The sequence below is a fragment of the Procambarus clarkii genome, chromosome 29, assembly GCF_040958095.1.
Source record: "Procambarus clarkii isolate CNS0578487 chromosome 29, FALCON_Pclarkii_2.0, whole genome shotgun sequence".
Lineage (NCBI taxonomy): Eukaryota > Metazoa > Arthropoda > Malacostraca > Decapoda > Cambaridae > Procambarus > Procambarus clarkii.
The window spans coordinates 10,867,807-10,939,895 of record NC_091178.1 but is presented as its reverse complement, the minus strand read 5'-3'; the positions used below and the strand labels follow the sequence as shown (position 1 = coordinate 10,939,895).

The 72,089-nt window shown below is 36.2% G+C and overlaps 2 protein-coding genes across 10 annotated transcripts in view; one reads left to right on the top strand and one right to left on the bottom strand.

The window, feature by feature from the left end:
• Galphao (G protein alpha o subunit) overlaps positions 1-1,741 on the top strand; it is a 268,246-nt gene extending 266,505 nt beyond the window's left edge. The window contains exon 8 of the mRNA XM_045753452.2: positions 178-1,741. Coding sequence (XP_045609408.1) covers positions 178-365 — 188 coding nt within the window. The 3' untranslated portion in view covers positions 366-1,741. The remainder of the gene's footprint in view (positions 1-177) is intronic.
• A 26,956-nt stretch (positions 1,742-28,697) lies between these two features.
• Positions 28,698-68,693, bottom strand: Su(dx) (Suppressor of deltex). 9 transcript variants are annotated; one of them, XM_045753442.2, is made up of 20 exons: positions 68,556-68,691; positions 66,325-66,393; positions 59,600-59,673; positions 56,553-56,697; positions 55,727-55,908; positions 53,180-53,269; positions 50,332-50,946; positions 49,781-49,931; positions 49,421-49,612; positions 44,144-44,264; positions 41,730-41,821; positions 39,982-40,113; positions 38,137-38,226; positions 37,258-37,416; positions 36,273-36,432; positions 35,324-35,473; positions 34,299-34,423; positions 31,772-31,997; positions 31,258-31,354; positions 28,698-30,692 (listed from the first exon to the last, which is right to left on the bottom strand). In XM_045753442.2, exons 3-20 carry the CDS (start codon positions 59,646-59,648, stop codon positions 30,520-30,522), a joined length of 2,949 nt encoding a protein of 982 aa, XP_045609398.1. In that variant the 5' UTR covers positions 59,649-59,673; positions 66,325-66,393; positions 68,556-68,691; the 3' UTR covers positions 28,698-30,519. The 9 variants fall into 9 exon arrangements, with proteins under 9 accessions (XP_045609398.1, XP_045609405.1, XP_069189583.1 ...); XM_045753449.2 differs by having other exon boundaries at positions 49,781-49,928; XM_069333482.1 differs by lacking the exon at positions 68,556-68,691 and adding an exon at positions 68,207-68,443.
• Positions 68,694-72,089: the final 3,396 nt, after the last annotated feature.

Sequence of the window (72,089 nt, the reverse complement as noted above, 5' to 3'; positions counted from 1 at the left end):
TCCTTGACAATTGGAAATGCAATGAATGAAATGTAAATTAATAAGCTTATAAAGTCCTATTGTATTAATATACAATTTGTGTATGTTCATAGTCATAAGGAAAAAATGATTAGAGTTTACAAAAGTTTCAAAGTAAGGCCAATATTAAGTAATTTACTCATGAGATTTTTTTTTCAGGGTCTATGGAATACACTGAAGCATCAGCATACATCCAAGCCCAATTTGAAGCAAAAAACAAATCGACAAACAAAGAAATTTATTGCCACATGACATGTGCTACTGATACCACTAACATCCAGTTTGTGTTTGATGCAGTGACAGATGTAATAATTGCTAACAATCTCCGTGGTTGTGGTTTGTACTGATGTGTTCATTGTGAGAATCATCCAGGATCTCTGAATTTGTGGCTATTTGTTGATTGTATTGGCTTCATAACTCCAGTTTAGGGTATTGTTTGGGGGAATAATATTTTGTAATTATTTTGAGCAAGATCAATGTTACTCTAGCACAGGTCGTGGTGAGCTAAGCTGAGTATGTAGGATCCATGTTTTTAAGAAATTAGGTTATTGAGCAAAAAGATACAAGGTGGACAAGTTTTTGCACATTTCTAATATTTTGATAAGGCCTATGTTCTATGTTTTAAATAGGAAAATAGGCTCTATTGAAACGCTGCAATGATTACTTGTAAACAGATCTTGTGACAGCTTTTATGCTGATAAAAGTAACAAATAAATTCATCGAATTTAACATTTGTTGAACTTCGGGTACGTTCTTACCCATCACATTTCCCACTTTGAAATGCTGTAATTTTTAATTTAAATGTTTAACAAAACTGATAATGTCAGCAGAAATTTAAATATTAAACAAATATAAATTTACATATTGTATTAGACATTAGACATATTTTTTAAATGATTGTTCATGAGAACCATGATAACATGGAAATTCTTTTAGTGTAAAATATACGTATACAAAAATAGAGTACTATATAGGTCTCATAATTGGCATTTGTACTCTAGATTTATTACATATAATGTAGTCCAATTGGTTAAGAATTCCATTTACAGTACATTTCTTGACTTTCTCTGTATAAAGTAGCATATCAAGTACTGTACAGTACATTTTACGAAGACCTTATGGTGAGATATCAATTTTTTTGACGACTTTTATGATGCAATTTTTCTGTGTAATGACAAATACTAACTCGAGCTCAAAGGGAGAAGCTAAAGATTTGCTGTTAGTCTTATCTGGATCTTGCAATTATCTATTGTTTTATCTGGATGTAACAATTATCTATTGTCTTATCTGGATCTTGCAATTATCTATTGTCTTATCTGGATCTAACAATTATCTATTGTCCTACCTGGATCTTACAATTATATATTGTTATATATATGTTTGGCTTATAAAATCATGAGCCTTATAAGTATATAATAAGTTTTAGCAAGTGCTAGTCATTGTTTTTAAATATTGAGACATAGTGTGACTAAAGAGAAATATCAAATTAAAAAACATTTATTGCCCAGTTTTAACCATAATAGTTACTGTACAGAAAAATGTACAATGTTTCAGTTGATATAGGCACCACATAATTAAATATTTTATGTTTTTTAATCTTTTCTTGGAAGATATGATTATAGATAATTGTAATTTTCGGGACAGACATACAAAGTGTGATAACAAATATTCAATATAATATAAGTATATACAGTAATAACAAAAATAAAGAAGCAAATACTCATATGTATTTAGAGTCAAACGACACGTTCTCTGTGTGCTCTTTATTCCATTCTCTGAGGTTATGAGTCCCCACATTTGCACAAGAAGTGGTACCCATATATGTATATGAAAATAATAACCAACTATTTTGAAAACACAAGGAAACGTCGGCTGAATATTTCGGCCCCAAACTGGGACCACTCATCAGCCGAAGAGGATCCCAGTTGGGGACTAAAATATTCAGTCAACGTTTCATTGTGTTTTTAAAATGGTGGGTTATTATGTTCATTGATTAGTGTGCTATTGCACTTCATTCTCATGCGTGTGTGTGCATATTTTCTTTCTTTATTTATTTATTTATATTTCATTGAAAAGAACAACAATTTTAGATTTATGATTCTGGCACGAATCTTTTTGATATTCCTTATTTTTTCCTTCACTGAAGCAGGAAGATTAAAAATTAACTCTCCAAAGTTCATTTTTACTTATTATTTGGGTCTGACGCCTAGTGATACGTTTCGTAAGGTATCACCTCACATTCTCAGACAAATTCTTCTGTGTTAGCACCTGATTATATCCTCTTATGGTGAGGTGGTAAGTGACATGTATGAATGATATATATGGGGGTATTAATGGGGTCTTATATAATGGGTACTAAATTAAGAGTGTGACATGTTGGCAGTTTGTTATTCTGGTTGCTTCCGTTCCTGTGGCAGGATCATTCGGTCCAACTTCTGCATTGGCCCGGGGTCATGAAGTGAGTAGAGTGTAACTGTATATTAGCTGGTTATTGATTGCTGGTTTAGATTTCTTGATATGCAGTGCTTCACTGATATCTAATCTTCTATTGTCACTGTATCTATCAATTATATTGGTGTTGTTCGTCAAAACATCCCTGGTGATCGTCTCGTAGTGTGAGGCGATTATATGTTCCTTGATGGAGCCCTGTTAATATAATCGCCACACACACACTGAAACGATTACCAGGGATATTTTAACGAGCAACACCAAAATAATTTATAGATACAATGACAATAGAAGATTAGCCATCAGTGAAGTGCTGCATATCAATAAATTTAAACTAGCAATCAATAACCAGCTAATATACAGTTACACTCTGCCCACTTCAAGATCCCGGGCCAATGCAGAAGCTGGACCGAATGACCCTGCAACAGGAATGGAAGCAACCAGAATAACAAACTGCCAAGATGTCATGCTTTTAATTTACTACCCCATTAATACCCCATTATATAAGACCCCATTAATACACCATGTATGTCATTCATCCATGTCACCTACCACCTCACCATTAGAGGACATAATCAGGTGCTAACACAGAAGAATTTGTCTGAGAATGTGAGGTGAGACCTTATGAAACACATTACTAGGAAGGACCCAAATAATAAGTAAAAATGAACTTTGGAGAGTTAATTTTTAATCTTCCTGCTGCAGTGAAGAAAAACATAAGGAATATCGAAAAGACTCATACCAGAATCATAAATCTAAAACTTTGTTGTTTTCAACAAATTATGTTTAGAAGAAAGACTTCTACTAAAATATAATTATTATATATATATATATATATATATATATATATATATATATATATATATATATATATATATATATATAATATTATACACACACACACACACACACATACACACAGTATCTATAACACACATGCACACATATCATAGAACAAGATCATAGATTTAAACTAACGAAACAAAGCTGCCGGAGAAATATAAAAAAATTCACTTTTGTAAACAGAGTGGTAGATGGTTGGAACAAGTTAGGGCAGTAGGTGGTGGAGGCCAAAACAGTCGGTAATTTCAAAGCTTTATATGACAGAGTGCTGGAAAGACAGGACACCATGAGTGTAGCTCTCATCCTGTAATTACACTTAGGTAATATATACACACACATTCTGTCATATAACGATACAGTGTGTGCATCATTATATGACAGTATTGAGAAGATAGGACACCACAAGCATACCTCTCATCCTGTAACTACACTTGGGTAATTACAGACACAGTGCATCCTCACTGTGACAAACCCTGCTCTAACAAATTCCTGGATAGTCTGAACAAATTTTATTCGGTACAAATTCAGTGGAACATATAAATGTTCGATATAGTGAGGATTGTTCGTCCAAGCCATCGCCAAGGCCAAGTATTGGAAGGTGGCTATTATCATCCATGATTCACCAATATGTAAACAACTGTACAGTGTTTTAATTTACTCACCCATTGTATCTAGGGAGAAGGGGGTTGAAGGATGACAAAATGGTGTCAGAGGAGGCAGGTGGTGTTGGTGGTGAGGGTTGGTGTCATGGAGGCAGGTGCTGGAGGTGGTGAATCTGCACTCTAATTTGCATTTTTTTTATTAGAACATGTCACACAGGAGCACAGGGTTGGCCTGGCCTCAACCATCAGCTGACTAGTGTCACATGGCTGACACAGCAGCTGATGCCTCACTCCCTTTATCCTTCACTCTCATCAGTTGAGAAAATTTGACCATTTTACTTCTTTCCAACTTATTGCTCTATCATATTCTACTGACAAAATGAAGAATTCATAATAAATGGTATCAGTGGTGAGGGTTGGTGTCAGGAGAGGCAGGGGGTGGGAATGGTGTTATCAGTAGATAGTGGTGAAGATGTGTGGTCTGGAATGAGTATGTGTTCAGCACAAGACTGAGGTAGCCTTGACCCAGTCAACATTTGTATCTGTTAATACTTCATATATATATACCTGCTCTTTGGCTGAAGAGCAGGGGTGCCATAGGCACAATCTGAGAACACTGTATGAACATCAGAGGTCCACGGTTCAACATACTCCCAGCGAGTATAAGGAATATTGCAAAAACAAACATGGACACCTTCAAGAGAAAACTAGATAGTTTTCTTCAAGAAGTGCTGGATCAACCAGGCTGTGGTGGATATGTGGGCCTGTGGGCCACCCCCAAGTTTCCAGCTTATTGGATCAAGCTCTCACAAGTCAAGCCTGACCCTGGGCTGTGCTTGGGGAGTAGAACAATTCCCAGATCCCCATCCAGGTACATGTATGCATTACTCTACGCATTCCTTATTCATATTAATACACTGTTTTCGATTCCATTTTTGCAGACCATGAGTCACAATAACGTGGCTGAAAATATGATGACCAAACTACACATCAGAAAATGAAGAAACAACGTTTCGATCCATCCTGGACTATTATTAGGTCATGTTACACGACTCTTATAATGTTCCAGGACGAACCAAAACATCATTATTTCTTTATTTTCTGATGAGTGGTTTGGTCATAGTTAATTTTTATTATTATTTGATGTATGTATCCGAGTATGTAATTGTTTATATTTGTGGGATTTACTGAACTTAATCCCCCCCCCCCCTCCTCCTGAGTTAATTCTTGAAGCAGTATGTAAATTACACCATATCTGATAAAAACTTATGAATGAAAATATATTAATTTAAAACAACTGCAGAATTTACTCTTATCATTAAAAACAAGCTACAATTATTACTCTAGAAATCTTCTGTAAAGTTAACACAGCTGATCTTGCTAGTGTAGACCCTTTCATGCAGTTTAGTTGTTGGGAAAAAGTGACCAGTTGCATTATCAAGTCGCTATCCTTGGATATCTGCCGAGGAGTTCCACATTTAATTTTATGATGAAAAAAATTAATTATTACAGTGAAAACACTAGTTCGTTTCAGTGCATGATGTCCAATCCACAAACTGATAAATATAGCCTAGATTAATAATCAGGAATATTTATGGTAATGAATATCATTTATTGAGAACAAATTCTAAATAATTGCAATTGAATATACTATTTCAACAGTTGATTGATGATTAAGCCACCCAAGAGGTGGCATGGGCATGAATAGCCTGTAAATCAACAATTAAATAATGTAAAAGGTCAATAACTTACTTGCTTTTAGATAAAGACCAATGTAACCGTGAACCTAAGGAAAAACACTTAATGACATAGGTAAATGAAATTACATCAATTTCTACAATACCAAACTGTCAAAACTTTACTTGGTAATAGGTTTTGGGGTGCTCAGGTTGACATTTCTAGCCGACCCTATACCCATTAGTCAAGAGTGAGCACAGTATTTCAAGGTTGCCGAGCTGGATACATGTGGCGTCTGGCTCAACTGGTGCAATTTAGAGCACTTTTTATGTTTACAGTGCATTATGGCACATCTTAATGGGTTTGTTTACTCTTTTGAACAACACTGATTAATTTTGATTAATTTATCATCTATGTTCAAAATGATAAATACAAAATAAATCTATTTAGTGTGATTTTTTTTGTTTAATGGAGACTTGAAGAAAGATCGATTTGTACTTATCTAAAGTCTAAATGTGCTTTTGGGTAATTTACGGAGATATTTCACTGCACAGCTCTCCTGGTAAGGTAAGTAACAAATCTTTATATGCATTATGGTGGATGTAGGCCCTCTGTTTTTATTTTTATTTTTCCTAGGAGAAGGGGGATTAACCTAGAACTGACAGGTAGAATGAAATCCCTTGTGAAGCAAACTGATATCACCCCATATAGTTCGTTCAAGCAAGAACACTATTATAATATATATATATATATATATATATATATATAATATTTAAATACATACATATATACACACACACATACACACACACATACACTAGACTAGTCCCAGAACTAAGAAGCATGAGTTACGAGGAAAGGCTGCGAGAAATGCACCTTATGACACTGGAAGACAGAAGAGTAAGGGGAGATTAATTTTTTAATTAATTAATTAATTAATTAATTTACATTTTAATTTTTTTAATTAAGATTAATTTACAACCTACAAAATTCTCGGGAATCGACCGAGTAAACAAGGATAAACTATTCAACACTGGTGGTACGCAAACAAGGGGGACACAGGTGGAAACTGAGTACCCACATGAGCCACAGAGACATTAGAAGGAACTTTTTCAGTGTCAGAGTAGTTAACGGATGGAATGCATTAGGCAGTGATGTGGTGGAGGCTGACTCCATACACAGTTTCAAATGTAGATGTGATAGAGCCCAGTAGGCTCAGGAATCTGTACACCAGTTGTTTGACAGTTGAGAGGCGGGACCAAAGAGTCAAAGCTCAACCCCCGCAAGCACAAATAGGTGAGTACGCGCGCACACACACACACACACACACATATATACACTGTATATTAATATAAATAAAATTATTTATTATTGTTTTATACAAGGCATCACAACTCCTGATTTTTGTGCAGGAAATCTGTCTTTACACATTTTTTGAGATTTTACATTTATATATCGTGGTAATAGAGCATACCAAAGTGAAAATTGTTTCATATATGAAATAGTGAAAGGTATTATACTGCCAGTATCTATCACTACTAATGCAAGAAAGAAGTTGCATTATGTGTGCACCAGTGGGAATCCACCTCAACAATTGGCCAACCTCTTCATTGGGGTTGATAATGTTATTAATTCTTGTCACCTCCTAAACTGGGACCAGTAACTGTGTATTATAGATATGGAAGTCCATATTTTCATCTTTTAGGTAATGTTAATACTGCGAAGATGATTACAGCAAACAAGATTCAGTATATCTAAAAGAAAAATCAGCCTATTTAAAATATCTTACAACAACAAACGTCCATTTGTGTAATGCTTTTAGAAGCTATTAGGGCGATTTGAAAGCAATAAGCCTGTGAAAAATTATAGCAAATTTCTTGAAGGTACTTGTATATTAATTGTAAGCAGTGGTTACTCAATCAAAACAAAGATTTGTGAAGTTGGTTGTGATTAATTACCTGCCTTTGAAGTTTTCTTGCTTCATCTTGAGCTATTTGCTACAATTTTTAATGTGGCTTAGTGGTTTGTTGTCTTTTTTTCAACGTTGAAAATGAAGCCAGAAGAAAGATTTACAGTACATATTAAGGTGAAAAGTTGTAGCAATAGTTTATACCAGCTTAAAGTTTATTGGGCTGGTTTAAGGTTTTTGCTCACATTGTTATTTGATGTCCATACTATGAAATCTGGACACAAAGTTATTTAAGTTTTTGTAAGCTGAAAATGTCAAGAATTTATTAAAATAAAAGGCTGTTAATCATATGTAACTAGTAAGGAAGTATGTAATACAAAATAAATGTACTGTACCATCCAAGGTACAAAGATTTGATACCAATTGAATTTTTGTACAATTTTGCTGCCCCTGGTTACATTCCAGTTTTTTGTGAAAACTGAATTGGTATTTATATTTGTTTCATCTGAAATTAGTGTTTGGATGAAAACATTACACATTAAACAATTATATATAGAGTAACATAAATAAAATTCTTTAATATTATTAGGGAATTTTTCTGATAAAATCTAGCCCATTATCAAGTCTGACTATTATTCATTAACTTGGCAATGATTGTCAGGTTAGATTTTCATCATTCTTGTGTAAACAAATGCATTGATAATTGATAACAATGGCTTGTATAGTTACATTTAGATGTAATTTTCATTGTCTGAACTCATTGTCTATATACATAGCTTGTAAGGGTCTTTAATAATCCCAGGAAGTATAACCGGAGAGTGAATGAAAGGTAAATAAGGTTGAAAAATCCCTTAATCATTTACATAGTTATGGTAGAGATGGTTCCATCATTTTTGTGTAGCATTAAGCCTAAATGCCCTTATGTATTTAATGTTAAATGACCCATCCTCTCATCATAATGTAAGTTAACTGCTCAGTTTTGTACAGTGTTCTGCTCGGGTAGGTTGTCTCGCACTCATGTTAATTACGATCCAACACCACCTTTTTGTTTGAAGAATTGAGGTAGAATATCTTAAAGGTACCAATAGCCTCCTTAGGATATAATGTAGAAACTCCTGTGGTGAATATTGTACCTTACAGAATTATGTGTAGGCAAGACTCAGTTTGTATCAGACTGGACATGAGTGAATTGAATGTCATAAATTTCATAAGACTTTTATTTACCCAGTTTAATTTAACTTTTCTACTCTAGCTTAGTGCAGTGGTCAGTGCAATCAGGTCATGGCTGAATCCTGTGGCAGGACAGAAATGTTCGGCCAACGTTTCCTTTCACCAGATGTACCTGTTCACCTAGCAGTAAATAGGAGCAGATAGGCAGCTGTTCTGTGTTGTATCCTGGGGAAGGTCATCAGTAGGTGACCCGAGAGTTCTCTAAGCCCAACAGGATTTCTCTCCCCAGATGAAGGAAACCACAACCATATTGTGATAGTAAATGAAATTTTGTAATCCTGACAAGCAAGTAGTCAGGTGGATCTTTTAAAGAAAATTGCATTTTTATAAGTAGATTGGTGAATATACTGTATAAAATAATTTTGTATGCATGTAAGATAACATGGACATTCAAGTTGTATTCTCCACATGTGCATATAAAACCCCAAACATAACCATGTGCACATGAGCACGTGTACATAAACACATGCTTGTCTAGCTGTGCCTAAGGGAAGCAATGAAATATAGCTCCAGAGCTCCCCATAACTATGTATGGTAAATTTGTATGTTTTGATGTTCCAGTATTGTTTTGAAGCTGGGAATGGTGGTTGCTTCCACCAGGTCTGTCTAATTACCCAAAGATACCCAAAGCCACTCAAAGCCACCCAAAGCTTCCTGGCATTACGTTAGTAATGAATAAATATGATATATTTACTCATTATAATGTTGGTGCTGAATGTAAGAACATGGAAAAACATATTTTTACTCTGAAAAAGAATCATTTCATAACAATATTCGACGAAAATAAGCTGCTGGTGATGCCAAAGCAAGTCGACAGTCCAAGAGACAATGTTGTGGAGCGACTTACCCAAGACACATTGTTGCCTAAAGAGTATTTGCTGGCATATCGGCCTCCTGTACCTACCTAACCTAACAAAACAAAACATAACCTAACAAAACAAAACATAACCTAACTAAACCTAACCTATCCAAACCTAACTTAATATAACCTGTACGCAACAATATATCTTGGATAAGTCGCTCCACAACATTGTCGCCTGGACCGTCGACTTGCTTTAGCGTCACAGCAGCTTATTTTCGTCTAATTTTTTTATGAAATGATACTTTTTCAGAGTAAAAATATGTTTTTCCATGTTCTACATTCAGCACCAACATTATAATGAGTAAATATATCATATTTATTCATTACTAACATAATGCCAGGAAGCTTTGGGTGGCATTGAGTGGCTTTGGGTAGATTTGGGTAATTAGACGGACCACTTCCACCACCTCCGGCTGAAGTTATTTCCTCTTGTTTACCACTCACTGCATAAAGAAATCTTATTTCACTGGCTTAACTGTATTTACAGGTTCCCTATGATCCCTCCTGTTGTCCCTAAACTGTAAATTCTCTTCAGTCTTTTTCACTTTGTGTTCATATCATCTCATATCCTCTAGAAAAAGAAATTAGATTTAGTCCTTAGCCTGTCCTCATAGCTCATCTCTTATTTATTAATTTTATTACATTTCTTGTTTCACCAGGCACCCAGTGGACACAATATCCAAGAGTGGTATTGGTTTGAAATTGAATCAAAGCTTTCAACATTAATTCAGTTTAATCAACCATGATGACATTGATTTCAGAAATGAACTGCCATTGCTCTTGGATATTGTGCCCACTGGGCATGTATTTCATGTTGTAGTTGCATACTGTAGAACTGGCTGTAGGCTGTACAACTGTACACTATTAGCCGTCCATACCTGCAGCTGCATAGATCCTCCACCACATTGTGCATTCCACTTCAGTTTTGCGTTATTTTCAAACATTTGTGAATGAACCAATATCTTTTAGGAAGTCATTAACCAATCCATCTTCCAGCACAAGCCATGAGTCAGATACTGACTTGCATAGCTTTTAATAAATCAGTATTTGATTTGTACAGTAGGCAAGAACTGATAGGATGAATCTTTCATACATTATTATAAATGATTTCAACTCATATAAATTATGTATAGAGGGTTTATAATGTATTAGTATAATTATGTATAATAATTACATAATTATTTGTATATTTAGGTCTGTAATGTTAAGATATTTTGGTTCCAATGATTCTGAGAGTATGGTTTTACAATACAGGCTGAAATTGATTGAAATATTTTTCAAATCTTGGCTTCGAACATGGCCAAGTGAGCTATATTGTAAATCAAATACTGACTTGTGCAGAGTTCAATAAATCAGTGACTTTTATATTGTGAACCTGACAGGCCTTTATTTTGACGATGGGTTTAGTTATTAATGTTAATGGCATTAGGTAAAAGCAAATGCGCCCAACCCGTCCCGCCTAGGATTCAAACCTGGAATTCCCAATTGTGATTCAAGAATGATGGTTGCCACGTTCCTTATCTGAAAATATGAATTAGGAGCCACAATGACAGTGGTGCCAAATGTGCCCAGGTGTTTCCTGAAGGAAAAACACACAGCCTTGCAGCTATATTAACATTGCCTTTCAGCAGAAACAAATGTGCTTTGAGGCAAATGAAGACAGTGGTAGACAGATGTTTGGGGATCCCTAAAGATTTCATGGGAGAGGTGAGTACCAGCCCTCACTCCACCCAGAAAGCACTGGGGAGTCAAAGTAGCAGCAGAGATGCAATGGCCCCTCCTAAACTCGTACCCAATTGGGCAAAAATACAAAAGTCTAACGGTGATCTCCAGCAGAACAGGACCCAGTTGCTCACTTTGTCCCCCAAGGGCACACCAGAAGTCCACCAAATCCCTAGCACATCCTCCAAAGGTTTCCCGTTGTTAAGAAAGTGATGAACTAAAGTGCCCTGTCCTATTAGAGGACCTAAAATGGAAAATGAGATAGTATGTCAATTTTGCAAGCCGCTACCATTTTCTAGTAAGACAATTTTTGCCCTTGGGTAGAGTATACGTGAAATGCGACGTCGTTCTATTAGGAGGACAGGTTGTTCACCTTTTGGTCAAGCCAGTGCCAGACACCATCTCTCCACTTAATGAACCAGCCAGAAAACTGGAAAAATCTATCAACTTCCCTGTGACCCCAGGTGATAAGTGCACCAGGCGTCATAAAAGTCTGGGCCTTTGAAGAGGAATGCCTGATGGCAGTATCAAGAGAGAGAGGGTAAAATCACGTCACCAAGCAGCCTCATGGAAACATGAACAGTATACGTGGGTCACCATTGAAGGGTCGAAATGGTATCCCAGGGACCAATAGGGATACCAACCCTGTGATGCCAACTTGAGCCGATGTCTAACTAGGCAAGCCAATTGATTCTGGTGTACTGCACTGAATCTCTCATTTTACCCTGGTCCCCCCAGCAAAACGGCATTTTGCTCTCGGGCCCCAACTGCTGGGAAGGCTCATCAACCAGATGAGAAAACAGAGAAAATGTATAGGTCACCATGCACAGCCAACACACAGGAGAACAATTCACTCGGGCGCCTGACAGCTGAGTGGAAAGCACTTCGGATTCGTAGTCCTGAGGTTCCGGGTTCGATCCCCAGTGGAGGTGAAGACAAATGGGCAAAATGTTTTTCACCCTGATGCCCCTGTTACCTAGCAGTAAATAGGTACCTGGGAGTTAGACAGCTGCTATGGGCTGCTTCCTGGGCATGTGTAACAAGAGAGACCTGGTCGAGGACTGGGCCGCGGGGACGCTAAGCCCTGAAATCATCTCGAGATAACCTACACTACAGCAGGCTGGAGAGGGAAGCAGGAGCCACTCTCACCTAAAGAGGTAAAGCTTATAATCATGATTACTTACCTATTTTCTGGTAAAATAGAAATGCATTCAAGGAATATGTTTTATTTACAGATTCAGACATATATACATAATAATGGTGGTCTGGTATTAGATATTGCAAATCATTCTCAACATGGGCAAGATACAATCCATTTAGTATAAAACCACTGCATGTTGTCTTTTCATTAATTTGCTATGACATTCCTAAGAGCTATTAATACATTCACTAGTTTTTGGAAGGTTCACTTACATAATGTATTTAGCTGCATAAACTGTATAGTCACTTATAATTGCCTGTGTTAAGTAGCAACAACTACAATGAGCCGATTTGTATAGCATTTGCTCAACTAGAAATATACAGTATATACCTTAACTTAAAAAATTAATTTTAAGTATTTAAAATTTTTCTCCAGCTTAATTTTTTAACCGATGAATATGAAACACAGCTGCCATTTACTCATTTGGATATATTGTATAGTAAGGTCAACAATAATATCTGATTCACATTCAATTAATTTATATATATATATATATATATATATATAATATATATATATATATATATATATATATATATATATATATATATATATATATATATATATATATAATATAAATTTAAATTGTCAATAAAGACTGTCAATAATATATATTGACAGTCTCCATTTGGAGACTGTCAGTATATATTATTGAATGTGAGTGTGAGATCAATAATTTTAGCTAGAAGGTTCTCTATTTTTCTTCACTTGAGAAGGAAGTTGAAAAATTTGTTGACTTATTGTGGGAGTCATGGATATCAGGAGTGAGATTGTGTCTCGCTGTTCACCAATGTGTCCGTGGATCAGACTATTGGGATGATGATGGATATAGTTTATCAGGATCCGGTTTGTACTCTCCTCGACATCCCAGAAGGCACTTAGGAAGCTACTCGAAGCATGTACCAAAGAGAAACCCTTCCTGGGTCCTGATGGGTACATGTATGAAAAAGTAGATGGCATTGCTATGGGGTTCCCCCTTGGTATCTTACTTGCTAATTTTTACATGGATACTGAAACAAAGTCCTTGTTGACGTGGGCCTAAAGTCAAGTGTGTACTGTAGGTATGTAGACACACGCATTCCTACAAGTACCTGATATTGAGCACTTGCTACAGCTTAATCCTTAAACTGTGCAACACGTCATACAACGTGTTGAGTAACATCCCCAAAATTGCGCATCACCTCATATGACGTGATGGAGTACTATGTAAGATTTAAACAGCCCACGGATACACGGGGTTCACCTCACCTTCTTCAGGGTTTTTGTAAACAGACGCCATTTAAAAAAAAAATCGTGGCAACATTCTCGGGTGTTAGGGGCTCGGTGCTGAGTGAGCCACCAAGGCTGGCGCATGCAGTATGACCTCACAGCACAGCTGTTTAGCTTGTGACCACAGCATCGCCTAAAAAGTTAAAATATATATGTACATGCTATTATTTAGCAATGATAGTATTACAGAAGACCCTTGACTGTGATAAAAATGTCCAGGATTCTGATAATAGCAGAATTGTGATACAGTAATTAGCACTGTAGTGGGAGGAGTAATCTTGGTGGGGAGGGAGGTAGCATTATCTGCCGACTGTGTGACCACCATTTACTGTCTGGATTCACTATACCAGCTTAGTTGTTTGCTATGGTGAACAAAACATGCAGATACTTGTATATAACATCTGTATATAGTGAATAAAAGCAAAAAACAGTATGGTGGGAAGAGAATGTTGGCGAGTCAGGCGAGGTGAGGGAGGGAGGGAGCGGCAGTCAGTGGCGGGCTAGCTGGTGTGTGGTGGTCACTCCTTGCTGCTGTTTGAGTCAGCATACCACCTTAGTGGTTCCTTATGGTGAACACAAATGTATATACTTATATATAATGTCTGTATGTAGCGAATAAAAGCAAGAATTTGGCGAGTGAGGAGTTTTTGAGGGAATGGTGGCGAGTGGCTGGTTGGCAGATATGGCCAACTAATAAATAATTAGGTAATTATATCTTTGTGGCAACCCCCCGCCTGACAGCTTTGGCGAAGCAGAACTTCCTTATCGCTTGCTGAGTCAGTTCTTTTTTGCCAGACTTCCCCGACCTATTGCAGCCAAAATATGCCACTTACGATTTAATTATTATTTTTCCCGTGATCAGGGAACAAAAATTAACAGGTCAAGAAGAAAAAATCATATATATATATATATATTTTTTTTTTTATGTGCCTGTGGGTGACAAAGGCCAAATAGCCCTTAGCAACACAAGGGTTAAGGATGCATTCGAACGAAGTTCAGTGCTAAGGTTTACTTAAGAGGTTGAGAGTGAAGGTAAACTACCTTTCCTAGATGTAACAGTCTGGGAAACGAATGGTGGCTTTAACACTGCAGTCTACACTAGTAAAACCAATATGGGAATGTGCCTTAATGCTAAAAGTGAGTGCCCTGATAGGCACAAGTGGCTTTCTGTTCATGATCTCCAGCGCCCTCACACATGGCTCCAGTTGGAAGCAGGTTGACGAGGAACTTGATAGAGCAAGGCAGGTCTTGATCAATAATGGGTACTCTAGTGGATATGTCGAAGGGATCATCAAGAGGAAGGTGACCTGCCATTCAACCTCAGACGACAGTACAGTATATTGGTCCCTACTACTAAAATATTCTAAAGTCTTTTCCACAGCCAACAAGATGGAAGAGATGGTCTTGAAAAACATTATTGACAAATGTGACCCCTACTGACATCAACCAGAAGATTGAACTAATAATATACTATAAGAGCAAGAAGACTGCCAACTTCCTCATGAAACTCTACTGACACAAAACAAAACCCCTTGATAAAGACGAATGTCATCTGTGCCTTCATATGCCCACTTGGAAACTGTCGATCCCAATGAACTCAATATAGAGGGAAGATGACTACATCCTTTTCAAGGTGCCTAACAATGCACAAACAACAAGGCCCTATCAAGAAACTTGTAGCCTCAATACATAACCAGATCATCACCAGAAATATTCTGACAAATGCCAAAATAATTGACATACACCGACAACAGAAAATTGGACGTCGGCGAGGCATTATACATCAAAGAAGCCAAGCCATCTATCAACCAACCCATTCTTGCAAGCATTTCCAATGTCAAAAAAGTCTAGTAAAGAGTGCCCTGACATTACCAACTAGACCTATGAAAATAAAATGGGACATTGTGTCAATTTCGTGAGCAACTACCATTTTCTTGTGCATCATATTTTTGTCTTAAGTAAAGTACTGTATGCATCAAAATGTGACATGCTATAATGAGAACAGGTTGTATCAACAGCCAACTAGCACCAAATTACACACTACCAACATTGGGAACACGACAAACACATTATGGAATGTGAAATAAGAAAAAATAAACCCCACACAGTTTACACATTGTGAGCAAAGCTTTAAAAAATATTCTGAGATCTTGAGGTGATTCTAGAAGGGAAACTATCACCTGAGGACCACATAAAGAACAGTGTGTGAGGAGCCTATGCTACGCATTCCAATTTCAGAATTACTTTTAAATATATGAATGGTGAAATACTAAAAGAAATTGTTCACGAACTGTGTGAGGCCAAAGCTGGAATATGCAGCGGTTGTATGGTGCCCATATCTTAAGCAGCACATCAACAAACTGGAAAAGGTGCAAAGACATGCAACTAAATGGTTCCCAAGAACTGAAAGACAAGAGCTAAAAGGAGAAGTTAGAGACATTAAATATGCCAGAACTAGAAGATAGAAGAAAAAAAAGAGGCGATATTATCATTATGTACAAAATAACAGGAATCGACAAAATTGATAGGGAAGAATTCCTGAAACCTGGAACTTCAAGAACAAGGTCATAAATTTAAATAAAGCTGTCAAAGAAACGACACATATTTAATTATAAATGCAAGAAAATTCACTTTTTGCAAATGGAGTGGTAGACGGAACAAGTTAAGTGAGAAGGTGGTGGATGCCAAAACTCTCGTAGTTTCAAAGTGTTATATGACAGTGCTTGGAAGACTGAACACCACAAGTGTAGCTCTCTTCCTGTAACTACACTTGGGTAATTACAACATATTGCCCCAGCCATCATGGGAACACAAGAGATTGGTAAGATGCAATATACCTATTGAGACTTAAGTGAAGTGCTTCACCTTCATCTCATCCCTTACTATATATCCAGAAGCGAGAAATTTTGTAACCAATTGAACTCTACCTTTCATAATGTTAACAAGAGTTAATGAAACATCTCTTAGTATCAGGCAAATTCATAAAAATGAACTCGAGTTAATTTTTCACGTTCTGAAGTGAAGAAAATTTTAAGAAAACAGAAGATTTGTGCTAGATTTATTGATCTCTCCTTTGTCAGATTTGGTAATACTGTACATGCCTACTAGAAGGACTGCTACCAAAATAAATAAATATATATACCGTAATTCATATAATTATGAATAATACGAGCTAAAAAATATAATACGTTTCGACAGTGCTTACATATTTTCATCAAGCAGCATATATAGACTTGCAATATAATTCCAAGCAATCAAAATACAGGGTATACATTTATGATGCATGGCAATCACAATTAAATGGATCTGATAATTTGCCCAGACGACCTTTATCAGCAGAAAATTCAATTTTCAAATAAAATAATATTTGACTTGTGACAATATAACACACCAGATAAAAATGTATAGCCATGAATACAACTTTATATGTTATTACACTGATGTATAGGGCATTTAAATACTAATGTATAATAATGTCCTTTAAAATGACTACTAAATAAATTTGATTCTTTAAAAAAGTGTATATACACATGTCACATTTGGAGATGTCTGGTTCTCGGCAAAACACACTTCATGACAATCGGCAACTCCAATCTTGATGTTATCTGTCCATCATTCTTTTACAACTAGTATTTGCATGAATTTAATAATCTTTTACCTCCCCACTTAATTTAAAATTTACCCCAATAACATATTTAAATATTTACTATGCATACAGGATGTCCTAATAAAGTAGTGCGCTCACCACAATGAGCAAGGTACAGTGATCAACATAATAAAGGTACAATGTTCACCATAATGCTCAAGTATTAATAACACCAACAACAAATTGATATTTCTTTACTGCTGAGGAATTTAGTCTCGTCTAAAACTGATAATTTTATCACAGTATATACATGAAACCTTACTTATCAATGTTTTAAAAAAAAAGATACATTACAGTATATACAGGCAGCACTTCGTCCTCACATGTTAATACCATTTGAGGCACATGCACAATACATCCATTGGTTGCATTCTTCTTCAATCCTCAAACTACTTTTGTAGTAATAATTGGAACACAATTTTAGTTTGAACACACAAGTTCTAAAAAGCAATAATCAGCCTATGAACATGAGACATATATACTTCTTTAACATTTCTATCAATACATTATAAACATTTAATAAATGCAGTTTTAAATGCAAAAAATCTAAGTTATTCTTTATACAATGAACTGTAAAGTGTTCAAGAAAGTCAAGATAGGCTATCATCTCTCAATTTAAGAAACTACAGAATTATATTTCAATACTGTCACCTTCACCTTTTTTGCAGTACTATAAAACATAGTTTAGCTATTGTCTGTGTAAGCAAGTTTCCATTGCAGTTCTTGCTGGTAAAGTTTGTTGCATGGAGTACTGTTGCTACATACACACTGCAACTAACTACACTCCTTAATAACTATATCACCTCTTTGGAAGCTTTGATACGTACAATTTTTTATTTTTCAATTTTACTTCATAATTTTAAATTTACACATGACAATATGATTGTCCTTGCTGATAATAAAGTAGTTTGAATTACTGAGTTGGCAAGGCCAATAAGTCCTTGAAGATTAAATGGTTTACTAATCAAGTTTTTATCAACCATACACAAGTATTGCATCCATTATAATTATTAGCTATTATGATGTTCAAAGTTTACATTCTGAAATCTTAAGGAAGAGGAAAAACATCAATAGCACTATCAACCGTCTTCTTTGAGACCATGTAGATAATGCTAAACACACGCATACACTCAGGTGCGCGCACACCCCCCCATGCGCATACACTATCATTCACACTTGCACTCCTCCCTCCCTCTAACCCCTCACACACACCAGCCAAAGCTGGTAGGAAAAAACAGTATGATCAACACAATACAAAATAATGACATGAATTGACAAAATTGACAAGGCCGAAGTTTTTTTTAACTTGGCAACTTCAAGAACGAGTTCATGTATTTAAGGTAAGGAAACAAATGTGCCAAAAAATATACAAATTGTCTAGATTTTAAGATTGTTGTTACAATTTAGTCGAGATGGATGCCAAAAATCACCAATAGTTTCAATAATGTCATATGACAGTACCGGAAAGGTGGGACTCCACAAGCCACAAGGTCTTATCTTGTAACTATTACGCTTCCACATACACCTGCAGCCTCAAGAACAAGAGGTCATAGACTAGCTAAAGAAACAATGGTGCCATACAAATATTAGAAAGTTCTCTTTTGCAAACAGTGGTAGATGGTTGGAACTAGTTGAGAAGGCAGTGGATGACAAACCATCAGTAGTTTCAGTGTCATATGACAGAGTACTGGGAAGATGGGACATAATGAGAGTGGGTCTCATCCTGTAACTACACTTGGGTAATTACACATACACACACACACACCACCACAATGTAGGAAATAAATACTGTTCAATTATCTACAACACTAAAAATACCCAATAAGTGTAAAAAAAAAAAGAAATAAAGTCCAAGAGCTTGAATCAAAACCGATAAAATTCAAACATAAAATGTATGAATGTTATATGGCTGAAAATGATAGATACGCACTTGGAACTTTTTTTTTCAAGTAACACGCATGGAAAGAAACAAACACTAAAGAAACCCTAATTAATCTCATCACAAAACATCTTTGGAAATACAGTAATTCTAAAATTATATTTACTTTTGACATCTGAATGCCTTTCAATAACACAAGAAACTTAGTATGATAATGGAATATTTTGGTGTGATGTATACTCTCCAATTAAAAAAAAATGAATATCCCTGTACTGTTCTTTATTTTGAATGCTGGGTAATCATATTTCATTGTACCAAATTCCAAGGTTCCATTTTTCAAGATCAATAAGACACATTTATTTTGATTTTAAATCAATAGTTTTTCATGTTGACCAGACCACACACTAGAAAGTGAAAGGACGACAACGTTTCGGTCCGTCCTGGACCATTCTCAAGTCCCCTTCACTTTCTAGTGTGTGGTCTGGTCAACATAATTCAGCCACATTATTGTGACTCATCATCTGCAATAGTTTTTTACGTTACAATATATAAAGTTTTATATACCAGTTATATACCAGAGGAAACTGTCACATTTACAATGCACTCCTGCTCAAACATAACTCGGCAAATTGGAACAGCTGATGCAATGGAACGAGTTAATTTTGACAGTACTATTATTATACAGTACATTATAAAATTTCAATAGAAAAGTAAACTAAGACTTTCAACAGTGAGAGCCCATGCATCCACTGAATCTCAATTTGATGCCGAAAAAATTAATGAAAATATTTTTTAAGAATGCTTAAGGTTATTTTGTTACAAAAATGTGTGCAAAAGTGTGTTCTACAATTTGTATTATTAAAATCACAATGTATGGTATATTTATGTATTTACAAGCTGTAAAATTCCAAACTTTGGAAACAATACATCAAAACTTTGGTTGCAATGGAAAGGGCCCTACATGAATTTATCCACTCGAACGAGAGTACTATTGCCATCTCTTGCAGACTGCTGTCAGTAAGTGTCTCTAATGTAATACTGTTCAATAAACACTTAGAAATATTAATTAGTAGCCTAGTTATAGAAGCATACTACGTTAAAAATTTCCCGTTATACGCAGGGTTGTGTTCACGGAGAGACTGTCTTGCTGGACTCTTGAACGATCTTAAGGGAAAACAATTTGTTCCAGAGTTAAGGATTTTGTAATTAGAAAATAAATCAAAATGTGGTTTACAAAATATTATTACAGACATAATATACAACAGACTAGCCTGGCTTGAAACAAGAGGGAAAAGTGAGTGATAAACTGGAAAAAGACCAGCCATACAAGTCGTGTTGCCATATGGGGTCAACAACCACTATGGAATCTCGTGAAGGCCTCTAGTTACAGTATGGTATTCACCTTAGTTTCAAAACTATTAATATTTTTAATATAAGTGACTAGAAAAAAAAAATATGCCCATAAAAGAGTGAGTGTACACTAAATGCAAATCACAACTGTACTATCAGTCGAACTTGGTGGCTCATACCCGCAAATGGCTGGCTGGATATCAGTCTTGATTTTATATTTTCACATATGACAAGCATATGTTGGTACAAAACTTGCATTTCTTTAATTGTGGCCAGTTGAGAATTATGCATACAGTAGATATTCAAAAATTGTGTGTAATGACAGACATGTATTGTGAAGATTGTATGTGATGAATGTGTAACAAGAATTGAGAGTACAGTACTAAAGTATCGGAATAACGCATTAAGCCAGGCAGATTGCAATCGAAATTGCAATCGGGATATATGTCGATAGTGATCACAAGTGTTAAGATGTAACCCACAAAATTTTAGCTTTGGGAACATATAGGCCTTGGAGGGTCAAGCCCCAGTGTTATATCTGGGTAATGCCAAGTGCCCCCTACTAGTACTGTACAGTATAATCACAAAATGCAAAGAGGAGATGGTACAAAGTGCACTGCACAGGTATCTTCAGAAATGTTTTACTGGCCAATATAAACAGTTAAATTTCCATAAACACAGTACATATTTCCATACAGCAGTACATAAATTTCCATAAAGCACAGTACTGTACGTTGTTAGCTTAACATTTTCTATTAAATTCAATATTATACATATACTGGGTACAGCATTTAAAAATATAAACTTGGAAAAACTTAAGCTACAACAGTTTGAAAGCTGGAGATGACTGCTAAACTAAAATGTGGGTCACAATCTTTACTCTACATACAAGTGAAGTGAGTTGATTCCTGCTGTGCACAACTGGAAGTTGACTATGTACTGTACAGTTGAATGCTATTTATCTGCAACAATGGGAGCCAGAGACTAAGAAATTAGTATTAGATTCGTGGTGCATCTTTGTGGCTAGAATTGGTGAAAAAAAAAAATTAACAGCATTACCACTAAACAGCATCAATAACACCAAATCTTTTCTCATGTTATTCAGAAGGTTCATTGGAAATATTAGTGGTTCGCATACCATTCAGTTGGTTTTACAGATATTGTACTTCCCAACTAATACATTTTTCTGCCGTTGACAATTTCAAAGAATTATGGAATGCAGTTAAACAGTATCTGGTTTGCAAATAATTAGATGCAAGTTTAATTACCTACTGAGAAATATAAGAAGCCTTAATATAATTTGTTTTCCCTAAAGTTGACATTGCATAAATTTATCAAAAAGTTCAAGCTAACCATAATAAAAGCCCTTGTCAGCTGTTCTTGGCAAAATATACAAAATGCAACATAATGGGAATTCATCGACTTGATACCTACGAGAAATTGAAGTGCTTACTACAAAGCATCTAAAAAATTGTCTTTGGGTTTCTCAAAATAATTACATTTTAAATGGTAAATAAAATAGTGATACCAGTAGAAAAAGAAGTATCCTAAATTTGTTACAAATAATAGTTTTCTTTACCGTTAAAGTAAGTTTTACGTCAACTCTAATAATTACCGGAAAGTTATGCTAATTATGATAGATACTGTACTTTTTTCATGCCATCACTACAATAAAAAAATTAGAAATGTAATTTACAGTTTTTTTAACAATGCCATTGATTAAATAACGTGGGAGTGATTACCACATATTTTAACATGGTATTAGGCAAACAAGATTTCAGCAAGTCCATTTTACTGAATATAAAACCGTTGGTAGATCGCCTGAGGCATATAAAGTCTAATGCTGAGATGGTAAGAGTATCCTAAAATTACTTGACTACTTACTACACTGACAAAGAGTATGTATGTACGCACCAATATAAATGTTACCTGCATGCATGGTTGACCTCGTGGCATGTCACACGACAAATCTGACCATACAAGCAAGTTTGCACTCACTCACATATTTCTTTCTTTGTTGAGGACTATATATGAAAATTACAAAAACATTGATGCTACAGGCAAATCCTAATAACATATTGCTAAAACTAAGTGCACATTAACTGGATAAAAATGGTAACAATAATGGGGAGGGGGGAAGCAAAATTACATAACCTATCCTCCTAAAATGATAGTACTATAGCAACTATTTGGTCAAATTTACAAAAATGGACTGCTGCAGCCACCAAGGTTCACACTTTCTTCTATTAATTTTGTAGGGGCATGACAAAATTAACAAAAAACTAATTTTAATATATCTAAGCCTAGTATAGCATTTATCTCCACAGTATCTTTAAAAGAAGAATGTGTGTGCACATCTGTCTGTCCAAAGTAGAAGGCCAGAAGCTTGGTACTAAACTCACTAAAATTTCCAAGATGACACGTGATGGTATGGGATCATCATAGGCACTTGAGGTTAGCCCCAGTGTCACCCAATAACAGAAATGCTTAAGCAGACACTACTTTCCCTACAAAGAAGAAATAATTGGTGAGTAGAAGAACTCCCAGAACCCCATCAAGCAGGTTCCCTTTAAGAAATATTGGCCCCTATCATGACCCCTTGTGATTTTCTTGAAGTCTAAAATCGGGTATTTGAAGACTAAATCACACACCAGACGATGAGATGACAACAACGTTGAGGTCCATCCTGGACCATTATCAAGTCAATTGTGACAGGAGCGAGGGATGCATAGGCATTAAATAAGAGAAAGGTGAGGAGGAAATTCCTAAAGGAAGGTAAGAGCAAGGCAAAAGGTGCGGATGGGATGGGATGGGGTAATAATGGGGTGTAAGAAGGGTGTAATTATGTCTTAAGTCTTTATATCTTCATCCACGTTATTGTGATTCATCGTCTGCATCACGTATTTGTTATCCATTGAGTTTTTGGCAGGTTTTCAACACTTCATAATATTAAATTTTGAGAAGGGGGGTAGGGGAAGAGAAGGAAGGACAGCACAGGAGGGGAAGGTAAGAGGAAAGGAGGGGAAGGAAATGGAATAGGAAGAGAGGGGGGGGGTGAAATTGAGAAAGGGGAAGAGAGAGAATGTTATTTGGGGTAATTCAATAATACAAAACCAACTTTGTGTCCAATCTTGAGGTTATCTTGAGATGATTTCGGGGCTTTAGTGTCCCCGCGGCCCAGTCCTCGACCAGGCCTCCACCCCCAGGAAGCAGCCCGTGACAGCTGACTAATACCCAGGTACCTATTTTACTGCTAGGTAACAGGGGCATAGGGTGAAAGAAACTCTGCCCATTGTTTCTCGCCGGTGCCTGGGATCGAACCCAGGATCACAGAATCACAAGTCCAGCGTGCTGTCCGCTCGGCCGACCGGCTCCCAACAGTCAATTTTTTGTATACTTAACCAAATAGTTGCTATAAGTACTGTACTAGCATTTTATAAGAATGGACTGGAATACATTTACTTTGAGAACACACTGGTTAACCAAATTCAAACCATTCATAAATTTAATTTACCAGAAATAAAAATACAAGCTAACTAAATTTGTATCAGCAACTTCAATCTTCTAAAATGGCATCAGTTATAGTACATAAATCCGGTCAAGTTATGGCCACATCTGTGGCATTAGGTAGCACAAGAAGCAACAATTAGCTATCTCCAACTTTGCTCACACTATCTCAGGATGTATTCAAGGACACACAGTTACTAATTTTGTCTACAGCATCTATTCAGGTTGGTATGATCAAAATTTAATTTCTGGCATATCTTTTTTAATTAGGGATGAAATTTAAGAACATTGAAAACATTAGCAACAAGATGTATTTTATTAACAAAAAAAAAATACAGTTCCCTGTACTTGTGTTATAGAACCTGAACTAATTTTGCCCTTTCTTTCCTGCAGTTGTGTGTAATTAAGACCATAATAAAGTGATAGATGGATAAATGTAACTATGATAATAAGAAAATAATAGCATAATCCAGGATATTATTTTCAAATACTAACTCCAAAAACATGTTTCTAAATGTATTTAAAAGCTGAAAAAAAAGCTTAATCACACAGTAGCATTTAATATTAATCATTATTTTAAAACTACTATGTGTATTGTTTTCATTTTGACTGAAGGAAATAATAAATGGAAATTGTTTGGAAAGCAGATCACCTTATTGATCATTCAATAAAGCAGCAATATCATGCCAAATAAGGTATCATCTTCAATTGCAAATATAATTATGTTGGTTTGAGGGATTTTAAACATATAAATAGTGTGCTAAGCTGGCATGTTTAAACAGACTTGACCAAGAAAGACATACATGATGAGCAGTGTCGTAGGTGTGTCGTCTTTCACTGGTCATTGCTAAAATTTGCATTTTTATTTACACATCTGAAATATGAAACTTTAGTGATTTTTATTACTAATTTTCATATAAGTAAAAGTAAGTGTATATGCTGATTGTGACAAGTGAACCATACCATACCAACTACCCTGGTCCCAACACAAGCAAGCAGCAGCAGCAGTAGTGTCAAATAAGAGATTAAAATATACAAAAGGCTACAAGTAATTGAACTGAATTATGTTCTTGTATTGCAAACAATAATTTATGGCTATGTGAGGAGTAGGGGGATAAAATAATGTACATAAAAACACAATTTCCAAAATCATTGTGAAGGAATGCCGTTTTTCTTTTTCATGGAGGCCCATGATTTACAGAACTGAAAACAATGTAAATGATAATACAGTGGCACCTCCAAAATCCAGAACATATCACTCCAAACCCAATCCAGATTTGTGCCAAATCTAGATTTCCAAACATGTCTTTTTTGGGGGGGTTATTTACAGTATCATCAAATTTTTCCAATTTTGTATAGAAAGTGATACATTATGTTTCTGCAAATACTTAAGACAATATAAAAATACTGATTTTGTGTATAATAATTAAGCAAAAAAATACAAAATGAATTTGCTCACTTACCATTCTAAAACAGCGGCTAGTTGATAAGTAAAAAAATGCTGATTGCTACTATCATGCAATCTCTCAAATTTCAAGTCACTTTAAACTGGCCTTGAAGTTCTCAATGCCCATAATTAATGCCATTATATTGAACACACTGCAACTGGCCACCACTAACAGTCAGTCCCAGGCAACAGTGCTGCATAAATCACTGGTAAAGACATCATCTAAATCCATAAATACCAATGCCATACTCCTCTGCCAGTCACGATCATAATTTTCTCATAGCTCTACATTATTGTCCCGAGTAGGGAAGTTAGATGTACTCTTGTCTGATATGCATAATACTGTACTCTGTTTACAACACAACAACGGCCGAAACTCGCAAATAATGATATATCGGGAAAAAAGTCAGTGAAAATGCTTGAGTAATGAGAGATCAAACCACATGCACACATACTTGGAAGACAGGATACCACGAGCGTAGCTCTCATCCTAAAACTACACTTAGGTAATTACACACACACAAAATCCGGGAATTTGGGAAAAGAAAGACCTGGGTTCTGACATCACACCAGACCTCTCCCCTGAAGGAGGATATCATCAGTGGCATATGCTCGGTTGGCCAGTATCAGAACTGCCTTTAGAAACTTGTGTAAGGAATCATTTAGGACCTTGTATACCACATGTCAGACCAATCGTGGAGCTAAGCACAAGACTAAATTTGAGAAGGTGCAAAGGTATGCCACCAGACTGGTACCCAAGCTGAGAGGGTATGAGCTACAAGGAGAGACTACAGGAACTGAACCTCACATTGCTGACAGAAAGAAGAGTTAAGTATGATCACCACATTCAAGATTCTCAAAGGAACTGATACACAGGTGGTACAAGCACAAGAAGTCCGAGTATTCAAATGAGGTGGGACCGAGGTGGAAACTGAGTACTCAAATTAGCCATAAAGACATTAAAAGGAATTTTTTTAGTGTCGGTAGTTAACAAATGGAATGCATTAGGCAGTGATGTGATGGAGACAGACTCCATACACAGTTTCAAATGAAGATATGACAGAGCCCAATAGGCTCAGGAATCTGTACACCAACTGAGTGACGGTTGAGAGGCGAGACCAAAGAGCAGATGCTCAACCCCCGCAAGCACAACTAGGCGAGTACATACAAAGAAAAACAAAGTAGGTATATGCACGCCCTCATAGTAGGTATTGAAGCCTCAGAAAAGATATCAACTTGCTTGTACTATTTATAGTACAGTACAAGATACTAAAATATTTCAAATATAAATGCATTATTTTAAGTATAGTTTACAAATCAAAAATTAAGATTAGAAAAATGAGAAAATATATGATTTGATGGAAATTACTTTACGTGACAATTTAAATTTCATTGCATCCTCTCCGGAATCTAGATTTTTTTTTTTTTAGAAATCCAAATTTTGGAGGAAAAATCCAGTTTAAAAATCTCGTTCGTTGTTTCAAAGGCTTCATTACACGGAGATCCAGATTTGGGAGGGTGAAATGCATTTTCTGTTATTACATGTATTAGGGTTTTGGGGGACTGCCTTGCCTCTCATATCTTATTGAGCATATCCCTACAAATGCCAGGCCCTAAGAAGAATAACTCTATATTGTACTTTTAGCTTCCAATGTAACTGGCTTGCCATAATGCCATACCACTGAGGAATGGTTGGGGGGGAAGGGAAGAGTATCTGCTTGTTTTAGGTGAAGGAGTTCAACCGTGCTGCCATTAGTTCAGGACTTATTAAATAATACAGTATCAGCAAGCTATCTCAAATAAAAGTGGGAGAAATGCAGAACATGAGTTAGAATCTGTAACATTGATAAAAAGTCAAGTACTGTAATTATCTAGGCACATAACACAACATGTAAAAGTTTTATGTAGATAATGCTGTTATATTAAATGAATTATGTAATAATAATTTCATAAAACCAACAGCTATTTTAATGTTCAATGAATTTGGACTATTTTAAGTGGGTGGATTTGATGAGGAATTGAACCTGGAAATTAAATCAGATCACCAATGGGAACAGCAACCAATAAAAGTAAAGTAAAACAGCAGAGATGAAAAGTTACTGTACACCCGTACACAAAAGCACTGGGTACACGAGATATTATACCATAAATGGAATATGAAAATTTGATGGTAAGGTAAAATCCTTCTGATCAAGAAACTTGTGACTAACTCCATCATTGCCTTGTATGTATGGGCTGGATAAAGCTCAAACCTAATAATCCAGAGTAATATATAATTCGTCTCCAAAGCTCTGCTTTGCAAATGTCTAGTCCAAATCCTAAACCTTGGTGTAGTAGTCTTATTCAGGTATAAAGAATAATGTAGATCAGGTTTATAAGTTAAGAAGATCTTTGTGATTTCAGGATGGTTACCTATGATGCTTCTATTCATAAATTTTCTATTGATAAGTTACAAAGCTTTTTTATTTGCTCTGTGAACTAGTGAAATATCAAATGCCACTTCCAGTGTCTGCCATAATTTCACTTGCAAAATTGTGTTGACAAATTTTATTAATGAATACTATTGTTAAAAAACTTTGAATGGTGATGGGAAGTTATTATTCTCTTGTCTTAACACACAAAAATCTATGAAACAAAACTACCAAGTAGAATTCTGCCCACCTAACACAACATGTAATAGGGATGTTGAAGAAATTTTCAATTAACAGAACTAATAACCTATTTTCCTTTTATAAAGTCCAGAGTGGAAATTGAACAAAATAATTCTTAGCCATTTTAAGAGGTTTAATCTATTAATATGAACATCATTTAAAGGTTTTCTGTATATAGACAACCAAGCAATGTTGGGTCATGTATAGTTTTCTTCTACTCCCACCATTTCTTTCAGTGCTTCCAAGAGCTTATGTTTACATTATAAATCAAAATGGCCAAAAATGGTTTAGATAAATTTGTTAAAATTTAATTTTCTTTCTTTGCAGTTACACATATCTTAATTTTGCAGCTGTGGAAACGAAGGAGCAGGCAACGTGGCATGCATGTAATAGTGTGTAAACCTGGGTTCACAGTACGGTACATAAAACCCCCGGCATTCGTACATCATTTTATTTGTAGTTTTCGTCATTCATGGGTACCCGAGTTAACAATATTGACAAGATCCTCTTCTCATCGAGTGTAATCATAAAAATCTGAACTAGTGAGACTTTACACCTAATAATTGTGACACTTTAGAGGTATGCTTACTGCAAATCATAGAACACATCATGTTGCAATATTCATCTACATTATAATCCAGTGCTAGGATACCAGCTGGTAGGGGCAAGTCATATCCTCAAAGTCAACGACAAGTGACATTCACAGATTTACCACTTGCTTGTGTTTTTGTCAGCTTATACCCCATGGATAAAGAGAAAGGGAAAGAGAGAACGTGCAAGAAAGAGCATGTGAGAGAGCATGAAAGACAGAACCCACGAAAGAGAGCATGAGATAGATAGATATATAGAGAGGAAAGAGAGCAAGCAAGCAATAATATATATATATATATATTGTTACTATATATGACAAGCAGAGTTATGCTTGTCATACACAGTAATCAAGTTTCTTTCAAATTGTAAATGTTTTAGTGCCATATTTGTCTTTATATTTTATAAGTGTATATTAAGTTCATACAAAACCTTTCCAGGGCAATGAACTTTATTTGAGGCCAAGAATGCTGTACAATGATAAGGTTTGACCTGACTTGTGTAGCAATTTCACGTTGATAAAAAATATTGTTGGCAAGTCAACTTGCAAACTGTCAAACCAGACATACAATATTAACTCCAAATATTCATTTTTTCATTCATACTTCTAATACAGTTTTACACAAGGCCAAGTAAAATTTAGCTGTTAAAAGCAAGAGAGATCAGTGTTAATGAGACAATACATGCCTTTACAGGAATGATTCCACTGACAGCAACTGACTTAAGGCAGAGGCTACTAACAACCTGGAAAGAATACATAAAAGGGCATGCCTTGATTTGACTAATTTCCCCACAAGATAAGTCTTCTTCAAGTTTAATGATAAACAAAAATAGTTTTTCTTTAGATCTGCAGAAATCTGTTGTAAGTAATATGTTATCTACAATAAAGACTTCTTAAAAAGTAAGACGTTTCTCTCAAGTGATAATATATCTTCTGGATTAATATTTTGATTGCACAGATCATTCAGACCATTACAGTGTATCAGCAGACATTATGACTGTCCCAGTGAAGACAGCTCACTTTCAACACTGCTTTACCCATTGCATAACATCAGGATCACGAAGATTGGAAGTTTAACATATACTGCAGGAAATCTAATCAAATAACTTTTTTATTCTTCAATCTGATAAGGAAGTTTTTCTGGTAATAATAATAAATATAACTGCAAAATAATATATGTGGCCAATTACTTAGCACTGTTTTGCAAAATCAAATAAACTCTACAAAATATATAAACACCACACAAAATATAAATCTGACAGCAATACTGTATGCTTAAAAATAAAGTACCACAATGTTTTCATAAAAGATCAGCCAAGGCAAGAAACAAGAATTGGCCAATGCTGACCACTGCAGCCCAAATATGGCCAGCAAAACACAACCTGGAGAATGTTTCTTGGCAATTTTCTGCTACTCGTACTATCACCAAAACAGATGCACAGCAATGTCAATATAATGCATTTTTTTTCAAGTAATCAAATGACTGTATATGTAGTTTATATACATATATATGTATATTTGTATTTGTGTGTGCACATGTGCATGATATATATATATACATATATATATATTTTGTTTTCTATATGAAAATTCACTTGTAATATTACATATACTGTACAGTACTCTACTGTTACTATATTGAATTTGGTCAAGAACTCTCTGTACAAATTTATTCCTGTCCAAATCCTTCAGTTTCCTCAATAGCAAATGTCAATTTCTCCACTAACTGTTCATAGGACTTGTATGGAGGCAAGTCGAGGCGATTGAAGCAGGTGTGGGACCGCGGCAGCCACGTCTCCTTCCCAACCTTTTCTATGCAGAACTTTTGTGGACCATTACTTCCTGTGAACAATATATTAATGTGAAAGTAAAGAGAGTTTGGCAAAGCAAGAGAATCACAGTAATAATCATTTCAATATTGTCTTTCACATTTAGATTATGCATTTACAAGGGTAACCAGAGTTGTATATTTCACAGTTACTCAAACACAATAACAAAATCACAGAAGCATTAGAAGAAAAACAAAATGCAGATGTATACACACACTTCACAAAGGTATTTGGCAAGTGTGACCAAGTGTGCAACTTCTAACTTGTAAAGACTAATATCTTCAACCCGTCACAGGGAATGAATGCTGGACGTTTTGTTACGTTTTGCCAATCACAAAATATCACAACGACGACGACTCCAACAAAAATCCATCTAATCAAAAATAACGATCAAAGATCTGCACTCTTACAACCACAATAAGGTCTTTATTATGACCAACAGAAGTGTTCCAAGTTTACCATAATATCAAGAGCATACAGAAACTAAGCAGTGGATCAAATTGTAAACCTTAATGCATTGGCCCTACTGGAGGTTAAATGAATTATACAGAATACTAATGTGTAAGGTGATAACTTACCCATAAGTTCAGCAAAGCCTCCAACTGGTACTCGACAGGTCCCAGTCACAAACTGTAGTAATCTTGCCCGCTTTTCATTATCAATTTCTCTTACAAACTGTTGGAAAAAAGGAATTGTAAGTGCAAATATTTAGACAAGGCCTAAATTTTATCTTATGGTGCAATACTGTAATATAAATTATTTCTGTACATCAGCAATGTACCAATATATAAAACAAATATTCCCAAAATATATTCAATCTCTACCTACTTTACAAGCCGTATGCATCAGTGACAAGGGACAAAATACCCAGGAAACATCATAAACAGTCAAAACAAAGATAAATGTATGGGACAGGGAAATGAACACAAAATGTGGCTTAGGAGAATCTGTTGTCAGAAAGCAAAACAAGGATGTGTACACCAGTAGTACTGAATGTTCATGAGGAAAAACAAACAAAAACCAAATACAAAACTCTAAAGAATGAACTACATTTACTAAATTCTCTTTGTTAAAATTTGTTGAGAAACACACCTGCCAAAACCAAATGATCTGTTTAGATGACCTATTGTAGTGTCGGTAAATGGTATTCTTTTGCCAGTCGTTGATGTCAATCTCTTGCATACCGCACAGCAGCAGTTCTAGCTCTCGTTCATCAAAATATTTTAACCATTCTAGAGGCACCACTTCTGAAAAGCCTTCCAAAAAATGTCGTGTTTGAGCCTCTTGACCGCGTGTCAGTCGCCACTGCATCATTAGCCTAAAGGAAAGGCAAATATTTAACAGTAATAAACAATAATTAAGCAGTAATTATGATTAATATATATAAGGTACAAGATCATTTATGTAGAAGAATGGCAGGTCATCATCATTTTAACAAAGCATCAAGATAAAGGAATGTTAGCACTAAATAAATGGACAACTAAAAGAGCAGTCTAGAGCTGAACAATTATAGGGATCCAAGCTAATGACTGAACATAAGCCATACACAAATCATTTACTTAGCCTTTTATAAGTTTATAACTCATCCCTTGTGCATTTATATTGGTTCATAACATATTATTTTAAGGTAGATAAGGTGATGTCGTCTACAGCAATGTTGCAAAATCAAAATCAAAGAGTAAGAAGTTATAGAAAATAATATGAAGAAAAACACCAAGTAAAACTGAAGTGTCAAGAGAATTGCTAAATGTTTATAATTGTATCTATACTATATACTTACATGTATGAAATGAGACTGAAATAATAATTTGTAGATGAAATGGATGTTGTGACTTTCTCTATATAAAAGGAAAAGGTGCCGAAGTAAAATGTAAGAACCAATGAGGTTTTAGAATTTTGTACAACTGTACATAAAGAGTTGGCAGTGCCACTTCTTGATGCAGCCGGCTGGCCGTATCTATTCCTATCTACTGTTATATATCCATGAGGATCATTGTTCAATCACTTTACCTTCCTCACTGACTACCTTAACATCAATTATACAAGTTCCTCTTATCCACTGGACATACCAGGTACTGTATATAGTGATGGACAACTTAAAGCATGTCACCATTCACAGTAATTTGGCACAGAATTTCCGTATCTTTCCACTGTCATAACTTACTTTTATCTGTGTTCATTTTAAACAGTTTTCTCTTACACACCAACACAATTTTCAACTACTGTATACCTAAATCTCCCTTCTTTTTAAAAACTGAATCCTCTGCATACATCAAACCTGAAATACTCCAATTACCAGTGCTCATATTAGGTCAAATTACTTAGAATGTACCTCTTAACATAACCTCCTATGTGACTATGTACTGTATATACTGAACCAAGGTAACACTGAACCAATACAAATTAGATTCTTACTTATGCCACATATAACAACCTTGGATGGTTGGAGGAAGGAACAGTAGTATCACATGTACATAATCCAAACACTAACACCCGTAGATCATGTGAACAGGATCACATCAGCAGCATATGAGAGTTAGCAAACACAAGAATGTCATTTAAGAGTCTAAACAATGAGGCTCTCAAGTCCATACACACTGTGTATGTGACACCATTACTTGAGTATGCAGCACCAGCCTGGATTCCACACCTTGTGGAGCATAAAAGGAAACCTTTAAAAAGTTCAGGTTTTTAACTACATTAGTACCAGAATTGAGAGGCTGTAGCAAAGAGAACAGGCCAAGACAACTCACCCACAACCTTAGAGGAGAAAAGAAACAGAGGGGGATATGATAACTAGGCACAAGGTCTTGAGGGGAATAGACAAAGTGGATAAAGGAAGCCTAATTTAAATTAAAAAAAGAGGTAGGACAGGCATGCATTGCATGTATACCTTCCATCAGTGGAAGGTATACATGCAATTAAATCGAGATGTAAGAAATTTCTCGTTCACTGTACAGATGATCAAGTGGAATGCATTGAAGGAAGAGGTTGAAACTAATTCTATATACAACTTAAAATAAATATAATGAAAACATGATGAAGTGATGAAAACATTAATGCTGAAAGAGGTAATTAGCACATCAGGTATAAACAGGTAAGAGGCAGGGCATTAAAAGCTAGATATCAATCCTTCCATAGTCACTGATAGGTATGCACTGACATAAGCATACCAAAGACAGTGGTTAGCAAGAGGAAGACTGCTGCTTCACATCATTACTCATTACCTCTCTCACTCCCATCATCTTCCTTATGAATTTATTTATTTATTTATTAATTTTGTGGATAAATTTACTACAATGCTGTAGTACTTGAATGAAGGTCAAGGTACACACCCAATATATGTGTAAATGTATTAAAAGTCATATTTTGGATGTAACCTACATTCTTTTTCAAGGTACTATATACAATGTTCTCATCATTATATACAGCATGAACATTGTATACAGTACCTTGAGAAAAGATGTAGGTTACATCCAAAAATGTTGCTTAAGGTGAATCAGGTGGTGTTGATGATGTCTTCCCTGGTGTATCAGGTGTTGATGATGACCTCCCTGGTGTATCAGGTGGTGTTGATGACTATGGCATTGTAGTTTCTCCACTAAACATATACACTTACTCTATGTATTCCTCTTTATTTTCTTCAGTAACTTGGATATCCTTGCCTCCAGGCTTCAATTCCACCTCTGATATTTTACCGAGCACTTCAAAGTCTGTGCAGAAATTCATCTCAAGGCAGCATTCCTAAAATTGGAGATGAAATTGACCACAAATTAACAAACTTTCTCTCAAAACACTGAACAAACTAAATGCAGCTCAAATTTAGATATTTGCCTAGTTTACAAATTCCTAACAATAAATGCCATCCACTAAGATCTACTTAGATTGCATCCTAGAATACCACACATTTTACTGATCTGCAAGAAACTTGGTAAAAAAATCTATAGGATAAATTATTAAGGATGCTATTACATATAAAATTTAAATATACTGTATGTACAGTGTCCTACCAGGCACTATCACTTAAATAATTGCAGTTACTTATTTATTGCAGCGTTATTAAGTGATGCTGTGGGCACAAGCTGCATTGCAGGGCAGTGAGCTGCTACTGCATGTGCTACTTGAAGTCGCTTTCTCAATACCGAGACCCTCAAACTCAGGAGTGCCCACGATTTTTTCCCCAAGATGGGGCCTCTTTACTGGAGGCTTGAGGAAGCAGATGTGAGCCCTGTGTACCCATGTGAATTTTAAATTGTACACAGTACTTTGAAACATCCCTGACCATAGTTGCTAAGCTTACAGATAATTGGCAAGAACATCCCTGGTTGTGATGTGCAGCTGATGGGTTAAACTAATACAAAAAAAGTGTTTGCTGTAAATAAAAGATGGCATAGAACACAACAAGGTTCAAATTTAACATACCTGCCGGCAGATTTAACATACCTGCCGGCAGATTTAACATACCTGACGGCAGATTTAACATACCTGCCGGCAGTAAAACCAGTGACAGAACAGAAATGTCAGTAACAAATTTACATAAATTTTATTTGTTGCCATTGTATTACCTCTTACTTATAAGTTACTCATTCCTGTATTAATTAGCGTACATATTAATTAAAAAGTATCTTGCTATTAAGTTCTTACCTCTATGTTATTATCTCTGATCCAGCAGAGAGAATTATAAAATTCTGGATCAATAGATTCCAGGTCCTTCATGGTCAACTTCTTATTGAGCATGCGTTTGTAGAATGGCATGGTAAATCCTGAGTAGATAAACTTTCCATGATACAAAGCCTAAAAATAAAAGATTTGTCTATATTAAATGAATGTAATATGACATTTTGCTAGTTGGAATATTATCTTATCAAGATGATATCAAGAATATACGGAGGGTATGAAAAACTTGCCACCAAATGACCCGACCTAAAGAAACTGTGCAATACATAATGTTGTTCCAAATTTTGAGCATACTGTACTGTTTTGTTATACATCTACCTAATATGTACAAATGATGACACTAATACTTATTATCAAGCCTTCATATTCTGTTAAAAAGATATGATTTTAAAGGAGTTGAGAATTATGGGCCACCAGTCTATAATAAGACACAATCAATGATTCATTCTTCCAATCTGTGAATTCCAAATGCAGTGTCCTTTCACAGCATAATTCCTGGGTTACCAGAAAGCTTCTGAGACAGTCCTTCATAAAAGACTAATACACAAGATGGAAAGACAAGCATGAATAACAGGAAAGGCACTAGACTGGGTACAAGAGTATCTGAGAAACAGGAAACAGTCATAATCAGAGAGGATATCAGGCTGGAGACAAGTGGAAAGAGGTGTTCCACAGGGCCCTGTCCTAGGATCAGTGCTCTTTCTAATTAATGTAAATAACCTCCCAAAGGGAGGTACATACAAGGTACATACCCCTCTAAGGCATTAATTCTAATTCTGATTCAGTACCTATACTGTACTATTTTCTTGAGATACAGCAAGTTTCACTACCCTGGTTAAATACTATAAATGATTAAAAGCACATAAAACAACAATTTTGTAAACACTATCTGAAGATTGTTCCACCATGTCCATACCATTGCAATAAAACGACCAATGAACTTGAAGTAAGTTAAATGATCAGGGTTGACTTCTGAGGCTGGGTTGATCTGTAGCGAGTAGTTATTCTTGTTGGCATACTCAAACAGGCAGTACATAGGATTGAGGACTTCATGGGATAACTGGAAGAACCATTCTCTGTGTAAAGAGAAAATTAATGTAAATATTTACAATTTGTATACTCAACATATATCACTGCAGCCTTACCTACCCAATCTCAATGGTGCAAAATAAAATGCAGTGTTAAGCAATGGATCAAAAGTCTAAATAGGATATCTACAACTGTTGTCTCGAGCAACACCATAGTCACTACCACTAACGGATTAATAAGTCGACCTTCTGATGCTGTAAAATATAGAATCAAATTTTTTTACACTTCGAGTTTACACAAGCTATGTTCTAAAGATTAATAAATAACTTAAAAATACAAATTCAAGATATTAGTCTCAATAATATTAATATAATTTTTTTTTTAGAAAACATAATGAATAACCAGTTTTTAGGTTACACTACACAGAAAAAATGTATTATCTTCATTGTAGCCTCTCAGCAGGTCTCCCCAGGTCATCATATCTCAAGACATGGTGAAAGTGATGTAATGTGTACAAGCAGTTCAATAATTACAGGTACTGTAATGAGTATATGGTCCTATATGGAGTATTTGCCTAGTTTTGTGGTGTATGATAGATCAGAATTTTCTTTATTCATGAGCAAGACCAGGAGAGCCTTCCCGTCTACTTCCAGAGCGGAAGTAATAGTAAAAGTTGTCTCGTAACACTTCATATTTAGCTTTGAATACATAATATGGCAAGTGTCTGTGCTACTTAAAAGTGAGAGGATAGATGAATGAATAAAGAAAATGCAGAGCCATGAGGAAAGGTCACACATGCCAAATGAGGGTAATTCATGCTAGCACAATGGAATTTTTTAGCCGTATGAAAACAAATCCTTTAGTTCCTTTACCTTGCCACGCCACCATAATCCAAGCCATCTTCTCCTCTAAATATAATAAAGAGCCGTCTCCTCAGTTCATAAGCTGGAAGTCGCATCACCTGATGGAAAGAATCTTCAAACAGCGTCTGCCGAGTTACGCTTATCTTGATATGACCAGTTACGGCATTACTGTTGACAAAATTATATAAAGTAAATTATATATGTGCAAAAACAAATATTGAGAATGTAAACAGAAAATCATGGTGACAATAATTCCCAACTTACATAAGCTAAATTTCTACTTATGTCACTCAGTTTGATAGTTGCACTAAATGACCAGAAACTGAGATATAGCTAAAATGGTAGAAGTTATGGGTCACTTTTCTATCATCAGATTTATCATCAAAATCCTTTACTTGATGAATATGAATCACCGAAGAACACCACCCCATCCAAGAACCAGAAACATCAGATGATGTCCAGGCAGTTATATAAAACCAAACTTTAATCACCTTGCATGGCATACAAGTCAACGACACTGGCCTGTAGTTCAGTGCCTTCAGTGGCCTTCAGTTCAGTGAAACTGAATAACCAACTTCTGCAACACCACTTTTCTCATTCAAATATTATACTGCATATCACTGCCTGCCTTCTATATTAAGATTTTTACAATTAAACCCTCTCATACACTTCTTGTCCTCCCTCAAACTTCATTGTAAACTACTGTATTTATATTTACTAAACTCAACACTACAGTTTATTTATATTCATAGCATATAATTTGTTTTTCCCCCCCACACTAAACAGATTAAAATATCCCTGCTAATGACCTGGATGTCAACTTGAAATTAAGAGGACACGCCTTTTTTGGATTAGCCAAGAAGTGATACAAAAAACATGCATCCTTACCTATGACATAAATAGCGGAATTGTCCTAACTTCCACCTGAATGATCGTTCGTACACCATTGGAATTCCATACTGCCCTCTGCTGGCATTGCTGAAAAAAAAATTACAACATTATAAATAAAATTTTAAAACTATATAACAAAATGCCCTCTTCCCAGTTCCAAAGCAAATTGGTTTGGACAGATTCTTCTGCACAATTCACTGTCAACATTTACTAGTACAAACATACAAGAATGATAAATCCTTGCAAAATCCGATGCATATTATGCTTCATACAAAAGATATATAATTTGATTTAAAGGAAATCATTGTTATGAGCAGTTTGAATCACAAAGCTGCTTTGGCTCAGGGAACAACATGATGGGTACACCGGTGTTCCAGGAATAAACAATAATTACTTTAAATTAAAAGATGTATGCAAGGATTGAATGTATTTCTAATACATTTTTAGGCACAAGGATAGGATGTTTCACCTTATGGTTCCCATAATTGTCGTCAAGACGCCTGTTAGGCTTATCAAAAATCCGCATAGGCCAACTACCGACCTTTCCCCAGGATGCAACCTATACAAGTTGCCAAATTCCCAGATACATACTTGGACTGCAAGGTGAACAAAGACACCAGGTGACAGGAAAGATTGCCAAATGCTTCTGTCCTATCATCATGACAATATCTAGGCCCCTTTAGTTGTGAGCTGACAACACAGACCATTGATACAGAAACCTCTACAAAATAAACTATTTGGAATCAGACATTGCACACACTTTCAAAGCTTGTTCTCTTAAGATTTTAGCTTATGTGGTACAAAAGCAAGAAAATTAATATGTCAAAGTTTATTTGCTCAAACAATGAGTTATACAATATCAGAATGAATGGTGGAGCCGGTCGACCAAGCGGGCAGCACACTGGACTTGTGATCCTGTGGTCCCAGGTTTGATCCCGGGCGCCGGCGAGAAACAATGGGCAGAGTTTCTTTCACCCTATGCCCTTGTTACCTAGCAGTAAAATAGGTACCTGGGTGTTAGTCAGCTGTCACGGGCTGCTTCCTGGGGGTGGAGGCCTGGTCGAGGACTGGGCTGCGGGAACACTAAAGCCCCGAAATCATCTCAAGATAACCTCAATATATGGTAAATGTAAGATGGTGCCCCACAAAGGTGTAAAAAGGTAAAAGAATACAAGCAAAGACAATGTTACCTGGCAAGAACAAAACGAGTTATGACAAACTTGGAGCAAGATACTGTAACCAGATTAATTTGGATATACTGTACTGTATTACAGAAGGCATATCAGAACGATTTGGTCAGTAATGCAAAGCTAGCGAGTGGTTATGCACAAACTAGTAGAAAAACCATAGCTTTAATCATTGTCGATCAATATACATTACCAATGACTGTGCCAGGCAACTGGCATAATGCAAGCAATATTATGAATATTCTTAATTCATAATAAACATCATTGCACAATGAAATCACACTAACTTTATGTATCAATGAGAAAATCATTAGGAGCCAGGAGGAGGATTCGAACCCACTCACTTGCTACTCTCAAGCAAACGCCCTAGAGAACTACACCATGATATGGTCAAAAGTAATGCAACCTGGGATTCCAATGAATCCTCTAGGGGTCTGAGGCTTCCAACTGAAGCCCAATCAGGGGTTTACACATTGCCCCCCCCATGCAATGACGATAAACATTGAAGATAGCATTACTGGAACATAAGCCAAAGTGCATGGAGACAATGCGTGAAATGCATGGTTTTCACTGTTCTTACAATGTCGACAATTATTAATTATCTGCTACTTTTCATTAACATCCTTCCAACAAGACACACTTAAAGTTCACTTACATTTGCTTAGCTCCAGGCCGGGGATCTTGGAAAGTTGTTTGTCGGGTATTATGATCAACAAAATACTGCCGCCCATCTTCTGTGAGACGCATTTCCCATCCAGCTGGAAGAGCTTCTTCTTCCAAGACCATCCTAGAAAAAAAAAAAAAGATGATACACACCTTTAAGGCAGTATACAAAAGGGAAAATAAAGAAGGCCTTGGTATTCACTTGTGCTCTAATCACAGGAGATGCTGTGAAGGCTAGTGCTTAGATGTTGGCTCATTTATCAGAGCCAAACTTGCCCACCACCACTATCTCAGGCTAACTGGAAAAGATAACAGGTAAACACTACAATAAAAACAATTAAAATGCTTATCAAAAATACTAGCAAACAATTTTAGAAATGCATGGGGTGGGGAGTAATTTTCTAGTGAAATATTTTAACTACTGGCTGTATCAGAACCACTAACTTGAAATTTTAGACTTTACTAGAATACCATAAACATATTACAACTGATCATGTATTGCACAGAGAATTAAACATTTACCAGTCTAACCCTACCATACACATACAAATCTTAGAATATGACAAATGAGAAAAAAAAATTATTCTTATGAAAGACCTAGAAGGGCAAGTGTATAAATCACTGCATAATATCAATATAGTACGTAAGGAACAATTATAACGTTACCAGTATTGTGATCACGGAAACAGTTATAAGTAATTGCCGTCATAATAATATCCTAATTTTGTCATTGGAACAATGAAGCATAAGTCAGGCCTGTTAAATGTTCAATATTTTAAATAATTCATTATATAGCTACTATTAAAATGCTTGAAATTCATATAAAGTATAATTTGTTCTACCTTATCAATATACTATATATAACTCCAATGCCTGGCAATATTGAGAGGCATGTTTATCAGTCACAAGACACAATGGCAGTTATGACTTAGGAGGGACAACACAGACATTGCTCCTGGAAGTTGAGTTTTTCCATGTAAGCCTAGGATGATTATATGATGTAATGCATCATATAACAAGTGCAATAATATAAGCATCAAATATGCTGTTATTTACAGCTCCTGGTATTATAAGACTATTTATGATTAAAACTGTGTGAATGCATTAAGTGCAAATAATGAAGGGACCACAGCGAGGAATGAGGCAGCCCGTTCTCCTGTTTAGACTGTAGTGATAAAGACCATCGTATATATATATTGACGTGATGAACAATTGAGAAAGTAGAACTTGGTACTAATGAATTGGACAAACCAGAAAAGGTTTTGTATTTATGTTGCTAATAAAAAGAACCTAACCTAACCATTCTAGGCCTAATGCATGCTATAGTAACATTAGCTGGGGAGTCTCCAACTGTGGTGAGTAAATATAGTGTGTGTGTGTGTGTGTGTGTGTGTGTTATACTAGACCTAAGAATATACAAGTTTGCATTTTAGCTTTATTTTTTTGGATTCTATAAAGGAAATACAGTAGCGCTAAATTCTACTAATTGTCCCTTATGACAATATGAGTACAGTATATGTATAATGATCCACATACAGTAGTTACAAAAGGTACTCTCTAAACAGGAGGATGAATAGATTTAGAGCGAGATAGCTTGGATAGGTTTATATATATTTGAAGGTTATTTTGTTAAAGTTTTCAATACCAGTTGCTGCAGAGAAAAGCTGATGTGTGTCAAAACACCTCAAACATTTTGATGTTTCAACATCTGCCTAACAGTAATGGTACACAACCACTTACCCTTGAGTTCGTGGATCATCCCACTGAGTTGTTCTATTACGATGATTAACAAAGTAGATTCTTCCATTTGGCTCCTGTCTTTTTTCCCATCCCTGTAGTACAGCAAAAAAGTAAAATGATAAATAATTACTGCATATCAAATACTTTATAAAGTAGTATTGTAATCTAGTGTGATACCCTGTTCAAATTTAACTATTTAATGGAAGTTCAGATGCAACAGAAGAATTATGATCAGCTTGTGTCTTAATTAATATGGTCAGAAACCAGGATCAACAAGGAAAATCCACAATATAAGGAGTCGCAGTTCCAATAAATTTCCAAATTCAACCAAGCTTTACTTTATATTAAAAATAAACTATTTCCATGTGATCGTGATACAGTATCAACATACTGAATGTGAAAATAAAAATATCCTATCTTTTTGCACAGAGAAAATGACAGTAACTATATCACAGATAATAAATGGCATATCACAGATAATAATAAAAATGGCAACTACCAACCTGAAGCAAAAATATCCCTCTAAAATTTAAGGCCCCTGAACCAACCAATCAGTTCAAAGCAAGATATGAAGTAGTATATATTTTGTGGAATAACCTACAACCAAAACAGTGAAATCAAGACAATTCTTAAAAGAAAAGACTCGGGAAGGACAAGGAATGAAGTACAGTATTCAAGACCGATTGCTTCAGTATTAGGGAAGCAATTCAAAATATTTTCAGATTGAAAAACGAGATAATTAAAATTATAATAGTTTGAGAAGACAAATGTTGCAAGGTATAACATCCAAAAATGTATTCATTGAGCTTGTAATAAGCTCCCTGAAGTATACTGGACCTTGCTTTAACTGCCTAGTTATTTTATACAATTTTTGTGCAAAAAAAAAAAAAAAATTGGGTGCTTCTTTTACCACAAATAATAGGCATCATCTTTACAACTTTTTTAAATATAAACAATGCACTTTAAATTGAAAAATAACATGAAACTAAATGATTTACATTTTTTGTCCCATTACCTTTGGTTACATATAAAGCTGCATCTATAGAGCAAAATCTTGAGTTTTGCCTCATGTGATGAATATCCACTAAGAGAATCTCGCTGCTCGGAGTTTTTGCTCCTATCCTCATTCTTTCTTATGCACCAATCTCAAGATTTTTTTTTTTTTTTTAAAGTGCCATGAATTCCGTAATTGATTGAACAATAGTTAAACTCAAAATGAAAACAAATTATATGCAGTAATTTAGTTTTATCCATGCTCAACTATTTTCCTTCTACCTTAACTAGTCTTAATATTGCACTCATCTCCAAAAATATGCACAAATGTATTCTGAGAAATAGTAAGTTAACATTCAAACGTTCTTATTTTTCCAAACTGGCATATGATGGATATTTAGCCAAGAAAAGCTGATTGCACAGTGGTATTCCTCTCATTTACCAGTCCTCCTTGTGCATGTCTGAGTTATCAAGCCAGAATCCTGGGGTAGCAGCACCAAGTAAGACCTTGAATAAATATACCCAGGAATCTCCGACTCAAGCCTTGCCAAAATCCTCAAGATAACCCTCAAATGGAATATTAAGGTTTATTGACCACAAAAGGATAATCCAATAAAACTACTAGGCTTATCTTGACAACCTTTTTGCTCCACAACTAATACTCCTAATGGCAAAAGAACTCACCACAGTTGGAGACTTCCCAGCTAATGTTACTAAAGCATAAACTTAGTTGTGCAAAACAAATACACAAAGGACTTGGACACTCAAATAATACCCAAACACTAGCCAATCTCAGGCAAGCAATCCTGATTACTTAATTGAGTTCAAATCTTAACTGAGTTAACCTTAACTGAAAAGTGGTCTCCATCTTCCTACTACTGTCTGTGCAGCTGTGATGAATGAGGGGTCAGTGGGGGTATACAAAGCTCGGGTCACTTTGGTGCTGTTATCTGGTGAGGGTGAAGAGTAAGCAAGCATTTGTGTTGATTGAGTCATGTTAATAACATTTATGGGACTAAGTGATGTTTGGGTGTATCTAATATTTGAACTGGATTAAAATTGGCTCCAGAAACCCTCTAGCATCTTAAAATGGTTTAGAATAGATACCAAATCCCCTGTGGCATCAGTACCAAATGTACCTCCTGCCACTGTTCGCTGATGCAAAGAATGCACGGAAGATCAACATAATCCTGGGAGAGACAGAATAACACAACTCTTAAATGGAGCAACGATATGATTAAGAATAAAATACGTAATTGAAAAAACTCATAGGAGCCATGATGAGAGATCGAACCTATGCAGTGGGTGTTCCCACGCACATGCGCTAGTGACTAAACCACATCATGGTATAAGGATTGCAACCTGGAGTTCTACTGATTACTTTCTGTGTAATAAAATAATCGTTAATGTGTTTAACTTACAGATGGCAAGGGTCCAAGTGGATCATTATTGTCTGTTTCTTGGTTTTGATTAGGGTAAAGGAATCGCTGAGAACTCAACTGGGCAATGTGTTGCCGCTCACCCTGCCATTCTTCATATTGCCTGAAAAGAGTTAACAAATATTAAACAGGACTCAGAGATGATTGTCCAAGATTTTAGATTTAATACATGTAGAGGAAGATAAGTATTCAGGGTAATTTATTGTACCCAATGAACAAAAAATGAGCAATTTTCAATCAGTATATAAATTCAGCACACAGTATTACAATCACAGATTCAAAAAGGTGACACCCCTAGGGTCAACACTTGCAGCAGAGGAGCTCCAGCATATTTCAACAATCCTAAGTATTGTAGTACAGGTTGATGGTAGTGAGTGGTGTCCCACAGAACATAAAGGTATAGTGCTCTTGAAAAATAGGTGAGATAACAGGAAAGTGCTAAGGGAAGTGAAAAATCAGATGAGAAAAAGTTGCCCTAGTGTTTACAGTGCAGAGAAGAACATTCAAGATGGCCACTGGCAAGGGGAAAAACAAAACAGAGCTTGATTTTGAGGGATTCAATGAAGAAAGCATTGATATTAGTAGTCTACATAACAAGTTGGTAAATTTAGATACTATAGTGAACTCTCATGTAGAAATAATTAGTAAATTGAAAGAAAGTAATGACCATTTGAATAGCAAAGTTTTATGTCTTGAGGGTTTAGTGAAAGACTTGCGCAAGGATAAGAATCAATTGGAAACAAATTGCAAAGCCATGGAAGAAGAAAATAAACTCTTAAAAATAGCTTTGGAAGAAGTTAAAGTAAATTTAAACATAAATGACTACAATAGGTTAGGCAAGGAAATTCAACAGGAGAAACAGCTTTTGTCAGCACAGATGGAGGAAGTTACACAGGGAATAGAACAGTGCAAGAAAGATATGCAACTCACTTATGCACAAGTGGCCAAGGAGAAGGAAAAAATAGAAGAAGCAGTAAAGGAAGTCAAACAATGCAGCAACCAAGATAAAACAAACATTAGGCTGGAAGTGAGGAAAGAATTGGCATCTAACCCGAAGTTGGTGCAAAACACAGTTGATCGGAGTAAGTCCCTGATCATTTTTGGCTGCAAAGAAAAGGCGATAACATATAGGTCAGAAAGAGCTGTAGAAGAAGCTAAAGTAGTAGATAAAATTGTTGGCCTCGTGGAAGGTCTTACAAACAGAGAGAATGTGTGCGACTACAGGAGAATAGGCAGGTACGTAAAAGGGAAAGATCGACCTTTGAGGATCACCCTAAACGGTGCCAAACAGATGGAAGAAGTACTAAGGAATGCTAGAAAATTGCAAAGGGATGAGGATGGGAAAGGGTGGTCGTTAAGACGAGATCTTTCAAAAGAAGATAGAGAGAAGCTGAAACTGAACCTCGCCGAGGCAAAACATTTAAATGAGAGCAGGAATGAAGAAGAAATAAATTCTTTTTTCTACAAAGTGATAGGGGTAGGCAAACCAGTAAAGTGGTACATAAAGGCAAACCAACAAAATCAATAGAGAGAGGGGGAGTGAAGAATAAGGAGAGGGGGAACAAGTTCCTGAAGATTGCATACACCAACATAGATGGAGTGAGATCGAAGATACTGGAGTTAAGTGATGTAATACAGCTGCAGACACCAGACATTGTTGCACTCACGGAGACAAAACTTGAAGATGTAATTTTAAATGAGGTCATATTCCCAAGGGGCTACTCAATTTGGAGACGGGACAGAAAAATTAGGAAAGGCGGTGGCGTTGCTGTGCTGGTAAAAGAACACCTAAAGGTGAAGGAAATAATGACTGCCAATCCACAAGAAGTTGACATAATAGCACTAGAGATCTGCTATGAGGATGATAAACTAATGATGATAAATGCATATAGTCCACCGCCAAGCAGCACATGGTCAAAGGAGGAGCTAGATAGTAAACGTGAAGGTCTTATAACAATAATGAGAGAGATTATAGCGAGAGCGGATAACGATAGATCACGACTGTTGATAGTCGGTGACTTCAACTTGAAATCCATAGACTGGGAAGCATATGAAGCTAAAACAGAAGATTTTTGGACCTGTAAATTTGTAGACCTCATCCTGGAAACATTCTTGTATCAACATGTTAAACAAGCTACGAGGATGAGGGAAGGGGACGTTCCCTCCATGCTAGATTTGATATTTACCAGGAAGGAGGAAGAGATATTTGACATTCAGTACCTTCCTCCCTTGGGTAAAAGTGACCATGTCTTTTTGGGAATAAAGTATGCAATGCGTTATAAGCTGGAAGAAAATAAGGAGGTTGAAGCAGTTGAAAAACCAGACTTCAGGAGAGGACATTATGGTGACCTTAGAAATTTTTTTAGTGAGTATAATTGGACAGACTTGATGCTAGGCAAGGAAGTGAATGAGATGTATGGCAAGTTTTGTGAAATATATGATAAAGGCACAAAAAAATTTATACCAAAACAGAGATGCAGGACCAGAAAACAGGATTGGTTCGACAGAAATTGTGAGAGGGCAAGAGACCAAAAGACACAAAAATGGAATCAGTATAGGAAGAGGCCAAACCCCCAAACATACCAGCGATACAAAGATGCGAGAAACAATTATACAGCAGTAAGGAGAGAGGCAGAAAGAAATTTTGAAAAAGGGATAGCAGATAAATGTAAAACAGAACCGGGCCTATTCTACAAATTCATAAACAACAAATTGCAGGTAAAGGATAATATCCAGAGGTTGGAAATGGGAAACAGATTCACGGAAAATGAAAAGGAAATGTGTGAAACATTAAATGAAAAGTTCCAAAGTGTGTTTGTACAAAATGAAATCTTCAGAGAACCAGACACAATAAGAATTCCAGAGAACAACATAGAGCGGATAGAGGTGTCTAGAGATGAAGTGGAAAATATGCTAAAGGAGCTCGGGAGGAACAAAGCAGCTGGCCCAGATGGCGTTTCACCATGGGTTCTGAGAGAATGTGCATCTGAGCTCAGCATTCCACTTCACCTGATTTTTCAGGCATCCCTGTGTACAGGAATCGTAGCAGACGTGTGGAAACAGGCTAACATAGTTCCAATCTACAAAAGTGGCAGCAGGGAAGACCCCCTCAATTATAGACCTGTATCATTGACAAGTGTAATAGTGAAAGTATTGGAAAAGCTAATCAAAACTAAATGGGTAGAACACCTGGAGAGAAATGATATAATATCAGACAGACAGTATGGTTTTCGATCAGGAAGATCCTGTGTATCGAATTTACTCAGTTTCTATGATCGGGCCACAGAGATTTTACAGGAAAGAGATGGCTGGGTTGACTGCATCTATCTGGACCTAAAAAAGGCTTTCGACAGAGTTCCACATAAGAGGTTGTTCTGGAAACTGGAAAATATTGGAGGGGTGACAGGTAAGCTTCTATCATGGATGAAAAATTTTCTGACTGATAGAAAAATGAGGGCAGTAATCAGAGGCAATGTATCGGAATGGAGAAATGTCACAAGTGGAGTACCACAGGGTTCAGTTCTTGCACCAGTGATGTTTATTGTGTACATAAATGATCTACCAGTTGGTATACAGAATTATATGAACATGTTTGCTGATGATGCTAAGATAATAGGAAGGATAAGAAATTTAGATGATTGTCATGCCCTTCAAGAAGACCTGGACAAAATAAGTATATGGAGCACCACTTGGCAAATGGAATTTAATGTTAATAAATGTCATGTTATGGAATGTGGAATAGGAGAACATAGACCCCACACAACCTATATATTATGTGAGAAATCTTTAAAGAATTCTGATAAAGAAAGAGATCTAGGAGTGGTTCTAGATAGAAAACTATCACCTGAGGACCACATTAAGAATATTGTGCAAGGAGCCTATGCAATGCTTTCTAACTTCAGAATTGCATTTAAATACATGGATGGCGATATACTAAAGAAATTGTTCATGACTTTTGTTAGGCCAAAGCTAGAATATGCAGCTGTTGTGTGGTGCCCATATCTTAAGAAGCACATCAACAAACTGGAAAAGGTGCAAAGACATGCTACTAAGTGGCTCCCAGAACTGAAGGGCAAGAGCTACAAGGAGAGGTTAGAAGCATTAAATATGCCAAAACTAGAAGACAGAAGAAAAAGAGGTGATATGATCACTACGTACAAAATAGTAACAGGAATTGATAAAATCGACAGGGAAGACTTCCTGAGACCTGGAACTTCAAGAACAAGAGGCCATAGATTTAAACTAGCTAAACACAGATGCCGAAGAAATATAAGAAAATTCACCTTCGCAAATAGAGTGGTAGACGGTTGGAACAAGTTAAGTGAGAAGGTGGTGGAGGCCAAGACCGTCAGTAGTTTCAAAGCGTTATATGACAAAGAGTGCTGGGAAGACGGGACACCACGAGCGTAGCTCTCATCCTGTAACTACACTTAGGTAATTACACTTAGGTAATTACTAAGGGATCAACGTGCCCAATGTCATATGCAGTGATAATTGTTTTCAAGGCTGATGCACAGAACATTATGGTATTTGATTAAGTCAAATTAATTAGGCTAGGCTTATTACAAATTCCCAGTTAAAACCAGAATCATGCATCTGGCACCCTGCACATTCAGCGCAACCTAAAAAATCTGCCATTGAATGTAATGAAATATGCCTGAGGTGGGGCCCCTCTGAATCTTCCCGAGCTATTGTTTAAGAGATTCTACCTGGAATCTTTTAAACAATAGGTACTACACCAGGCTCTAACAAATTACTAGCACCTACTGGAGACCAGGACCAGAACCTGGAGCAGTCAGTACAGGTATAGGGGAGCAGGGAACAAGATCAACACATCACTGAAGTGAAAAACCATCAGCAAGGTACAATATGACAAAATGAGAAACTGCTTGTACAACATTTGGAACCCTTGATTCAAACACTCATTATCTAGGTCTAACCACTTCACCAGCTTCACTTCCTTGCCACCAAATGGAAGTTCTGGGCAGCTAATCAGTACATTCGTGCACTACCAAAACAACAAACCCAAAGCACTATGAGAAGAGGACAAAGGCAGGAACGGATAGATACACAGGAGTCCATCAGAAAGAGGCATTTCGTTACATTCAACACTGCACTTTTGGGAGGGCTCCTTCTGTATCTCCTCAAGCTAACTCACAAGAGAAAAAAACAACAAAACACTCTGTGGGAAGATGGGTAAGAGAACAAAGAACTTATTACAATGTATAATACATGTATATCAAAGCAATAAGTATTTACCTAATATTTTCCACAGTTGGTCGTTGCCAGGTGGTAGTCCGAGTATTATGATCAACATAATAGACTCGTCCCCGAGGATCTCTACGTGCCTCCCAACCAACAGGTAATGGTTTTGGTCTCTCCCAGGTGGTGGAACGGGTCGTATGATCTACATAATAGCGCCTCCCATAATGATCATATCTCATTTCCCAACTGAAAATATATTACAATAATATTACTGGTTAAGCAATAATACTACTATAGTCAAGCACAAATTCAATAAGCTTCATATTGTCAGCACCAAGAGCAATTTACTATCAATCTAAAATATTTTAATTCATCTTCCCCTAATACAGTTAATATGCATAAGAATAAACAGACCCTGGAGGAAGAGGGTCTTCTTGACCACTTGCAGCATTAGGTTGACTAGTAGCGTTACTACCTCCTCCACTGGACGTTGAACTGGCAGCCCCATTACTGCTATTTCCTCCACTACCACCACTGGCTGGAGCTGCACTATTACTACCATCTGCTGATTAATATTAAATGACAATAAACACAAAGATAAATAAAGGCAAATAAAGAGATATAGAAACACAAATATATCATATATATTAGTATATATATTTTAGATACATGTAAAAGGTTTAAACAAAAAAAGCAAGAATTAAGTCTGCATGAAAGGACATTTATACCAACTATCTTTTGTGTGTGCAAATGGTGGCCTACCAAGGTGTAATGATTTACCCTCACTTCATCAAGGTTAATAATGATTGACTATTAAAGTTCATCATTATGGACTTTAATAAGTCCATAATGTCCAGTCCACCAGTCCTTGTTCAGTCCATCACTTGAACTGAACAGGTGGACATTAAAGTCCACTTGTCTATTTCAAAACACTGCCAAAAAAAAAAAAAAAAAAAAGAACAAACCTGAGTTACGCTTAGTTTTGTGGGCTCGGTGGTGGCGATTTGGTGCTCTGGGTGCAACCACAGGAGGAGTGGGTCTGGGCACAGGCGAAGAGGAAGCTGAAGAGACTGTGCTTGTAGGAAGCTGACCATTGATGGTGCTGTTGCTGGGAAGTGCGGGATGTGTTGCCTGGTGACTGGCTTGAGGCACGACTGGGGTAGCTGTTGGAGTAGATGACGATGATCTGGTAGTTACACTTGGTCCATTTGGTGTACCATTTGGAGTTCCATTTTGACTCGCACAGCCTTCAGTAGGGCTCTCTCCTCCTAAGACTAAAACGGCTGATCCATTGACAACACTTTTCCTTGGGCGCACACTTGGATGGGTGGAAGAAGACTGGCCATCACTGTTAATTGCAGGAAGCTGTGGTTGTGGGGTTTGCACTCCAGAAGTGTGGGTGATAGTGGACACTGAAGAAGATGGACCAATGGCCGAGGGTATCGCAGGTAATATTTCTCTAGGATTTGCATCTGGTTGAATTTGCCGAGGTGGAGGTGGGACTGGCGGGGGAGTTTTGCCTCCTACACGAACTGTTACAGTGTTCCCACCACTAATATTACCACCACTAACATTTACAACTGCAAAAAGATATAACCATGACTTAAGATAATACAAATATATACAAATTAAAGATAAAAAATTAATATAGATTCTCAAAACATTATAAACAATACGAACAGAACAAAAATTATGTGAAACTTAATACATCTCAATTAAGTGTTGCCAATGCATGTCATTAAATAATGCATGAATGAGAGTACAATATATGAAGAGAGTAAAAGAATGCTGTACAACAAACACTAAAGCTTTAACCCTTATGCTGTTCCCATCATCCAAAGACATTAACCAAGCAACTGCTCTGATAGTCCAAAGAAAATTTCCTACATCCCAAGTTATTTAGAAGTCAAGGCAGGTGTATAGTTATATTTTCCATCCCTAGATGTCTCTGATAACAGTCTGGCATATTGGAAAAATATAACGAGTTCCCTAGTTTATTTCCTGTGCCGTCAGTAAATATTTGCCTACTATGTCTAATGCCGATATGCACGCTTACAGTGTGTGCGGCATGAGTACTTAAGTGTTCACTGATGACATGTAAATTCACAATGTTTTTGCAAGAACTAATAACTACAAGCTACTATTTCTGATAAAAAATATTATCATAGTGATTTTTAGTGATTGAGGCGCTACTGGTAATTATACGCTTGTGGTGACTGTGGTGGGAGCAATGGTAGTGGTGATGGAATGAAGCACAATGCAATGCAGACAGCACTGGATGTTAAGAGGAGAAACATTGTACCACAAACATCTCCAATTTGATACGGCAAAGCCAGTGTGACAGAGGAATGCAGCATTTTTTGGTGTAAGCTGCAAATGTAAATACACTGAGAATACCTAGTGAAAGGAAACAGAAGAGAATATTGTACTATACAATACTTTAGTATGCCATCAAAGTGTAAGAAGTCCTATGTGAACTGATGAATGCTTGATGTATATAATTCTTGTGTACAGTATATAATTAGAAATCTGAATAGAATAATTAACTGTCTTCAGACAACACACTTTCCCCTCTGTTCAAGTCCCTTAACATGCTAAACATACACTCACTTCACACATTCTCATGTGCTATTTACATGGAAAAAAACGTGTTCCTAAGTGCTAATCTTGATCTGAAACTTTACCTTCGTATGTGTAATAGAACCAATGAGCACCACACCAGAAATAAATCTCTCTGATATCCCCAGAGTTAAACTAAATCTGTGTAAACACTCCATGCAAATAAAGGGACCCCACTATGGAACTCGCTTCCTAATAAATTAAAAAATTGTCCAACCTATGCCTTATTCAAAAGTAAACCCAAAAAGTACCTAATTTCATCCTCGTAGTTTCCTACCTTGTGCTTCAAACTTACGTTGTATCTTGTTCTACCTACTTCCCCAATATTAGTACTTAGGACATATTGTCACCAGTGTAATCACCTCTGTTAATTTTTATCGTAGTTATATGTTTTATATGTGTGTGTTGACAAATGAGTACCGAACAAACGGTCGACTACTAAGCATGAACACAGCATTTGAGTGCTCAATTGTTCGATTTGGGAGCCATTCAAGTACAGAACAGTACCAAGGTTTCTCTGTACAGTATCTTCATTTTATATCCATATCTATCACAAAGAATATTATTTTTGTATGCACACCTGGAGAAAATGTAAGAAAAGCCCAGAACATAAGAAAATGTAAGGAAATATTAAAAGACAGCCCTTGTCTATTAACATGCCTAATACAATACATACTGCAGTATTACTTACAAACAACATCAATATACATCGGCAGCAGCAATTTTACTTTGACAAGCACAGTACAGAACTTACAAAAAATGCTTTAAAATAAGGAACACAGAAGACAAATGAAAGATACACAAAGAAAACTAAACTAATATTGACTACCAAGTGAGCAGCAAGTACTGTAAGTAATTATTTGAAGACAACATTAAGTCAGCATGGCCATTAAGTTCTAAAATGAGCTGCAGTTGAGCAATGTGGCAAAAGTTCTCATATAATACTTATATTATGATAGCTAACAAGATAATCCGGTACATGAATGGAGTCACTTAAGTTTGGCACAGTGGTTATCATACTGGCTTAGCAATTAAAGGGTCAATTCTCACTAAAGAGGCAGTGTTGGTGTTTTATATTAAGTTTAAACTAGTTTCTGGAGCATAAGGTAAACTACTGTATCTACAATTTATTACTATATTAACAAAAGGTAATAATGATAAGAGTAAAACTAAAAGATACATGACAATGATTACCTGTTGGAAGATTATAATTTGTTTCTCTTTGTCTAGTAGTAAAGGTGCGTAGACCATCAAGTGAGACAGTTATGGTGGGAGTTGGTGAAACTGAAAAAAAAATTAGTAAAGTAGGCATTGCTATATACAGTGCTACCCCATTTATCAAGACTAATGCATGCTAGAGATGTCTATATAGACAAAAAATCTAGTTTAAAGAAATGATGGCAGGGAAGTTAGGCAAGGCTGGTAATATTAGGGAGTTTCAGGCTTCTCTCTATATAATTTCCCATTTGTTAAAGGTTCTTGCAGTACCGTAATCACATGCTATTTCTCCCACCTCTCACGTTACTTACAATGGGATAGTGTAAATATACTTATTTGTGGTCTAAAGTAATAGTTAACATTATATGAGTGTCAGAGGCAACAGCAACAATCCCTCATTTGTTATATGATACAGATATGCTTCGTTAGCTCATGGCATTACAAGACTGTGAATGTATTATATTTCTTAATTACAGCATAGTGTGGATAGAACAATTATGTGTGAAGAATGAAGTGAAAGTAGTTAAGGAAGGCCAGGGATGGCTAGCAGTGAGGGAATTCCAGCCATCTCTCCACATATAGTACAACAATGCTGAACACAACTTTCTCATGTTCATCAATACTTAAATTGATAATTAAATTTTTTCACATTTGTTGTTTTTGGTTAATATGAGAATTTGCAAGAGGAGGATCCTTTTTACAAATTCCCATATTTATGGGAAATTCCCACTTCCTACATGGGTGTGTGTGTGTGTGTGTACAAGGTTGGAGGCCAGATGCTTTGGGCTTGCCTCACCCAACTTTGCAGGGTGATTGGTGAAGGTTAGGGGACCCACATAGGTGGGTTGGGGTCAACCACCATTGCACCCATTAAAAGGAAGTTGGCCCTCATGTTAAACCTTCCCCATAAAATCAATGAAAGGAGGCTAGCCGAGCCCCCTAGAATTTGTTGTTTTATTCATCTTGGATACTTTAAGATCAGGATAATCTGAACCCAAATCTTCAAATAATCTGAATGAATTTGAATTCAATATTTTGAAGCAAATGGCAAATGTCAGGAGTGTATAAATGGTAAATGGGGCAGGAGTGTGAGAGTATATGGCAGGAGTGAGAAGGGATATAGCAGGAGTGAGTAAATGGCAGGAGTGCATGGATAAATGGCAGGAATGCATGGAAAACTGGCTGGAGTGCAAGGGGGGTAAATGATAGTAGTAGTAATAGAGTTGTGGCACAAAAATTGCAAATCTGTCCATTTTTGGATATTCCTGATGAGAAATTTGGCTATTTCGAATGGGGGGTGAGCCCCATATGATTTGGATTACCAAGTGTAGTGTGACTATAGAGGAAGGACTGTCATAGACATGTTGGAGTTGGACCCCATGGAGTAAAATTTTGGGGTGTACCCCTGGCACCTTTGGGTGCCCCATCTAGATGATCATAAAAGGTTAATTAACATTATTTCTATCATCTTTCACTTTATTTATTGTGAAATAACTTGAATAGGTTTATTTCATGATGGAGCTAGCAAACCTTATGTAGGCAGACAACATAGGCCATTTTCAGTCATCTTTGGGTGAGAGACCTCCAAACTTCACAAAGTTCAAGTCCTTCATCACTTCTTACACAAAATTTTTGATTTATACCTCTTGATATTACAAAACCTTGTATTAATATAACTTTAAGTTAAAATAATGTGACTGGATTGATTGTGTGCATAAAAACAAAGGGATGTGGATAGACGCGAATAGGCAATAAAGGTGAGGCTAACACGAGTCATAATTTGTGAAAGTGGTGCGAGGCACTGAACACGTAACATAATTATCAGGAAAAGAGCAAAACAATTTCAACTATATGGCAGTAATACTGAACATTGATTCTGTACATAGATATTTTGCCACATCATTCATGGATTTCCCACATTTATTCATGACCCTAATAAGATGGGAGAAATACAATGTTTACTTTTATTTAGAGTGAGATAGTTTGGATAGTTTATTTGATTTGGTTAAGTTATTTATATTTGATTCTAATGAAGGCTGGGCTCCAAAAACACTCCCCTGATCATATGAGAATCCACTTGCTGTGTATAAAGTCTATTCAAATTATATCTAGTACATAACTCCCATATACAATTATTTACAAATAAAGAAGAATTATATATAAATGATAGTCGGATGAAAGGAGCTACACTATACTGAATATAATATATTAGTTCATTGGTATTGAACCAATTTTTTATTAATGGATAATCACTCAAAATTGCAATTGTTGCATCAACATCAGTAAACCTAAAGCAATATATAAGAAATAAGAGATTTAAATGCTACCTTTGCTGTAATCTATCACAATGTGACAAGGAGTAACTGGTAAAATTGTTCAATTGATTTAGTATTCACACAATGTAAGCAAAAAGTCTGCAATCGAGTACAATTCAGTTCTTCCACTAAAAAAAAATTATAACCCTCAAAATCCCACATTTGTCTTCATTCTACATAAATATTTTCAAATAGAAACAATACTTACCAACTGATGGTACATTACTGGCTGGTGGGCTGAGGGAAAGGGTGTGAGAGGAGCTAGACTTGCCATCACTCTTAGCTACAACATCAGCTAGGTTAAGAATAGCCTCCCCGATCAAAGAATCTCGTACCAGTGTGTGATGGTCACTGACACGAAATACCAGTACCGAGTCTTTGGTTACCAATCTGAGGATAACATTACAGAATAACAGACGAGTTGTGTAAAACAATAATTATATGATGTTGCATAAATATTTTATCACACACACACTTACATACACACACCACTATAGCAGAGATCCCCCATTACAATGGGAATAAAAGCTATGAGAGCCTGGCAGGTGATAGGAGTCTTGGATATCATAGACTTTTGCTCTGGGAGTATCCAAGGGCTCAGCTCAGAAAGGAACATTTAACAACTTGACATTCCTATTTTTTGCCACAATATGTTTCTGTTTGTATAAATGCTAGAAAATTTCTGCACACAATATTATGAAAACACTCAGGAACCTGTACACCAGTTCATTGACAGTCGAGAGGCGAGACCAAAGAGCCGAAGCTCAACCTCCTACAAGCACAACAAGGCAAGTATAACTAGGCGAGTACAAAATTAACTGGAAAAACTACATTTAAATTATCTGGATGTTTAATCCATTGCAAATAACACTAATCATATAGTAATCTATCTATTGCATCTGACGTTTAACCAAAATAGGTTTCACTGGATTGAAAATCCAGAATTCAATAATTTGTATTATGTGGTACAGTAATTATAATTTATGAAAAGTATAAAGGAAGTACTGTACAGTATAGTTTTCTGCCATACTTACACTGTGCACGATTCATTCCATTTTGGATGAGCATTATGTTTAATGTGCTGAGTCTTCTTCTGTTGCACACCATCCACCAGAAGTTCCACATATGCTGATGGTTTATTGAAGATGCTGCTTATGCCAGACAATTCCCCACTTACAGCTGAAATAAAGATATACAAAATATAAATCATAAACAATATATGGGGAAAGAGGACAGTATTGTAATGGGTAAACCATCTGCATCACGGCATTTAAATCTTCAAGCACACTTACAACTCAAAGTAAAAAAATTTCACTGGCCATTAACTAGATACAAACTGTACAGTAATTCCTTTACAAAAGTCAATTTGAACATTGACATTACAGATGCAGACCATTCTTGGCCCTATGTGGCGATGCTCTCAAATGCCTGAAATTGAAGTGATTCAAGTATTTTTTTCTATTTTGAAAACAGGACAAGTGCCCCTTACCACAAAATTTTTGAAATGGGGTTATAATGAGTATACAGTACTCAACAGAAGCAAGGGCCACCCTACTCGAGGTTGTGCATACTTATGGTATAATAGGAATGATAGTTGTGGGGGCGAAATATGTGATACGGAAATTAGTGCTGGGTACATGACATCAGGGGGTTTCCCGACTTCCTGGAAGCACACAGCTGATAAGCTCATCTGGTCCCCCAGCATTCATAGTTATGGCACCCATGTAGTTATGGATGCCATAACAACAATGTAACACTAATGCCACTATTAACTGCAATAACATGACAAGGTGCCAGAGAGGGACGTGCAGCACAAGTGCTCACTATGAATATCTGGGGCCAAATGAGCCTACCAGCTGTGCCCTTTCAGAAAGCCAGGGAATCCCCTGACAACATATACCCAGTGCTAACTTCTGTCTCCCATATTTCACCCACAACTATCATTCCTTTTATACCATAAGTATGCACTTCCTCGAGTAAGGCAGCCCATACTTGTCAAAAACTGTGTACAGTATCTAGAAACAAAAAATTTAAGTCAAACAAAATACAGTACTGTTCAATACAATTAGATGAATGTAATGAATGAGTGCAAATTAATTCTTTTCTTTACAAACAAAAATGTTAAAAGCTTGCAAAATTCAATATTTACATGTTTAAAACTATTTTTAAGTTCAGAAATAAATACAGCATTGCTCATACCATTAACTTGCACTGGCATTGTAAACTCCTATAATGGTTTATTCACTTTAAAAAATTCTTAATTTCTATCTTTTGTAGACGGCTTCGTTCCCAACTCTTAATCAAGAATTCTGCGTTCAAATCCCGGCCGGGACAATAATGGCTGGGTGCATTTCCTATCACCTAGTAAAACTTTTCCGATTAATATGAGAATTTGTGAAAGGGGAACTTTTTTTTTTTTTACAAAATTCCATATTTGTAGGAAATTTGTTTTCAGACCATTTGAATGTGATTCAAATGAATCACATCTGAAACCTGTGATTCATCTAGCAGTAAGTAGGTACCCAGGAGTTGGTAAACTTATTGTGAGGTTGCATCCTGGGTTGACCTTGGTTGTGCACCTCGATATAAGCCTAAGATGTGTATATAAACTGGCTACCTGTCCCTCAACACAATGAACTATTATAATGAATTACAATGGCCCCTCCGCTTACGAATTTAATCTGTTCCATTCCCAGAGACGATTCGTAACCCTAAACAAATTTTCCCGTAAGAAATACATGTAATGTAAATTGAATTAATCTATTCCACAATCCCAAAAATATTAACTTCAAAATACATTTCATACCTAAGTCACACAAATATTTAGTGCTATAGTATGTACAAGTCATAACTTACCTTTACTGATGACTCTTGTTGACGTATGGAAGACGGTGAGGAGGGGGGGAAGGAGGAGAGGTGTTAGTGTTTGGAAGGGGAGTCCCCTTCCATTATAACATCAGGCAATGATGACTTCTTTGGGGGTACTCTCTCCCCTACATTTTGCCTGCATACCACTAGGACCTGGTTGTGGTTCACTGCTTGCTTGTCTTACTAAGTATCTGTCTAAAGACTTGTTTTTCCCTACATTTTAACACTTGTCTGTAGCGAGATCTCACATTGCTATTCAAAAGGTCAATGCAACGGCCTGCTACAGCTTTATCTAGGCGAGTTTTTTCAACAAAACTTTGCAGTTCTTACCATACTTCACACATTTTCTTAATGAGGAAGGGACATCCTCTACTGCCTCAACTCAACTATTTTCTTAGGTTGAACCTTACCACTGACTTTTCTTGGGACCCGATGGCATTATATATAATACTGCAATTACTTTTATGTTCAAAAACAAAACAAAAAAGCAGAAAAACAATAAAATTCTTTACAAAGAATTCAAGCCTGATTGTCATTAGGCAGGAGACACTGGTAAATTGAAGCGCGCCACGCGCTCGGTCGACCCATATGTGTATCAAGAAAGTCACAAGTCGAGGCAAAAGGCCCGAGTTGAATTTTCCGACGAAATTGGGGTTGTAACTCAAAAAATTCGTAAGCGAGGCATTTGTAAGTCGAGGTTCTACTCTATATGAAGAACATACTGTATATAAATTTCATGAAAATTCGTAAATAACAAAACTCGAAAGTTTTAAAAGATGTACAATCATACTATTGAGTAAAAAGACAACCAGTAAATAGAGTAAATATTGCTCAATTTCTTTTCAACTTCACATGATTATTGGTGGGGCTATATCTAGATGTTTCAGGAAAATCATGAATCAAACAACGGAGAAAAAATTACAGTACGTAACCAATATATTTATAGCCAACAGAGCATACTAAACTATATATATAGGCTTATTTTTTTTGCACCAGTGTTTTGCCAAATTTTCCAACTAATTTTAGACATGTTTTACTGTATCTCAAGTTCTTTTCAACTTTTTTGCCGATGCCAGTGATTCAGGTCCCTTAAAACTCACCATACATGGCATGTCATGAACAAAAAGTACAGAAAAATAGTAGCACTTCACGAATGAGCATGATTTATTTACAATTCTCTGAATTACCAAAAGGTAGCAGGCCTACCACTTACCTGTGACACTCAGCTGGTGAAGGTGGTTGGCATTGGCGGCTACAGACATTATTTTATCAGCCTACCATCATCCTCTGTAGGAATACAGGATAAATTACAGTACAGTATATGTATTAAAATATACAAATAAACAAAATTCTATAACAAATACCTTTTAGTTCTGATAATGCATAGGCAACACTTCCACTCCCTAGTACTCAGGGCTCGATGAAAGTGTCACCATCCAGATCTCGCGTGTTTGTAGTGACTCCGTTGGGAATTTAGGTGACATTTGGTGTTGTAACTTAGTGGATATTGTATATAACCCAATCATAGACCAGCAAACAAAATTAGCAAATTCATTGATAAGTAATTACATACTGCAACACTGATTGTTTAAATTACAGAGGAAACCAATTATGTAATTATAATTTTTCACAATGTAATAGAAGATTGTTTTACATTCAAATGTTTCCAGACAAACAACATACCTTGTATAAACAATAGCTAAAATTAAAATATTAGCAAAAATCAACATTGAATAAGAACAAGAATTAGAGAGCACCGCAGCAAGCCATTGGTCCATATTAGTGGCGCCTGTTAAAATCCATCCCACCTCACCAACCTTTTTCCTCACCCAATGCATCTCAATTTTTAAATTGTCAATCAAATGAGCATCAGCCTCGAGAGGTTAGATGGATTACTTAGGTTGAGCCATAATGTTCAAACAAAATCACTTCAAATTCTAAGCATGTCATCAAGAAAATGGGCTACTCACCAATGTATCTATCAAATCTATTCTCAAAATCTGTCCAAATGTTTATTTCAATAATACTACTGTAAATGGCAGCATAAACACCCAACCTCTCAGTATTCAAATGAAATTTGATAAACGCCTCCTAAATCATACCTGATCAACAGGGCTGTGATTCATGAGTCTGGCTGCAAGAAGCTGTGTCTAACTGCCTGGTTGACCAAACCACCAACCAGGAAACCTGGTCAAAGTCCAGGCCACAGATATGTCAATCCAAGGAATCAGAGCAGGGCAACCACAATTTAATCACTCACAACCCTATTTCACTATATCTCTACCTGTTCCAACTGTTTCAGAACCCTGTTTACATCCCCTTGTTTATGTACCTAACCCATTTGAAACCCTTGATCTTATCCTCCTTGTTCTGCAGCTCTAACTTGCTGCTCTAGGCAAAATTATGTAGGGAGATGGATCTTTGACTTCCTGATGAACAGAACCCAGAGTGTAATAGTCAACAAAGTAAAATTCGAATCATCCACAGTGAAAATGCTCAGTCCACCAAGGTACTATACTTGCTCTGGTACTTTTTCCCATTTTCATATGAGACAAACAACAATGCAAACTATAGCACTATATCACCCTTTGCAGATGACACTAGGATTTTCATACAAGTAGACAATATAGAGGACATGGCAAACCTCCACTCTGATAATTAATTCTTTCAAAGGGCCTCAGAAAATGATAGGATGTTTAATAAGGACAAGTTCTAGTTACTGCATTTTGGGAAAAATTTAAATATCAAAACATAAGCCACATAAAACAGTCATATCACACTATTGAAAGAAAAAGTAATGTAAAAGATTTAAGAGTAATCATGTCTGAAGCCTTTACTTGTACTTTTAAAGAACACAACAAAGTAGCTTTCCCACTTGCAAGAAAAATGCCAGGTTGGATAACAGGAACCTGTCAAACAAAAGAAAAATATACAAATAGCTAATATAAATGACCCAATTAAGGGGGCCCAATTCACATTAATTTTTATGGGAAACATTCAAAAACCATCTGATTTCTATGACACTGTGTAAAATCTAACCAATGATGATACTTAAGACACTAGTGCTCTCTAGTGGAATACTGATGCACAGTAACAGCTCCATTTAAAGCTGGAGAAATTGCTGACCTGGAGAGGGTGCAAAGACCTTTTACTGCTAGAATACACTCAATAAGACATCTAAACTATTGGGATTGTTTAAAAATTTGAAATCTGCATTCCTTAGAGTGCAGGCAGACGTTATACATAATAATTTATACTTGGAAAATACTAGAAGGACTGGTTCCAAATCTGCATACACAAATTACACCACATGAGACCAGAAGGCATGGCAGGATATGCAAAATAGTCACAGTGAAAAGCAAAGGTGCAATAGGCACACAAAGAGAACTCAATCAACATCAAAGGCCAAAGACTGTTCAACACGTTCGTCATGCACATATGGGGCATAACTGGCTGACTTCTTGCAGTGTTCAAAACAGAACTTAATAAACAATTTCAAAGAATACCTGATAACCAGACTGTGACATCAGGCTGCAAGCAGCCGAATTGAACTGCCCAACTGACCAGACCACTAACCCGGAGACCTGGTCAGAGACCAAGCGGCGGCGATGTTGATCCCCAGGCTCATCGCCAGGTATATGACAGGTAGCAATAAATCTCAATGCATACATCTTTATATGTTTACCATGTGCTTAATCAATTATTTGCAAACATTTATTTGTAAAAAATTTACAAATTACTGTACAATAAGCATATGATCAAACACAATGATTAAAAAAACATTCATATTCAGGGCACCACTGACCCACTCGTTCTCAGTTGCTTTTTGAACAGTTACTGTACCAGTAAATTTAAGTACCATAGTCAAAACCTTGAAGTGGGAACTTGATTATAGTCTTTAATGTGTGATCATTTAGGTTGTGATAGCTACGTTTCCTTGTAGGGTGCAAGCAGAAGCTTGCTGATTAGGCAGTCGCAAAATTAAGTTGCCCATAAGCCAAGCTACAGGAATAGAAGAGATCTTAAAATAGTTCAAATACAGTGTACATTCTCAAAGTAAACAATACCAACAGCATAAAAAAATTGTTTTGTGTCACATTTTTTAGATACATTGTCAGAACTTATCCTACATAGATTTATCTATGAAAGCTTCCCTAGTGACTACTTATTAATCAGTCTGGCCATCATTATATGTATCCCACAAACCTACATAGCCTAGTCATTACAACCTGGTACAGCCTGTAGGAACTTGCCAAATTCTCACTTGAAAACCTCTATTTTTGTTCATGGAATGCATCTTATTCCATCCCTGATATCAACAATGTCGTTAGTTTTATTTATGGCACCTTTACCTTTCATTGTGTTTTATCTTACACCTCCTACCAAATCTTAATGGAACTGCATCTCTTCTTTCGCTTATCACTTGTGCAAGAACTTTCACAATACTTGTACTTCAGTTAAACACTTTTTCCCTTCTATTTGCATGCACTCATTAAACCTTTCTTGCATACTGACTTTCCATTTCTTACTGTTTCAATGCTGTTTGTTCGTACCTTCAGCCACTAACTATCTACATTACAAGGTTAACATGCACCATATCAACCCACCAGATAAACATCACTAGCATGCCTCATGCATGGCTCCTCTTATCTTAAAAAAAAAAAAAAAAAAAGATAAATATGCTATCCTAATCTTATCTATCATATCTTTCCTCAAAACAGGAACACTGCAGATCCTGACTCATTTACATAGAACCAATTATCCAGCTAGTTTAATATCAAATTTAATTCAATACTAGCATTCCAATTGCTGCTTTCAGTAAAGTTTGGAATGACAGTAGCGAGGCTAACATGAGCTGCCACGAGTTAAAAATCAAAACCTTTACAGTCTGTACTTACAGCTCCTGCATCCCTAGTGGCACACACAGTCAAGCTTCTTATCTTCCTTTATGTTGCAGGATGTTGCCCAAATACTATTGCCTGGCTTTTAAACTTGCAAACAAATTGCACTAGAGAAAATTCAAGTACACATCATCTTAGTGCATAGACTATGGATATCATAATACTGTACTGTATCAATGTAATATCTTGTGGTGAGCAGCAGAGAGCAGTTAATAGACAACTCTGAAGTTTAAATAAGATACTGAACCAGTTTTAATTGTTTCAAATAATAACATACCATAGCAAAATTTTATTAAAGATTATATTTATAATATTGTATATAATATGTCCCACATAATAATGAATGCTAATACAGTAGTTGTAAAAGTATAATGTACATTTACTGTTTTCAGATTGAAAACAAAACTTGAAATTGAAGACAGATCAGAATCGGACTTCGTTTGTGCTCAGTTTGGGATGGACTACCATTCTCGGATTGGCCTCATCAGTCACACCAGACGCTGCATCAGGATTGACAACCAGGGCGCAACTCCATAGTCTCCCGAGACTGAAGGATGCCTACTACAGTGTACATACAAATGCATTATGGCATCTGATGCATGGGCAACACACAGCAGCAGCTAACCCAACCAAAATCAGAATATGAGCAGCACATGAAACACTCAGCCACTTAACATCAGGAAACCTAGCTAGCACTTCTGAATACATGGCACTCGCATTGCTGGCATTATTACTATAACCTGCAGCTTTCAATATTGATGCCATGAAATTTGAGATAACATAAGTATATCCCTTTCATGTTGTTCAACGGGAATCGACTATAAAAATCCCTTAACCACATTTTCATTATAAAGTAGTGTACATAACAAAACACCACTGTACGCTGATTAGATTTATTAATATCAGATATTGAATTAATGTATATTCTATAATACTTTGAATTCTTGAGTTCAAATATTATCTGCAATGTAACTTCATATGTTAACATCAATAAATTTACTGCCTACTTTTAAAGATAACACTCATTTTTCCTGGATTTCAATGTCTTTGTATACACTCTACAAGAATTGGATAACAATTCAGCAAAAAGGTCAATGCAACCAAGAGTTTCTGTTAGGATATCCACGCTTCTGAAGAGTCACCACCGAAGGTTAATCTTTGCCTAGCATGAAATGTCATTAAATTACTTTCAATCCAGTATTAATATTATATTCCCTTTCCTTTCCCAGATTGTTCAACCCTGGCAGACCTGTGATACTACACACCATTAACAATGCACCAAGAAGTGTCTCTGACACATCATGAGAAGGAATACTAATGCATGTTTACAGTCACCACAGGAACCGAGGCTTTATTTGTAACAACTTATAAAAAATCTTTACAATTCTGGTTAGGCTGAACAGTGGGATCACTGCTATAGTTTAATGTCAAGACAAAGCTTCCTTTAGTATTTATGTTACTATCAACATGTCTACTGCTGGAACTAACTTCTAGAGCAACCTCACTGATATTGATGGTTCATCTGGAAACTTGGACTGCAGCTCTTCATATCACTTATTTTTTATTAAATTTTATCAGAGAACCCTGCATCTGTTTTAAAGCTCTATCCCTATATTCATTTTTTTTTTACTTCATAAACTGTACAGACTAATGTTTCCTATCATAAATGTACTGTATAGACATTTTCAATCAAAAATACCCTGGAAATAAAATGATAGAAATAAACAACAAAAAGTATCATTCATAGCATCAGTCAAGGAATAGTTGTGTTCAGAGTATCATAGGATCGAAGCATCTTTACAAAGTATTAGATAATATGAGGCATAGTAATAATCACAGCCATATATCATATATTGTAGTACTATGAATATATTATGGGACTAGTGTGTTTGTATAGTGTAAATATTTATCTTTGGGGGGGGGGGGTAATCAATCAGCTAATAATAAATAAATTAATGACCTGTCAATCCAATCTCATGCAAGATGTGAGAATAGACAATGGACAAGTATACTTCCTTATGTCTAAGTAGATCGGATCTCTCTGATATTCTTTCCTTTATATACTCTACTGTATTTCATATACTGTATACAAATGCAAAGGAGGAGTAAACATGATGAATACAAGGCATGAGTGTTCAACCAAAACTGCAAACTAAATATTGTACACAATATGTACACTTTTAATTAGACAGTTTTGCGATATTTAGTTACACTGTCTACTTCAAAGCTTACCCAATTTTCTTTATTTTATTGTATTGTACAACTAGTTATGTATATTTTACTGTATTCAAAGAAAACTTTCTTAGCATACATAACATCTACAGTACAGTACATTAATTTCAGCACACAATTTTGTTGTGTCAAAAAGATCTGCACACTTAACAAATCACTATGAAGGCTCAAACCAAAAGATGTAATCTTTAGAAAAATCCTCCTGTCCACAAGAAACAAATAAAATATTGTCTGAAATGCCTTAGAAAAACTTAATGTTAAAACTTTGATTACAAAAGTTAAGCCTCATGGAACTGAAAAGGTTTTGACAAATTGTTTTTCAATATTTTTATTATATACATACAAGGGTTCTTACATTTTTGTAAAGCCACTAGCACACATAGCGTTTTAGGCAGGTCCTTAATCCTAATTTTTCCTGGAATACGACCTGCCAAATTGTTTAACAAATAGGTACCCACACACTGCTGGGTGAACAGGGGCTACAGTTAAGGATTTGCGCCCAGTCAATCCTCCCCGGCCAGGATACGAACCCCAGGCCAAAGCACTTGCGAAGCGCCAGGCGAGTGCTTTACCACTGCACCATGGGGACTGCTATTCATGGAGGAACACACATACATTCACCAGATGTGTTAAGATCATACAAAGTTTCCTAGATTCAAAAGCAACCTATTACTGCAATGAAACTAAAACTGTTTCACATTTACTTGACATAAGAAATATGGAGAAAAGTTTACGAAAATATTAATTCATATGAAATCCATGAAAAAAAAATGTTTAAATTATTGACGATATGACAATAACTCACGGTTACTGGGGCTGGTAGCATGGTCACTGTTGATATCCGGGTTGGCTGCTGCCTGCTCAACAGTATTTGCTGTTCAACACCAGGGAGAGTGGGGTGGAAGGCATTTGTTTGCATATCATTGCATTCAAGTCAGGTATACAAGCCTTAAAAACCTACTTAACGTACATAATGCCCATGCAAGCTTTACACTACCTAGCCATGCAAGCATTACCAAACCTATCTTTAATTTGCCTTACCTGACCTACTTGACCCTTGTGTAACCTAACCAAGCGAATTAAATTGATAGGAATCTAGCATTAGGCTATGTCATAACATAACCAAATGAATCTTGCCTAAGTTAACCAAGTTACTTATTGCTATTGTTAACTAGCTATACACAACTTATTAACAGAGTGATGAAGATTTGTGCATCCCTGGAAAGTGGACCTTATCAGAAAAATAAAATATTCAGAAACAATTGCACTACAATATGTATTGAATTTGGGTATAGAATTATGCAACCATAATTATACCAGCAGCAGTGACAGCTATTAATCCTGTATCAAATGGAATGTTGCCTCTTAGGTTTGTATGCAAATATGCAGTGTCCTACAAGGTGGGTAGAGGAGCTACCAACTGACTTGTTAGCAGGCTTAGAGCTTTCCCTTCACACAGCTCATGTTAAGCCTTACCATACTAGTTTTTCCTGGAAGACAACCCACTAATTCCTTTACAACTAGGTCTCCAATTATTGCTGGGTGAAAAAGGGGCAAAGAGTTAATCCTCACCAGCTAGGGCATGAACCCCTGTCAAAATCTTTCTAAGTTTCCAAGGTAACTATGAAAATGAAAATAGAGAAAATTTCATCTACAAATTGGAAATTAAATAAAGTAAGTTGATAAATCTTCATGTAATTTTAACAATAACAAAATTGTGCTCTCAAATTTTATAAAATCTCCTGCCTAAAAGATTTTTATCTTGCTTCAAGATTTCTTGTAATACGAAGAATGCAGAACACAAAATTTTCTTACAAAATTTACTTCATAACTATTCACCTTACTGCTTTAAAGCACTACTGCTTTACTTAGCCACATTCGTGTAGCATGCCACTTAGTGGTAGACATTGGGCATTTATGTCAGGGAAATAAGGTTAATGTCGACATTTTTTAAAATTAATACTCATAAGCTGAATCCTAAATGAATGCAAGAAAACTATAATAGTGCAACTGGTCATCACCTGTGTCCTCATTTCAATGGAACACCGATCACTTTGAATGCCTGATAAGGTATTATGCCATTTGAATACATGACAGTGTAGCTTTGTAACCTAACTTTTGCATTCAGCTACCCCCCTCCCCCCCCCCCAATAAATAAGTCTTAAATAATTCCATTCATATTTGTGTTCTTATTGTGAATATGCTGATTGAAAAAACTATGCACTGCCATCCTTCAAGTTTTTTTTACTTTATTGATAAAAATTGTTTAGCCTAACAACCTAATTGAACATTAGCTGTAAGTAATGAGCCCTAACCAAATACAATTTAGGCCAAACCTAACATGCAACTTAACTTAAGAATAACATAAATCAAATTAACTAAATCTAACTGTGTATCAGACCCCATCAAAAGTTATCAGTGAATGATGCCTTACAACAAGTCTGTTTCTTTATGCATGGCAAACACAAAACAGCATTGCTTCCACTGTAATCACGGTGTCACAAAGTTTAACCCCTCTGTACCAAAACAACCAACAAAGTGGAAATTATCCTGCAATTACAACAAGGAATTCTGAAATCTAGGGTACAGTACTGCATTTCATTATACAGCATATACAAAGGATTACCATTTCAGCAAATATGGATCTCACAAACGACTTTTGAAACACACATCACATTATAAATTACCCCAGTATCAGGTTGCTCAGCTTCCCGACGTACTGTCCAATAAGGGGAACTGTGTCAATCACCGTACCACTACAGGAATGAAACTGAAATGAAGGTTGAGCTCGGCCGTCAGGACGCTCAGCGAGCACTTCCCTGAAAACATTCCCACTGTCCACTGTGCTAAAACACTTTTGACTCGACGACTACTGATGACACCGATATTACTCTACACTAGTGCGCGGTAGCCAACATATTCCCAGATCTGAGAAAGCAGTTTAATTCGAGATATAATTTATCAAGATGTTATGCGCCTACGAATAAATTGTATGAATTTCGACAACACGACCATTTGAACAGACGTGCCTCTTACCATACTCTTGTATAGTCAATCCATTTCCACTGGGCCTTTGTGCTACACCTCATATAATTACTGAAATAACGAGGAAAGAGTCCTTTAGAAGAATGACAACAGAAGTCACCATCATAAGATCGAAAATACAATAAACACTAAAATGACGAACATGACGAACAAATAAGCATCGCCAAACAGAGCAAACAAGCTCACGCAAATTGCCTGACCTGAGAAAAGAAGCCTAGATTCTCTATGAAAGCTTCTACATGGAGCGTAATGACAGTCAAGGAATCTATACTCTCCTACAGATCTCATGAAGTTACGTCAGGAATGATGTTGGCCAATCACAGCGCGGCAGTAACAGTGCGCTCCAGTCAAACATGACATTCATAGTCACTCTCACACACAATCACTCACACACTAGTATCTCTTCCTTACTTGTATATGGGAGAACTTTAGACTGGTCACCACTTGCCAATATTGCTATGATTTTCACATGTCACTAGCCTGCTACGTACAGCCTACTAATAGCAAAAGAAACAAAAAGACTAGCTAATAGCAAAACTACTAATAGCCTACTAATAGCAAAAAAGCAAAAAGAAGAATAAAAGCTTCATTGAAGGTTGTAACAGAACCCATGAGCACCACGCCAGAAACAAATTCAGTTTTGATATTCCAAGAGTACGACTTAATCAAACTAGAAATGCTCTACAAATCAAGGGACCCAGAATGTGGAATGACCTTCCCAATCATGTTAAAGACTGTACCTCTCTCAATCAGTTTAAGATAAAAACGAAGCACTACCTAATAAATTCCCTGTAACCTACCTTACCCCTATATTGTCAACCCATGTCTGTTTTTTTAAACAACGCTGTTTGTCGACCTAATTGTATTTGTGCTGCTTTTTCAGCCATGTTTCCCCCTTTTTTATTTTTATTTTTATTTGTTCTCAACACATTTTATACTTTAAACTCAATTAGTATTAAGTTTTAGTCTTTAATGTTTTTCCTGCCCGAAACGCTTTGCGTAATAGTGGCTTTAGGCATTGTATGTACTAGCTCTATCTATAAATCTATCAATTTTTGTAAAATCTCTTGTATGTATGTACCTTACCTAAATAAACATTTATTATTTATTTTAACTACAATACAAAACATTAAAAGGTAATACAGTACTGTATATAATTCTACATAATTAAAAGAATATCACCATATAAATCTACTATATTTTTTTTACAAGATATGCACCCAGCAAGTCCAAAACTAAATTAAGTTCGTAGTTATAAAAACATGTCTTGAGGATAATCATTGTGTGTATTAGTGGCTTTAGACATTTATTTATTTATTTATTTATGCATATACAAGAATGTACATAAGGAATGTGAGGATACAATTATGGTAATTACAGTCTTGTAAAGCCACTAGCACGCGCAGCGTTTCGGGCAGTATGTACTATATTAGCTCTATCTAGAAATACAACATTCTATTTGTAACTCATCTTGTATGTATGTACTTTTACCTGAATAAACATATATTATATATTTATTTATATTCATACACACACACACACACACACACACACACACACTTGGAGGTGAGGTGAAGCTGGAGGAGGCAGAAGTCACACTGCAGCAAGCTCCTGGAAATATCGAATTACCTAAGTAGTGGGAACAGGTTGAGGGCTACAGTGGTGTCCCAGGTTACATAAAGGTTCAGGGAAGAGTAAAAGCAAATAAAATACAATAAACAAGTAAAACTGAGTGAAAATAGTCGAGTGGAAAAGTTTGTTTTGGTCTAGAACAAAATCAAAGATGGCCGCCGCCACCACCCCCACTGAGAAGGTAGACACACCATCAGATGATGGTTTCAAAGGATTCTCAACACAAGATATAAGGAAAGGAGGTGTTCTTGGCAGGTTAGAGATAATTGAGGACATGCAAATGAAGTATGAAGAAAAAGTGCTTAAATTAGAAGAGGACAATGGAGCTCTTTGGAGTGAGCTTTGCACTCTAAAAGGGAGTATGCTGCAACAAGGTAAGATTATTACTGCATTAACAGACAAGGTAACAAATCAGGAGGAGCAAATCAAGGAACTAGTGAAAGAAAATGAGGCATGGAAAGTGAAGTGTGGTGACTTTGAAGAAATAAACAAAAAGATAGACTCATATGGTGAACAACTCCAAGCAAGCCTAAGGGCTAACATAGAGTTAGGTAAGGATCTCCAACTGGAAACTTCACTGACAACTCACATAGAGGAGGTGAATAAAGAACTAGAAAAGTATAAAGAAGAAATAAAAGCGACATATGCTCAAGTTGTAAAAGAGAAAGAGACTATCAAAGAAGTGTGTTCGGAAGTCAAAACCAGAAATGACCAACAAGAAGCAGAAATTAGGCAAGCAATTAGGAAAGAACTGGTTACCAACAGTAAACTGGTACAAAACACTGCAGATAGAACTAAGTCCATAATCATTTTTGGATGTTTAGAGAAGGAAATTTCATCTAGGGTGGACCGAGCGGCAGAAGAGATGAAAATCATAGAGAAAATAGTAGGTTTAGGAGAAGGCTCAAAGGAAAATGTCAGTGATTTTAGAAGAATAGGAAAATATGAGAAAGAAAAGAACCGCCCCTTAAGGGTGACCTTTAATGGAGTGAAAAACATGATGGAAGTGCTAAGAAATGCCAGGAATCTGCAGAGTGATGAGGTTGGCAAATCTTGGTCAATAAGACAAGACCTCTCCAAGGAAGACAGAGAAAAGCTGAAAATGAACTTAATTGAGGCAAAACGTCTAAATGGGGATAGAAATGAAGAAGACAGAAATTCTTTTTTTTACAAAGTGACAGGGACTGGAAAGCTTGTGAAATGGTACATAAAAACAAAGCAACAAGATCAGTAGTGGAAGGGGGAGTAAAGAGCAAAGGAAAAGGGAACATGTTCCTGAAAATTGTATATACCAACATAGATGGAGTGAGGTCAAAAACTTTGGAGTTGCAAGATATAATCCAGCTTAGGGTCCCAGATATTGTTGCATTATCAGAAACGAAACTTGAAGGAAATATAATAAATGAAGTCATATTCCCAAGAGGCTACTCAGTTTGGAGACGTGACAGGAAAACTAGGAAGGGAGGAGGAGTGGCTGTACTGGTGAAAAAACACCTGAAGGTAAAAGAGTTAATATTTGAAAACCCTCGAGATATTGACATAATGGCATTGCAGGTCTGGAATCAGGATGATAACCTGATAATTGTAAATACCTACAGCCCACCAGCAAGCAACACGTGGACAAAGGAAGAACTGGATGACAAACGAGAGGGCCTCATAATGGTCATGAGAGATATTATTGTACAAGCAGATAAAGATAAATCACGACTGTTGATACTGGGGGACTTCAACTTTAGAGCAATAGACTGGGAGGCCTATGAAGCAAGAACGGAGGACTTTTGGACATGCAGATTTGTGAACCTCATTCTGGAGACATTCTTGTATCAACACATAAAGCAAGCCACAAGAATGAGGGAAGGAGATATACCGTCAGTACTGGATCTAGTATTCACC